General features: G+C 38.9%; 2 protein-coding genes and 2 long non-coding RNA genes across 5 annotated transcripts; 1 reads left to right on the forward strand and 3 right to left on the reverse strand.

Annotated features, from left to right (window-relative positions):
- Positions 1-2,343: 2,343 nt before the first annotated feature.
- Positions 2,344-7,683, reverse strand: LOC109158384. Its single transcript, XR_002050373.1, has 10 exons — positions 7,407-7,683; positions 5,869-6,093; positions 5,540-5,781; positions 5,270-5,458; positions 5,017-5,121; positions 3,691-4,518; positions 3,277-3,587; positions 2,974-3,053; positions 2,791-2,882; positions 2,344-2,705 (listed from the first exon to the last, which is right to left on the reverse strand). It is a non-coding gene; the product is annotated as an uncharacterized LOC109158384 (long non-coding RNA).
- Positions 7,684-27,005: 19,322 nt separating this feature from the next.
- Positions 27,006-31,206, reverse strand: LOC109158402. Its single transcript, XM_019306311.1, has 13 exons — positions 31,067-31,206; positions 30,529-30,604; positions 30,194-30,366; positions 30,008-30,116; positions 29,702-29,753; positions 29,204-29,229; positions 29,054-29,116; positions 28,884-28,967; positions 28,652-28,806; positions 28,449-28,488; positions 28,219-28,362; positions 27,958-28,074; positions 27,006-27,489 (listed from the first exon to the last, which is right to left on the reverse strand). The coding sequence occupies exons 1-13, from the start codon at positions 31,204-31,206 to the stop codon at positions 27,154-27,156; spliced, it is 1,515 nt and encodes a 504-aa protein (XP_019161856.1). The 3' UTR covers positions 27,006-27,153.
- LOC109158403 lies at positions 31,057-43,295 on the reverse strand. The gene is made up of 7 exons (XM_019306312.1): positions 42,904-43,295; positions 32,371-32,679; positions 31,910-31,991; positions 31,770-31,831; positions 31,548-31,644; positions 31,302-31,383; positions 31,057-31,244 (listed from the first exon to the last, which is right to left on the reverse strand). The coding sequence occupies exons 1-6, from the start codon at positions 43,293-43,295 to the stop codon at positions 31,309-31,311; spliced, it is 1,017 nt and encodes a 338-aa protein (XP_019161857.1). The 3' UTR covers positions 31,057-31,244; positions 31,302-31,308.
- A 15,581-nt stretch (positions 43,296-58,876) lies between these two features.
- On the forward strand, positions 58,877-62,398 carry LOC109158435. 2 transcript variants are annotated; one of them, XR_002050382.1, is made up of 5 exons: positions 58,877-59,545; positions 59,713-59,786; positions 61,326-61,521; positions 61,851-61,969; positions 62,205-62,398. It is a non-coding gene; the product is annotated as an uncharacterized LOC109158435 (long non-coding RNA). The 2 variants fall into 2 exon arrangements; XR_002050381.1 differs by having other exon boundaries at positions 58,877-59,786.
- The last annotated feature ends 9,691 nt before the right edge of the window (positions 62,399-72,089 follow it).

A 72,089-nucleotide genomic window follows, 5' to 3' on the forward strand; every position in this document is an offset into this window, starting at 1 on the left:
TAAATCTGGACTTAGTCCATGGTTTAATATAACCAACCCAATCTTGTTTTGAGGGATAAAATCTCCCTGCCTCAATTCTTGGATTTCTTCCCATTTTCCTATGAGGGCTTTGTGCACTAGACTCATTGGTGTATTTCCATTTAGGAACAAACTTTTGCCTTTTTGTATACTGTTTAGGCGAAATATTGTTTCTTTGAGGCTTCGGCCTAACAGCATTAATTTTGACATTAGTTTGGTGACCAATTCCTTGTCTCACTGTGCTTTCTTGACCTTTAACAAATTTTACTACTTGGACTTTATTACTTAAAGTAGTAGTAGAATTGGCCAAGTTCTTGGAGGCTTGAGAACACGATGGATCATAACAAAGTCCGGTTTTATCACTTTAGGGTTTTTGCATATTTACCATTTTGTCCATTATTTTGGATGAATGTGTAAATGTTGCTATAACCTCTCTAAGGTTGTGTTCTCTCACTTCCCTTGATTTACACTCTTCTTGAAGACAAATAATTTTATCTTTCAAGTCTTTCACTTCAAGTAGAGCATTTTGCAATTTCTCATTTATTTGATCTTTTTCGAGAATCAAAAGACAATTGCGCTCTTTGAGTTGAGAGTGAGTGTCCATTACGGTTTGACATTCTTCCATTAAGTGAAAGAAGGACTCTCTAGAAAATGAAGAATTGAAAGAATCATAAGAGTGAGATGTTACCTCATTTTCTTCATTTCCATTTGCCATAAGACACATGTCCTCGTAGGGTGAGTCGTTGGAGATGCTCATGCAAAACATTGCATTGTCATCCTTTGAGGTGTCACTTTCATCACTTGAAGATTCTTCTGACTCACTTATTTCAAGTGGGTCACTAATAAGTGCTTTTCTTCTTTCCTTTGTGAACCTTTTATCTTTGGGCTTGAATTCTTCCTGTTGAGAGTTAGAAACATTTGTATATTGATTTTTACTTACCTTGGGGTGTGGACAGCTTGCTGCAAAGTGTCCAGGCTTTCTACAATTGTAACATAAATTCGAATCTTCCTCAACAATTTCTTTCTTCGAATTCTTTGTTGCGTTCCACGATTTCCCTTGTGGATTTTTCTTGTAGTTGCTTCTTTTCATGAATTTCCTAAATTTGTTGACAAAGAGAGCAAATTTATCATTAGGCAATAATTCAACATTTTGTACTGACCTTGAGGTTGATGGTTGCTCGGCTACAAGTGCATTGATTTTTTCTTCATGATCTTCCTCTAATCTTGATTTCATCTCAAATTCATAAGCTTTTAAATCACTAAAGAGCTTATCGGTCGATAGGGTTTTTAAATCTCTATGATCTCTCATGGCCGTGACCTTCATGTCCCATGTAGATGGTAGACCACGTAGAATTTTGAGTGAAATTTCTTTTTGATTAATATCTTTTCCAAGATCATTAATCTCTCCTAAGATTTTGGCAAATCTTGTTTCCATGTCGGTAATATTCTCGCCGTTTAGCATTTTGAAATCCTCGAATTTCTTTAATGCTATGGTGAGCTTATTATCTTTTTCTTGCTCGTTTCCTTCACCAATTTGAATGAGCGTTTCCCAAACTTCCTTTGCGGATTGACACTTTCGAACTTTTGGAAATATCGTGTCATCGATAGATTTAAACAAAATATCCTTGGCAATATTGTCCAAGTTATTTCTTGTTCTATCTTCACGAGACCATTCCGCTTTCGGTTTTGGAATGTATTGTGGAGTGTCACTTGTTTGTACGGATGAGGTGTTGACTTGCAAAATCTCAATAGGACCACTTGTAACCACTTCCACTACACCAAATCAGGCGTTTAGCGGCGATTTTTTTTGCGTTTAGCGGCGGTTCCAAACCGCCACTAGTGTGTTTAGCGGCGGTTATTCAACCGTGTCTAAATAGAGTGTCGCGAAGCATTTAGCGGCGGTTTTCTACAACCGCTGGAATTCATGAAAAACTTATTTAGTGGCGGTTTTAAATACATTTAGCGGCGGTTTACAAACGCCGCTAATATTTATTTAATATTTACGGTTTTAAATGCATTTAGCGGTGGTTTTCAAACCGCCGCTAATTTTTCTTTAAAATTTACTTTAAATTTTAGCGGCGGTTTTTAAACCGCCGCAAATGTGTAATATTTTTTGGTAAATGTTAGCGGCGGTTTTAGTTTTAAAACCGCCGCTAATGTTTATTTAATTTTTTTTTTTTTTTTGTATTTTCTCATCTAATAGGGATTTCTACTAAAATTTATAATTGTCATTAAATTACTTTTTTTGTTGTAAACATCTACTTTCATATGTGCATTGCAAACACAAATAAATACACATTTAATTTAGATGAAAATCAAATGTAATTTGTATTGCCAAATGCTAATGTTTAACAATATTCAAAGAAGTTTACATATTAAAAGAAAATCAATTCAACATCCAAGCTCATTGGTGGCAATTTTATCATCAAAAGAGAGCTCATTCATCTCCACTGTAGTGATGGGTTCCTCATGTGGCTCTTCCTTGACACCTCTTTGCTCCTGCTCTTTCTTTATCCTTCTAATTTTCATATCCTTCACTATGCTGTCATTCTTGGCCGCAGCAAGCAACCTGAGCTCTTCTACTATATTTCCAGAGATAAATGCGAGAGTCCTCCCCAACAGATATTACATGTTTTCTAGTTGAGGTATAAATGCAGCTGACATCTGATTTCCAAATTTTGATAGACCTGTTCAATTCGAGGGAAAAAAGTTTGATGTTATTGAAAGCAGAACATTTATGTGCATTTGAGGACGTAACAGATCGTTTCTTACCTCTGTATTTACAGACAACCTCGTGCCCACCGAGAATACGGATCTTAGAATCCCCAGATGTAGTCATGACTCTGAGAATCATTCAACAAAAACTGCAAGGAAATGGTGGTCTGCTGTTATGACTATAGAATTTGCAGGTTATGAAATGAAGTTAGAAAGTGGAACAAGGCATTGGAGTAAAACCTGAATGCCAGTTATCATGTTGCTGTTTGATCTTTTTCTACCACCAATGTGTATCTCGGCATCTAAGGAAAGCTCGATTCCTGTATAAAGAACATAGAGGTTCAGAAACAAAACGTCAAAAAGGAACAGAAAACAAGACAACCTTGAATGAAAATAGCATATCCTGTTCATAAAATCTGCAAATACCAGATATAGAACCAACTATAAAACCCTGTATCATGAAGAAACACACATACATAATCAGTTTATAACCACCATGCACGGCTGCACTAGACTAATCGAAGTATGTAATTTGATGCATACCTTGCCATTTGGAAGAAAGTAGATTATTTGCATAATCGAGTGAGTTCTTCTACTCTAGCATACCTACACATCAAATAAAAAACAAATTTCAGTTATAGTGCCCCTTCCTTAGAATTTATGTAAAACTGGAAGTTAATGTTGGTTAGGAGGAGATAGGTTGGAGATTCATGTGCAGATTGACAGGGAGGGAAAGCATCACAGAGGGCAGGGTAATGCAGCAAATTGTCAAACCGCACTTTCTTTAAAGCAATAATCTTCCCTGTTATAGTGCCCCTTGCTTTATATACATTACTATACGTTCCTTGACCAATCTAAGAACACAAAAATATCAAGCATATTAATGATATACACACAAAAAAGTAGAGAAACAATAACTTAGGCATATACACATTAGAAAGCCCAATCACAGTGTACCTTATCAATTTTCTCAAAAGTGTCAGCCCGTCTAGGAAGCCAATCCTCAATTGCTTCCCCAACATGAGCTGAAAGCCAGGATGGCCATCCAGCAGCAACCTGTTCAGCATCCAACTTCCTTACCCCTAAAACCTGAAACCTCTAAAGTCTCTGCGGACTCAACACTTGTATTTTTACTCATAGTTCTTCTACTGAGAATTTTTACATCACAATCAAATAGAAGCTTGATAAGATTACCATTTCTTAAATTTGTTCTTCTTTTCCACTACTATACACTTTTGAGAAGACTAGTGTTAGGACATGTGCCCTAACAAAATTGTACTTCTCTATTACATCACCTTTCTGCATTACATGTTTCTGTTTCCAACTTGAAGATCTAATTAATTGAAAAGTCTATTGAATAAGTCTGAATAGTTTTAAAAATTGCATGGAGTACCAAATGATTTATCTCTTTTCAATAAAATAAAATAAAAGAGCTTGTGGATAAATGACAAATCTTTTTTCAATTAAAATAAAATAAAATAAGCTGTGGATAAATGACTTCAAAATGTTCAAATTTCATCACAATCTTAATGAGTTTATCACTTACTCAAAAAAGAAGCCAATAGTTCTGAGAAAAAAGAGCAACAACATTAAATTTGTCCAAATAGTCAAAATAACATAAGATCACTTGAGAGCTAAATTTGTCCCTATCACCTTCCCTGGTGTTCTGGCATTACCAAAAAGATCAATTAAAGCATCTTTGTTTTCATTCCATTCTTCCACTATTACAGGTTTTATCTTCATCCAGTTTTCAAGTATCTCGTCAACTGTGAGTCCCTCTGCAACCTTGTACATTTAACAACAAACATCAGCCCAAGCATTATCGAGAAAAAAACATAAAATATGACAGTGTCCAATTAGGATATCATTACTGAAAATCTACCAATACATTTTCATAGCCGATTTCTACCGCTCTAGAATAAGAAGTCCATGTAAATAGAAAATGTGCAATTGTTTGCCGTTTTATTAGTTATATAATTCTAGCCTTCACAGTCAACTGGACATCTCGGTCTTTTTCCATTTTTGTAAGTGATGACTATAGAGAGTGTATAAGCAGTTGCAGACAAGGTAAGTCACAATGAAGAGAGTTGCCTTAACAACAACCAATGACCAATCTGCAGTCCTACATTGCCCAGAAACTGCAGAACCTTAACAATGAACCCCAGGATAGATTAAGAATGTAAAGGATTTCCTAGCTTCAACATTAACTTGGTGCTACAAATTTAGATTCTTTAATCTTCCAAAGCAGAAAGTTCATATAGAAGATTGTATGAAACTACTTACAGTTGCATATCATGTAGAAGATTGTCCATTAACATGATGACTAGAGGATGAATTTTTCTTTCCACTCCCTTGTGAAGATTGTTGCTTGCTTCCATCATCGGGTACCTACATTTCATAGTATAAATTTCAATACTCGACTCTAAATAGTTAAATGAAATCAATGGTGTTTGCACAACAATATAGAAATGCATACAATCCGTTTTTCTTAATGTATAAATCAGTATTTGAAAAAAAAAAAAAAGTATGCACTTACTGGTTGAGATGTTTGGTTAAGGAAGGTAGCAAATTCTTCAGGAACTTTGCCAAAAGTTCTTTCCAAAATAGCAACAAGAGCCCCTCCCATGGCCTTTTGCATATCACTTTGAACTTGCAATTTATCACTTTGAACTTGCAATTGAGCTTTAGTTGCAGCTAACTCATCATTTTGGAAGTGAAATTTTAGCTTCAAATCATGGTAAATGTAATTATTAGCATTATACATTTATTTTTTGAATATAGCAAATAATTGAATCTATTTTGTTACCTTGATTATTTTGGCAAAGGTATCTTCTTTATATTGCTTTGGCATCAATCTCCAATCAGTAAAATTGATTGGAAATGTGCTACTTTCCTGTGCCAACCCTGCAAGTGTTCCAGTAAATAATCCAGCTGCGTCGGTGGATGGTGTATCAAAGTTGTCAAATGGGACTATGATTTTTTCACCCAATGGGAGTGTCCAAACTTCTTTAACCTTCAATTTTTTCTTCCTCACAAATCCTTCTTCATCTGTCAATAAATGAAACTAAATTAATATATTTATTTATTTAGACTTTTTGTACATGTCAATCAATAAATATAATAATGTAAACTTACTAATCACATCAACTTCCCACGCAGTCCTCGTTTTCTTTTTAGATGAAGATTCATTTTGGTCTTGTCGTGTCTCACTATCTTGAGCTTGCTCTTGAGGTGTTTCATTATTTTGGGTTTGTTCTTCAAGTGGTGCATCATTCAACAATTGCTCGTGTGTTGGTGAAGAAGATTGTTGATGAGACATTGACCGACTCATATCCGTGAACCTTTTTGATCTTGGCATATCTACACATTAAATGAAAAATTAAATATTATAATGCTAGTTCTATTGGAAATCTGAGCAGCCAAGCAGAACTAAAGAAGCTTAGGGAGTAGAAATTGTGCTTTCATTGTAGGGAAGGGAGCAATCTGTTATTTTCCTGATGTAATAAGAAAGGACAGGGAAGGGAGCAATATTCCACAAACTAGTACAACTCCTAGCTGCAGAAAACAATTTCAATGAACTGTTATTTACTTTCTAAGTTCTTAATGAAGGCCATAAAATGTTTAACAGCTTTTCTCCATTCATGATTACCAGGCCATATAAAGAGAATACATTTTTTAAATCTTTGAGATGTGAATTGGTAAAGCAATATGCCTCTGCATTTAAATACAGCAATCGATATACTATCTACACCCACAGCTTAATCATAAATCATCTCAATGATACTAACTCCAAAAGCAATGCAGTCAAAATAATAGTATGAGATCTAAATCATTTTGTCAAAGACTAGGTAGCAACTAACATTAGGAGAAAAGGTATAAAAATGATTTGAAATATAGTAATCTATTTCAAAGTAGACCATCCCAGTGATCATTTCAGATGATCATAATGATTGAACAACATGATTTGTTTCTTCAGCTTCAATCTTATGTAGTAGGATCGAAAAAAATCAGCATTTTGTTCTTCCAACTTTCGCCACACTGTTTACTAGAGGAATATATTGTGAAAACTACAATTTGAAAGCCTTCAAAGAAAACTATTGAAAAAAAATAAAATATTTGATGAAAGATCCAAAATAAGCACATTGACCAAAAAAAAAAAAAAAACCATAAATATATTCAGCACCTAGAATTGTAAATGCAGGATCTATCTTTGCACGATTCACAAGTGCTTTAACTACTATATTGAAAAACAGTTTCATAGCCAACCTAGAAAGACAGCCACATCTGCCAGTCCATACCCTAGCTAGCTATCAAGAATTTGGAATATAGCAAATGTAAACTCATATAATTATACATTTTCATTTAGAAACTTTAGGTTTCTAATTACTTTCTGGTGGAAAAAAAAATTCAAAAATTAATCTCATTTTGATTTTACTACAAAATTTCAAACACATATGGAGCTTTGCTTACAGAGAATTCAGATTTGGAGGTTGTAAAGAACATTGTATCATAAATAGTAACATATACGATTCTCTGTAATCACAAATAGGGAAGTATCACATTGTATCATAAAACACATAATATTCAAAAATTAATCCAGCAATCACAAATCCAGAAAGAGGGGAGTATCACCACTATTCTGCTTACGGAGATTTTAAAAGGAGTCTACAAACCTTACTGAGCGATTATCAATCCTTAATAATCTCCTTTTTCTGAGGTCAATGGCAGTGGAGACGGAGGTCGTAGGAACTGCTGAACTCAGGGAGTACTGGAGACTGTTGCGATGGAGCACACACTTTGAGGGGCTGGTGGAGACAAGAGACTGGAGCGGTGGTCCGGTGGTGGTTGGAAGAGACGCCGACACGGAGGTCACCAGGATGGAGCAGGGAGGACTAGAGGAGACGAAGGTCGTAGGTCGCGGGGATTTCAAATTTGATTTAGGGATTTTAGATTTTAGTTTTGTTTTAAGGGCGAGAGGAGACGGAAGACTAGAGGAGACGAAGGTCATTACAATTGATTTAGTTGAGTTTTAGCGGCGGTTTAAAGACCGTCGGTAAAATACACATTAAATTAAAAAGAAATTAATGTTTTGTAAGTTTCAGTATAAATTTAGTGGCAGTTTTTCTAATCGTCGCAAAATTTTTATTTAGCGGCGGTTATATATAACCGCCGCTAAATATATGTCGCTAAAAATTTAATTTGTTGTAGTGTTCCCACATTTCATCATGTAATGCGGATAAATGTACCTACATGCGAATTTTCCAATCATCAAATTTCTCTAAGGAAAATAATAAGTTTTGGGCAAGAGCCATATCTCTTTTCATCATCTTGATTTTTCGAGATCTGTCTAGCAGTCAAAGTTGAATCAAATAGACAACCGCTCTGATACCAATTGTTGGTCCCGATAGGGTGGTAGAAAGTCTAGAGGGGGGGGGGGGGGTTAATAGACTTTCTAAACTTTTTCACAAATTAAATAACTCTTTGGTAACTTCAACTCTAAGTAGCAAGTAAATAGAGTAAGTTTAAACTGCACAGCGGAAAAGGTAGTATGTAAAGAGTTATGCCCAATTAAATACGCATGTAAGATGAATAAAATGACAGAGGGGTCTTGAATATATAAAGGAGATGGTTCACTCAATATATAATAACAATATTCAAGATTGTAAATAAATATCGTATCACGTCGACCGTGTAACGGATGTTACATGCAACACGTCAAACTTGCTTAGAATAATTCAATATTTAAGCTCGAGAAGTTTGAGTCACATGCATACGTGAAAACACACTAAACCCGAACGATTAAGATTGATTGTGAATAGTAAACGGGTTAGTCGGATAAGATAGATAGATAGAGCAAATTATGTAAGTGCGGTATGTAAATGAGAGAGGCAATTTATAGTGGTTCGGAAGTGGCGTAATCTTCCTAGTCCACTTTTCTCCTTTCGCGTCTAGGAGAAATTCACTATTTTTCCACACATAGTTACAATAGTGAATAAGCGCTACACAAGCACTTCTTCCGGATGTCTTGCACACAGCTACACCCAACTCCGAGTGTCTCGCACACAACTACACTCAACTCCGAGTATTTCGCACACAGCTATACTCAACGCCAACTAAGTGTCTTGCACACAGCTACACTTAGCAACTACGAGTGTTTTGCACACAGCTACACTCACTAGAGTATTTTGCACACAGCTATACTCTTTTTACAATTACAAATACAAAGGTAATTGTATCTCTCTCCAACTAGATTTGAGACTATTCAGACTAAGTCTCTAAGAATATTTGAGCACTTGCACTTTTTGAATTTTCGTGTGTATTGCTCTTCTATCTTGTGTCTATCTTGTACACCTCTGCTCCATACACACTTTGTCTTCAAGTCTTCATGGCTTTTTGTAGGCAATCAAATATATCCGTTGGAGTGGGATAATTTGATATTTGAAATTTGAATCTTCATAGCCTGATATTGTTGACAATAGTAGGTCTTCAATTTTGATTTGATTGTCAACTTGCCTGACAAAATAATATCTTATCTCCAATTGATTTGTTTAAAATATTATTTTGTTGTCATATTGAATATCCAATGTATCTTTGAAATAAATTCATCTGATAGAATTTATTTCTAGGATAAGTTTTTATATTCATGTCTTCATAAATATTTTTCCATTCTGACAAATGTCTTTCAGGCAATTTTGGATTCTTGTGGCATGTGGGTAGACTTGGAATAAATTCCTTCGAACTAATCCAATTTCTGATCATCTTGCTTCTTTGCCACATTGTGCTCCTTTGACTTTGAACATCGTGCTCCTTTGACTTGAACATTGTGCTTTTCTGATTTGGTCACATTGTGCTCCTTTGGACACATCGTGCTCCTTTTGATACATTGTGCTCCTTTTGAACATTGTGCTTGTCAGCACACATCGTGCTCCTTAGCACACATTATGCTTGTCCGCATCGTTCTCTTTTGGTAGCATTGTGCTCCTTTGGTAGCATTGTGCTCCTTCGGTAACATTTTGCTTGTCCGAAAGTTTGGCTAGTAAAAAATAAGTCCTTGGGGGGAATCAATCTCGGGTGTGATCGTTTTGAGTAAGGATTTCTACCATTTCGCCGTTAAGCTCATCTGGTCATTCTTTGCAACGCTATTCCTTTATGCTTCTTTCTCGGATGAATATTCGTAGGACCAAAATTAATTTCTCAAATTAATTTTGTTCTTCCTATGGTAGATTCCTTTTGATTCGTTATTCTGATTTATGATGCTTGTACTCAAAGACCTAAAAACAAAGGGGATCTAAAGTACATTTGGCTTCATCAAAACATACAAAAATATTCCTATCAGGTTGCATGATATGGGTGCACCATACTAAGTAGACTTAAACTGACTCAAATAGAATAAAATTGGGGACTACTTGATTTTTCAAAAATACATCATTCGGCTCATCAAAATTTACAATTTATTCCTAACAAGCATTAACGCTACAATGAACAACGCATCGAGGATGCTGAAATCATGGCACATATGTCTACTCAAATGTCTCTCATCACAAAGCAGCTCGATGCCTTGTTCTGCCTGCTAGAGGAGGAGTCACGAGGATTGCGCATAGATTATCGTTCGAGCTGATGAAGTATGGATAGTCCAGATCCTCTATCGTGTGGTTTCTTTGCGTCTGCAGAAGGGAGTTCCTATGCGGAATCGTAGTCGAAGCTGTGCGAACCGGCGATCTAGCCATTGGAGAAGTGATTGTCTATCCTGACTTGCCTCGCCTGAGACAGCGGCGGAGTAGGAACTCCGCCGCGGCTGCTCTGATACCATTTCGTAAATGATGAAAGCAGCAGGAAGAAGAAGGTGAAAGCAAGTTTGAAACTGGAAAAATGAGAGTGAATTAATTTGGGAAGGGGGATGCCAAACTGATATAAGTTGGCGGTTACAACAACCAAGAAAAAAGATTTACAATACTACCCTTCTTTATTTTCCTTTTCTTCCTATAATATTAAAGAATATTTGACAAAGCATATATAGCGTCAAAATTCAACCAATACGAGCTCTAAAAGAGCCATAAAATTATCGTGTTGATAACGTGTTGAGAGAATATATAGAATATATAGAGATAAGGGAGAAAATAAGGACCATCTCATTCATCATCTCATTCTATACAAGATTACAAAGTATATATATAATATATATTTGACAGATATTACAAAACATTCCATAAATACTAAAGCTGTTACAAATCATGTTATCAATGCCAGAATAATGTCCATAATAAGATTTTACAACACAGAAGACATTTGCTAAGTTTTCAAACGCACAATTAATCAACTTAATTACTAGCTCCACGATGGACCTCCGAGAAAGGCTTATGCTTACCAAGTTATAGCCCAAGAAATATCATTAAATGTGTTAGAAAATCTAATGGGCTGGGATGTGAGACATAGGGAATATCATCAACCAATCATCCTTGGTCTAGTGATTTAGTTGAGGGCAAATTATATCGTGCACCGCGGTGCATAATCGATTATGCACCGAGCTTCAAAACGACGTCGTTTTGTTCAATGAAAGAAACGGCACCCTTTTTGCGCCGTTCCGCAAAAAGTATCTCTGTTGAAGTAACTCTGTTATTCAGTTTCATTCTGTATACACTGCAGTGTCAGTTCGACACAACTACAGTTTCATTTCGATATAACTACACTTTCATTCGATATTTATACACTCAAATATGTGAAAATGTTATTTAATTTTATTTTTTATACACTATAGTTTCATTAAAATACAATTACATGATCATTTCAATATAACTACATATTCATTGCACAATATACACTCAAATATGTGAAATGCTATTCAGTTTCATTTTATATACACTGCAGTTTTATTTCAACACAACTACAATGTCATTTTTATATAACTACAGTTTCGCTGTGTAATATACACTAAAATATGTGAAATTGTTATTCAGTTTCATTTTGTATACACTGCATTTTCGTTTCAACACAACTACAGTTTCATTTCATTTCAATTGCAGTTTCACTTGATAATATAAAAAATAATACGTGAGGCAGCGTCAGTTTAGATACATTGTAGTTTCAGTTGGTAATTAATACACAAAAAATACACATTTTGTTAACTGTAACTGAAAGAAACGGCGTCCTTTTTTACCGCGGTGCACGTGCACCACGGTCCACGATATAACGACCCTTTAGGTGGACTTCTAATTTTACTATAAGTGACTTCTTTGATATTGAATGGTATTGCTGTCACATATATTGTATTTAGTATAGTTACACAGGTATAATGAATTGTATAAAATGTTATTAATCTTGTATTGATAATGTTTTGTACAATCTATTATACTTGTGTGATTATATATAGTTATAACACTATATTAATATCGATAGATACTTTATTTTTAAAATTATTTACTAAGTAGATTGATTCAGTTATATCTTTAAATATAAAAATTATTGTTTTTAAGAATTACAAGTCAAGACTTTTAGGGGCCGTTTACTAACTGAAAATTTCTGGGAATTTATGGAAACTGGAAAATAGAAAACAGAAAACATGTTTACTAACACAGTTTCTATTTTGAAAACTGAAAATAATTTCTGGAAAACTGAAACACACTTAAAAACTATTTTCGAAATGGAAAACATAATCATCTATCATCTATATGTCACTATAACCACACTACATTGTAGTATCTGTTCATATACTTTCTCAACCTACTGAAACACAAAGAACCAATAACGCCTCCACTAAGGCTCGAACTCATAACCTTCCAAATGGAAGTCCAACCCAAATACCATTAGACCACATAGTCTTGGTCTTTTATCTTTACTTACTTTACTTATTTAAACATGATGCATTTACTTACACTTTAAAGTTAGACATTATTTACCTTATCAAAATTAAGAATTAAACTCTATATAATACTTTAGATTTTGATTGAACTCAATAGATTATTAGTTCGGATATTTTTAATTATATTACATCATAATACAAGTTCGGTCCAGATATCGGATATTAAAATCTCACATATATTAGAATTCAAAGTAAAAATTATATATTCATATACATGTCATCCAAATGAAGATATCCAAAAAAAAATATGTTAAATATTAGGTCAAAAATTATTAATATTACCTAAACTAAATTTTAGGTGAAAACTGAAAAATTAGAAAACAGAAAACAGAGAACAGTTTTCAGTTAGTAAACAAATTTTCTAAGCAGAAAACAGAGAATGAAAAACTGAGAAAAAACTGAAAAATTAGAAAACAGAGGACAGTTTTCTCAGACCCCTAATTTTTGTCACTATTACATCAACATTATTATATTCTTTTTTGGTTTATGGCTTTTATTTTTAATCTTACAAAATAAGGAGCTTAATTAACAATATAATTATACATTCTAGTAGATAAGATTAATTATTATATAATTAATATTATTTTATAGCAGTTATAGTATGGTAAAAAACATGATGTATAAGTTGGTATCAAATAAAATTTGTATTTAACAAATTGTTTTTGAAGAACATTTAATTGCCAACAAGCTAAGTGCCATATGAGAATATATATAGACAAGTGTTGCAATGAAAAAGAAAATCTAACAAATTTTAGATTTAACTTTAGTGTAAATTAAGAATTAACAAATATATACGGAGTACTATTTATGACAGAGTTAATTTCAGTTTTAGTCCTAAATTTATAGGTGGTAATCTTCTTTAAGTCTTTTTTTTTTTTTTTTATCATAACATCTATTTTAATTTTGATCCTAGTATTATTCTGGCATTATTATTTTTTGTCTTTTATCAAAAAAACAGTTAAATATCCATTTATAAACAATAAATTTAAGAATAATAATGTAAAACTTAGTTCATTGTTGAGACGGACAAATTGAGTTCATAAATTTAATACATTGAGTTTTTTTTTTTTTTTTTTTTTTTTGAAAGTTACTGGCTCTATTACATTGTAGTATCTGTTCATTAATACATTGAGTTAATCATTGTGAAGAACTAAAGTTTTTACATTATTGCCCTTAAACTTAATGTTTATTAAAATGATACGGAGTATTTAACTAGAGGATCAAATTTCGAAAACATCAATAATCAATGGATCACTTATGGTTAAAATTAAAATTCAATGACAAAAATTGGTAAAGATCAATACTTAGAATACTATATATTTATAGTCCAATTAAAAGTTGAATGATAAAAATTGGTAAATGATAATAGTCACGGGATCATTTATGAAATTAAGTCTTATTATTATTAGTGGAGAATGCAGATGCGTTATTAACTATTTTCTTTTTCTTTTTTCTTCTTCTCACGCAATGGGTGCGGATTACCCCTCATGAACAAGATCAATATGAAGCACATATTATTACCACCTTTTCCTATTTAAACGTACCCCTACCATGCATATATAGTCCCTTCATCAAAACCAATCTAAGGATTGAATTGAATAATATAATAATGAATAAAGACATTATGGCAAAGTGTGATGTCCAGTTTCTCCTCTTTGCCGCGATCCTCTGTGCCGCGGCGGCCACAGCCGCCGGCGGCCACCAGGGGGTAAAGGGGCCAAAACATCTGGTGGAGATCTGCGATAAAGCCACGACAGACGACGAGGTGATCCCCTACTGCGTGCAAGTGTTCCTGAAGGACAAAGCGGGGGAGCTAACCGACGTGAACGACTGGGCGAAGATGAGCCGCGTGGTGATCAAGCACGGAGCGTCGAACGCGGCGTCCATCGAGAAATTCGTGGTCGGGCTGGCGAACAACCAGTCTCTGTCGGCGTTCGAGCGCGCGACGCTCAACATGTGCGCGCAATCGCTGAAGAAAGCGGCGGAGGAGATCGGCGACGCGGCTGAGGCGTTCAAGAAAATGGACAAAATCACGGAGAAAGGGCTGAAAGACGTGCAGATTTCGGTGGACGATGGGCAGGCCAACCAAGGGAAATGTTTAGACACGCTGGATCCTGAAGGGCTGCAGAATATTTGGAAAGAAGTTAATGACGCTTACTTGGCCACTGGGATTGTGGGGGGGTTCTTGGACAACGTTAGAGTTAATTAATTCATTCATTCATTCCTCTCATCTACAACAAGGTAACACTGCCCCAATTCAATCATGCATGCGTGTACCATTGTTTTCGTCACAAAAAAAGGTATAATTAATTAGGCATTTTCTTCTTCTTCTTCTTCCTATTATTATTAAGGATTGTATTGTCTTCATTCCTAACTACTTTTATTGTTATTGTTATAGTTATGTATTTTAAGCGATCAGCGAATCATGTATTATGTCTTTATTATGATTACTGATTGGCGGTTTGAAGAGGTTTAGATCCAAGTACTTCTTCCTCTTTTGTATTTGGGATATTTTTGTCTTTTGTATTTGGGATATTTTTGTGATTTATGATTTATTTAAAAATAAAAGAGTCTTTTTTTTTTATTCAATAGTTATTCAAAAATGATCTATCATATACATTCGCGTAAATTTAAAAAGAGGTTTTGAAGTGATCTATGATGCGTACCATGTCTTGCCGACCATACAAATCGCATGAACCCCGCCTGCCTGTGCCTATCAAACCCCCACATCATTAAGGTTGCTAGGCGGAGGGGAGTTGGCGGCGCGGCAAGCCAAGTCTTTCCCAAACTGATGTAGTTAAAATATGTCATATTAAGGGAATATAGATGATCTTTCTTCAAAATATATATAGAATGTTCATTTTATCATATTGTAAGTCTATCAGTAAACAACTAAGATCCAAATCGTAAGCAAGCTAATTTCTATGTAATCACTCATTAAATTTTATCATAAATCAGGGCTACAGATTTACTGAAGTTACTACTATAACTTAATCACGCAATTATTAAAGTGATAATATACTAATAAAATACATTAAAATGAGTATTATTTAAAATATTTCATAAGATATTTTTAATAATATCTTGTATAGCATTGATTTTTTTTGTAAGTGATAATGGGTGAATTTGTGCAATTATAATAAACGTACAATATTATCACAAATTACACCATGCATGGTGTACACGGTTGCAAAATGACACCGTTTTACTATTATATATATATATATATATATATATATATATATATATATATATATATATATATATATATATATATATATAGGGAGCCATTCACATGCAAACCCCCTTAAAATACAAACATGCGGACTAATATGAGCCATAAGATTAGATTAGATTAATGGATGAGATTGAATTGTGAATAGCATGTGCTGGAAACGTATCAATTAATAAAAGGGTAGTAAAGACAATTGCATTGAAGGCCTAATTAAGGTACGACTGAAATTGTGATATTAATATACCTAAGTTAAAGGACTCTAATTACAGTATGATTCAACCAAATCAAAACTTCCAAACCCCACCCTTCCCTACGCAATTGGCATCCTCGGCAACCTCCCCAAACCAACTCCGGTCAACCACGGCGGCAAGAACTACTGGATGCAAACATGGAGTATACAACGCCAACACTACCAAGTAATCTTCCCACCTTCATTGTAATAGTGTACGGCTAATGGGTGATGAATTACACACGATAATACTGATTACACATACGAGTCGGGATTAATGTAGGGCGAACACGGCAATATTGAATTGGGTAATGTAATGTGTCTGGTCGTCAAAACCGCATAAATGGATCAATTTGAGACGCCGACAATGGTGTCGGAGGAAAAAAATGTGAATTACCAGTATGGCATTACGACCGCAAGCACACATATGAACGCGTGATGCACACCGTTCGTAATCCCTGTAGGTCTAGAATCAGTCATGATAGGTCACGCATGTAATGCAAAGTTCAATAAATCTGTAATGGTGATAATGCACACACCGAACACTGACATGCACGAACTGTGAGAACCAAGCAACGGTATTTATCAGTGAACACAACTGTAACACAAACTGTGCTCACGGATATAGTGAACCTTGCACACACTGCCGACCTCCAACCTGCATGCAGAAACCATCAGGGACACGACTATTTTGAAATTGAACTCACCACTAATTTGTATTTGTTGTGGTGAATAGGTGAAGACCATTGCGAAGACACTTGGAACCAATGTGTTATGGAATTAACCGAGGATGGAGCAAAATACTGGCAACCTACAACTGATAAAGAGAAAACACCATTCGAAGGACAACGATTCAAAACAGTAGACGACGGGATTGATTTCTACCTAGAATACGCTAAGGAGGTAGGCTTTGATGTAAGACACGGAACTAAACGTAGAAACCGAGCAGGTTGTGTTCACGAGAGGGGTACACGGCCGAAACGATGGAATCAAAAAATAATTCCAACAAACGAAAGAGACGAAGGAGAGTGTCAAACAGGGTAGGCTGTAAGGCGCGTATGGCAATGACAAAGTCCGACACCGGCGAATATAAAGTACATGCAATCGAGCTACGACATGCACACTGTCTATGCTCAAATGAGGGAAGAGCATTTTTAAAAATAAACAGACAACTCGACATCGGACACAAGACATTTTTGGCAACAGAGAGAAAGCCACCGCAAAGAAACACCCAACAAAACAGAGGACCTGCAATATATGCGACATCCCAGGCCACAACAGTCGCACATGTCCAGACAGACTTGCAACAGGCGAAGTTTAGAATAAGTTTATTTCAAAAACACGGATCAATGGTTGTTATTTTTCATTTATGAACAGTATTTTAAAATTTATTTGAAGAAGACGTTTTAGTAATTACAATTGGGCAAAACACCCTGATTTATTTATTTATTTCTGTAGTTGGTAGCACCATTGTCAAGGGAGGGGGATTGGCAATATAATACAGTTGGGCACACTCCATGACTAGAACGTGCACACCAACGGAACGTGTGGAATAATTATTACTACCCTTAAATTCACAATAAACGAACATTAAAGCCACGCACACGGGGTAATATGAATGCGCACACATCTAACAGCCAATAACACACCAACGCCACGTGAATATATGTGCGAAACTTCTGACCAATGGTTTACAATAAGATCATGTCAACAACAGTGCACAATGGTTTCCAGCTTTCATTTACTAAATGTATTTAAGAATTTCTTTGAAGTAACCTGTCAAGTACTCTTAGTTAGCCAAAGGAACCATGCATTATACGACGCGCACAGACCACGGGCACACCGTGCACACAAACGCACCTTTTGGAATTATTATTACTACCACTGGATACATAATGGACGAACGAAATACTACCCCACGCACACGAAGAATATATGAACGCGCACACATGTACCAACGAAAATCACAACATCACCACGTGAATATGTGTCCGGAATTTGTGAACATGCAACCTACCAAGCGTCTGTGCGCACAGGCAAGGACATATAGTACCAAAACAAACACGGAAAAACAAAACCAAACCAGCAACAAGAAACTCATTGAAAAAAAAAAAAAAAAAAAAAACAATCCCAAAAACCAAACCACATGTACAAAAACGTGCTAACATAACTTAACCACGGATTACGACCGGTCACAGCAACATAAAAAAAAAAAAACAAAAATCGTGGCACAATGAGGCGCACATAAACGCACGTATCAATATGCACAAAAGTAATGCTACCAAAAAATAAAATGTGCACAGTTAGCAATATACACGTGCACATTACACCAAAACACCAATCAGAACTGCCTAAATAAAACACATGACTAAACAGAAGGCAGATGACCAGATCTCCAAGCATCATGTGTCTCCACCAACGAATCCAAAAGAAACTTGCACCAATTCAACTCATGGATACACGAAACATCATCGAAACAATCGAAGTACATCTGATTCGCATATCCATTGGACATACAAGACACCAACGTAGAGACGACCAACATAGAGAAACGTCTCTTACCAGGAGCACCACCAGGAGCACATTGCACCACCATAACCTTCTTACCTGGAAAATGAAAGAATAATATTATTCAACAAAGTACAATTAGGTGTTCGAGCTTGCCAAAAAAAAAAAAAAAAAAAAAAAAAAAAAAAAAAAAAAAAAAAAAACTCCAATTAAACATTTGAATTTAGAAATAAAAAATTACGATTAATCTAATCTGACTTGTTATTGCAAATAAATTAAACTTCATGTTAAAGGTAACTAAAAAAATCACATCATTAAATTTACAGACCTGAATGCATGCTTAATAAGAATAATAAAACTCAATCTATTATTAACTATTTTAAAGAAGAATCTATTATTAACTATTTTTTAAAACAATCTATTATTAACTATTAGTTAATACAATTTACTATCTTTTAGTCTTTTAATGATAAATACAAATGCTCCTTATATCATTTTCTTCTTCCATAATCCCATCAAACACTACCACCTTGTACACCAAATTTGACATTGAAAGCTAAGGTTGTCATCTTATTTATCTTTGTAGTCAACCAATGTAACATTATCTTACAACATAGAAAAACCAAGTAGTACACTCAAGCAACCCACTGTTAATTAATCTCTTTGTACTATTATATGTTTTAGTCATCCAATGCAGCATCTTATAACACAAAAAAGTCAACTAGTAGACTATACTAAGCTATTGCTATATTATTCATTGAGCTCTTTGTATTTGGCCAAAAATTTCTGACTATGTTATCTGATCTTGACTTTATATTAATTGTCATAAATTTTCTGTAGAAAACCCAAAAAAAAAAAAAAAAAAAAAAAAAAAAAAAAAAAACCCTCCAGCTAACACACCGTTGCACACACAATGAACCACCAAAGCACCACGGCATAATGCAGATTTTTTGACTAAAAGAACACACAAATAGAACGAAAACAAAACAGACAAAAAATTCCCCCTACTCCAGATTTTGCAAAACAAAACTCAACTACAAAAATTCAAATGTAACTTGGAAACAACCTAGCATTATACATGCATCAAAAATAAAAACCCACAAAGCAAACTAACATAATGAAGATTAAAAGAGAAGCCAAAAACAACCAAAATTATCACCAAAAACAACCCCCCAACACCCCAAAGCAACACGGCAGAATGCATATTTTTTAACTAAAAAAAAAAAATCACACAAAAAGAAAGAAAACCAAACAGAGAAACAATACCCCCTCACCAGATTATGCAAAAAGAAACGCAAACAATACACAAATTCAACTGCAACTACGAAACAACCTAGCATTATACATACATCAAAATTAAAAACAACCAAAACAAAGTAACATAATCTATGCATAATACTAAAAATAACAATGAAATTGAACAAACCCAACAACTGCCCAAAAACGCCCAAAACCCGAAACCCTAGCACCCAAATACGGCATCAATCAGGCCACAAATCGCTTGAACACCCCACAAATCCCAAAAGATACATAAAAACAAGAAGAAAACACACACAAAAACAAAACAAAAAAACAAACAAAAATCGAAGCAGAAGGCAGAAAAAAACAAAAAAAAAAGAAAAAAAAAAAGAAAAGAAATACCTCGACCGGCACCAGCCAGCGGTGGTCCCCGCCTCTTCGATGTGCCGCGGTCCCCACAGCCGACCATCTCAATGAGCAAGTGAAAAGCGAGGGATGAATCTGCAAGAACGACGCGAAGCTCGAAAGTGTCGCCAACGCACGCGATGAGAGCGAGAAACGGAATGTCGAGGATGCCGAGAGAACTTCGATCCGCGTGGGAGAAGATGAATTGTGGTCTAACTGGACTACGACTCCACAATAAGCAAAATACCAATATTAACCCCTAACACATAAAATCACCCATCTTAACATAAAAACAACAATCTCACGCACTAAACCTTAAAACTGATCTGGACCATCCAATCTAAACATCCAACGGCCCCATATTGTCCTCACGTTTATATCTTAAGATGTGTTTTCACATGAATATAATCCTATATATATATATATTAAATGCTTCCCGTGCGGTTGTGCGGTTATTAATGTGCGTGAGATTTGTACTCAATGTGCGTGAGTGTTGTGTTTAATGTGCCTGAGATTTGTACTTAATGTGCGTGAATGTGTAAAATACAGCAGAAAATATGAATATCAGCTTCTTCTTCCCCATCCCCGGTACCTGCACTCTGTGAGTTGCTTCAGAATAACTTCGATTATTGGGTTGCTCATAATGTGGTATGGAATATGTTGGCCTGTGCTTATTCGACTTCTGAGATGGTTGCCGATGCTCTTTTTGTTCTATCCAAGATGAAAGATTTGAATCTTCAAGTTTCAATAACGACATATAATAGTGTGTTGCTCTGCTTTACCGATGTTTACAATGAAATAAAAGCTTCCCAAAGTGAATACACAAATTCTATCCTTATCAATGGTCTATGCAGACCGATCTTGGTGCGAGAATCTGGAACTTCTGTTGTTTGCTTCAATTCCTGATTGTTGAAAATTCTCTTATTACTCACGCACATTAAGCACAAATCTCACGCATATTAAGCACAATACTCTAACACATTAAGTACAAAACTCACGCATATTAACATGACGCACATTAAGTACAAATCTCAAGCATATTGAACATAACACTCATGCACATTAAGTATAAACCTCAGGCACATTAATCCACCGCACAACCGCACGGGAAGCAACAAATGCACCTGATCCCTTCCCTATATATATATATATATATATATATATATATATATATATATATATATATATATATATATATATATATATATATATTACAAAAACTCTAATCAACGTGCAATTATGAATATATAGTTATGCAAGTTATGGATATATAGTTATGAAGTTATGGATATATAGTTTTGAAATTATGGATGTGTAGTTATGCAATTATGGATATAGTTCTCTGTGAACAAGCACTTTTATGAATGTGTAGTTATTATTTCTGAATGTACTGTTGTCAAATTATGAATATATAGTTATGTAATTTAGGATATATAGTTATGTAATTCTAGATATATAGTTATGAAATTATGGATATATCCTATTGTTTGAATACGAAAGGAAACCGCCTAACGCCGTTAACGACAATCTGAACGGATTTTTTTTTTTTTTTTTTATAAAAATGAAACGGCGTCGTTTTGTAACATGGTGCACAGCATAACGATTGGGTATTATTATAATGAAACAACACTTATATTTGATAAATTTAAATTTTATTTGACTTATAATTTTATAATAATGGACCACACACAATTCATAATGGAATTTATCAGGAATTCGGCTAAGCTCACTTAAAATTTCAAAAATTGAAACTCTTGGTCCAACAGGAGAATTTTAGATGTTTGGAAAATTTCAAATTTTATCCTTTATTCCCTGATTCCCTTGGCCTTTTATTGACCACCTCTCTAAAGAATCATGCATCTCTATGTTAATTTATAAAAAAAAAAATGTTAATTTAAATATCACTATTTAACTATTTAATTTTTATTTTCAATTTATCAGTTCTAAGTGTGGGTCCCTATTAATGAAACTAGGATCAGGCTCGGCAAATTATGCCCTGGACCCGTGTCCACAATGAATTGTGGACACGGGCCCAAAACGGCGTCGTTTTTTAAAAAAAAACGCGTCATTTAGTTTAAAAAAAAAAAAATCGAGCGCATTTTGCTGTTAACGGCGTTATTTTTTTTGGATTATGAATGTACAGTTATGCCGTTATGAATGTACAGTTATGCAATTATGAAATTATGAACACAGAGCTCTAATATTATGAACTTACAATTATGAACATATAGTGATAAAATTATGACCATGGAGCTTTAAAATTGTGAATATAGAGCTTCGAAGATTATGAATGTACAGTTATGGAGTTATGAATGTACAGTTATAGAGTTATGAATCTACACTTATGAAGTTATGAATCTACAGTTATGAGATTATGAATCTACAGTTATGGAATTATGACTGTACAGTTATTGATCGAATTATGAACAAAGAGCTCTGACATTATGAACTTACAATTATGAACATATAGTGATAAAATTATGAACATAGAGCTCTAAAATTGTGAACATAGAGCTTCGAAAATTATGAATGTACAGTTATGAATGTACAGTTATGGAGTTATGAATGTACAGTTATAGAGTTATGAACGTACAGTTATGGAGTTATGAATGTACAGTTATTAACATATAATAATAAAATTATGAACATATACTCCTATAACGAAGCGGTCTGAAATTAAAAAAAAAAAAAAAAAAAAAAAAGGAGATAACAGTGCTAACGGCACTGTTACCCATGTCCAGCATGCATGTTGGACACGGGTCCAACGCATAACGATTGATCAGGCTCGAGCTCGGCCAAGAATGAGTTATTTCATAGTACAGTGGTGAGCGGACATATATATCTATATCTTTTTCACAGCCAATGGTTCGTTCGAGGGCAAACGATGACAAGTTTTGTACCACACTTAAGGAAACACTTAGCTTTTTTGTTGGACAAAGCCAATGTTTCGTCCGATGGTGAGTGAGGTCGGATCTTTTACCACCCTCAGGAAAATAATCTTTTTTTTTTTTTTTTTGGACATGCAGGCTTAAGCTTGGCCAAGAATGAACTCTTCTATTTGGTGGTGAGTGAGGTGAAACCTCGTACTATCCCAAGGGACTTAGCTTTCTTTACCATTGAGGCCAACCAATAATGAGCTCTTTCGATCCGAGGAAAGAGTTTTAACTTTTCTTGATCTAGGTTTGTGCTAAGTCAATGATAAGTGTTTAATTACACTTATTTATAATATCATCATATATGCTATAATTTTACTTATCTCTTTTTTTTTTTTTTGATAAATTAAAACATTATGCTTAATTCATTAATATTTTATTTTTAGGATTTCTAAGCAAATGTGGCAAAACATGTACTTTTTGGCATATTGAGAATATTTTATAAATATCTCTCATTTGAGGTCTAATTGAAGTGGTTCAAGTGTCCATGGAAAGTTATAAAAATCTCCATCAACTTTTATGTTCATAGTTTTTAGAGGTTTAAGACAAATAAAGGTAAAAAATGTAGACCTATTTTGACACACCTAGAGATATGACCTTGTAACATGCTGATACTATTTTGGTAATATCTTTTTCATACAAAGTCCAATTGAAGTAATTCAAGTTTTCATAGAAAGCTAAGACGATCCTATACAACTTTCATGTTCAAAGTTTTCAAAAATTCAACATAAAATATAGATAAATACCCAGGTAGATTTTGATACAACTGTATTGCAGGGCGTGCCTATTGTCGTGACTCTATTTAAGTAGCATTTTAAACCCTTTTGGGGAAGTTAAGAGGCTTCAAAGAGTTTAACCAAGACACTTTGGGGAATTCAATCAAACTCTGGGAGGTACCTATATATATCCTTTGTATATATAGATGCCACATGATTGAAAAGAGTGGATTGCAACCCTAGAGATAGGATGCGATCAATCATTCAAGTTAAATCGTTCAATAGAACTCACAAATCTTAATGTAATCTTTAGGGGCCGGGCTTCAATTTAGAAAAGATTTTGATAATTCAACCGGGGATTAAATGTTAATACTCTTGAGAAAGTAGTGTTGTAAAAATCGGGCCTAGGCGACGATTAATCGGAGCCTAGGTGCTAGGTGCTCGGCCACCTAGGCGCCGATTAATCGCTCTAGGCGCCCTAGGCTGTCCCCAGGCGCCTAGCGATTTTTTCAACCTTGTGAGAAAGATATTAGCATAAATTAGGAGGTCTCATAGATTAAGACATAAACAATTGTTTTGGTCATTTATTTATTGTGATAAATGAGGTCCTAGGGGAATTCATAGGTTCATGTACAATTTATTTACTAGTTGGTTTCCTCAAATTTGTTTTAGATTCTCCTTGTTTGTCTTTGGTTATTGATTAGCCTTTTATTTTATTTTAATTGATCCCTATTAATATATTTATGACTAGATAATAAAATAATAATTAATACTAGTTCTCATAGTCCCTATGGGATACAACACTCGTTACCCTATCTTTTATTATACATAAAAAACGATAGATGCACTTACCTAATTAGATTTGTATAGTTTCAAATCATGGATCAATCAAGAGTGAGTTTTTCCATTAACTGGCGAGCGAGGTCGAACCTCGTAACACCTCTAGAAAAAAACTTAAAAACACCCCTAGGGAATATATGTTGGAAAAATAGCATTAAAATTAAAATGGCATGTTAAGTGATTATTTTATGGTACAATTATCAGTGGGGTCCACTTCCGATTTGGGTCGGGTCAAAGTGGATTCATGTTCTTCGTAGTGAGACGAAGAGATTGATATATTGTACGCTCAAAACGGATAATGGGTGAATGAGATATTGATTCTCAAAGTAGACCCATTGAGTTAGAAAATGAAGGGAAAAAGGTGAGCTTTTGTCCCACATTGGTTTGGGAAGAGGATTTGCCCCACTATTTATACAAGAGTCTTTTAAAGGCTTACTGAATGTATTGCATAGAGGCTCTCTTTCGCGCGCATGGGGTGGGGTGCAAATCAAATCCCAAACTAAGATCGAAGAGGCCTTGATCCAAGCCCCTGAGCTCATGTGGGAGGACGAAAGACCTAGCTGTTGGAGATGCAATTCCATCCGTTACGGAATTAATTTTTGTATTAATTCCAATTCTAATTTTGAATTAAACCTCAACATAATGGCCTTGCTGTTTCAGATGTTACAAGGCTAGTGTTAATGGCCTAGTTAAATGCTATTGATATCCTACATCCCTATATAAGAAGGAGTGTAGCAGCAGTGTTTTTTCACGAACTACGAACAACACACACAGAAATTTTAGTTTTCTTCTCCAAAACTCTACTCCTACTCTTTCTTGAAGTTGTGTTATGTCTGTGCTCCAGTTCGCTGGGTTCATTCGTTTGGGTGCTTAAACGTCGAACCGCAGTATATTTTATCCTGGAAAGCCTAGGCCACAACGCTCCTTGCACTTTTGGGAGGTGACAAATAAAGTTTTAAGGTAAAAGGCACTTCGCGTGACTCGTAATTACGATCATTATTCCTCTTTTTCTTTTGCTTTTTGGATTATGCTCTTAAGCATCAAATCCTTTCTCCTTGCACTATATTTCGTATATAGCTGTTGATTGGAATTATAATCTAAGGGTTATTAGTTCCAATTTTGGTTGATATATATTGATATATCTTTTTCCATAGATATATATGTATATATAACTTTTGGGTCCGTTTTATATATATTTGTGTGTATATATATATTTCGGATATACATATCCAATAATATTTTATATATTTTCGTGTGTATATACAAATATTATTCTGGAATATTAAATTGACATTTGGTTCATTATTTCCAACAATTTTAAAAACTTATTCTGTATAATAATGAACAAGTCGGTGGATTCCAAGAGTATTGGAATTGTGAATGTTGCTTGTGGTGCACATTCAAATGGTTGGAATGGCAACGATGTTGGACATTCTAAGATGCCAGTTGATGGCAGCAACGTTGGAAATGATGTTTCCATGGGAGTTGCTAAATCACACGATGGTGCTCCGGAGAACTTTGGTTCACGAACTAGGAGACCAGTGTCTAGTGGCACAAAATTGGTACCTATTGTGTTGCTTAGTAGATCGGCTAAAAGCCACAAATGATCCAATGATGGTGTAATCACTACATGGTCTGAGGACTATTGTAGTGTGACCAACGCCTTCAACGATAATCAAAGGACACTAGTACAAAACTGCACATAGGCAACCATTGTAAAAGACACTAGGCGACCATTGTACAATGGTCGCCTATGAGAGGCTCGCAAAAAGCCATGGACTTTATGCAACCATTTCTAAATGGTCACGCATTGTCAGTAATACGCGACCATTCTTGACTAAGAATGGTCGCGTATTGTTTTTTTTAAAATTCAAATATAATACGCGACCATTCTTGGGTAGGAATAGTCGCGTATTGTCCTTTTAAAAATAAAAAAAAAAAATTAAAAAATTTAAAACTATATTTATTTTGCACCATGCAATTTTCACACACCCATTATGAAATTACTACCGTACTTGTAAAAAAAATAAATGAAATTACATATTTATAATTTTAAATTAAAATTAATTGAAAACTACAAAAGAAAAGAATGAAATTACAACAATATGAGATAACTTTGGGACTATAAAGGATAATTTGCACACACTAGAAAAGGCAATGTACCTTAGGAACCCTGTGCATAATTGTTTTTTTACTCTACTATGAAGAATTGTATACACACTGGGATGGTGAAATAATTCTTGGCTACAGTGGGGATGGGAAACACCGTGAGCTTTCTAAAGCTATGTAGGTATCATGTACAATATATTATAATACAGTGCACAAAGTATTTTGCATAAAAGAGTACTTTCCTTCCTTAAGGTTTAGGGCTTTAGGCAAACAAAATTATGTGCAGTACCACAAACTTGTGGACATATAAAGAGGTAGAGACATCATGTAAAGTCAATAGTAACAACCATCTAATCTAAAGCATATGCAATCAAAAACAAGTTTAATAACACTATCAAAAGTTCAGATATGTAAAGTGAACAATAACTACCCTCTAATCTCAGGATTGCCTTGAAATTTCCATATATGTCATTAATGGAAGTCAAACTTACCCTAGATTGATAACATTGGCTTGAATACCTTATATTTACAGGGACAATTTGCATTTGAGGGACACTTTGATGCTGCTGTACTTGGTATGCTGAATTCGGAGGGGCTAATAGTACACCCTTAAAATCCGCTCTCAAACTTCCCATCAATAACACCGTACACTTCAGAACCTGAACCTGCTGATGGTCTAACAGTTTCTGCAACCACAAACAACTTGGAGTCATTAGTTTTTGTCTGTCTCACAATATAAGAGGATCTAAGATAACAAGAACCCCAAAAAACAACGGATTCTATTTCTAACAAGTACCAGTTTTCATTAGTTACGTAGAAAAGATGCGAGGAAAAAATGACCACCTTTAGCTACAAAAAAATAGGCTCCGAATCTAAAGGTATGTGCTTTAGGATTGTCATAACCAATAAAGTAACAACATGTGGGATATGAGGTGCAATGTTCTCATTTCCAGCCTCGACCAAAGTACCAAGAAGCTGTAAACTGATGGAGGTCTCTTCTTCACCATCATTGATTCTACCCACTATAACTTGAAGAAGTGGTAACCACTCAAGTGGCATGTAGTCATTCTGCCAAGATCCAAAATGTTGAACAAGAATATGGTATTTTAATCTACATTTATATAGAGAAACATTGGTAATGCAGACTTTCTTACTTCAACAAGTTGGGCAATTGCTCCAGCAGCAGACACCCTCACAGGATAACATGAGATGTCTCTATCTGGTGTGATGAAAGCTTCCATCAGAGCAGAGTAAATATCAGCACTCATTTCCTAAAAGGGTAGTTAGAAAAGTAATGAAAATTCAGGTGCACAAAAAATGTATGACAATTAAATGATAAGAACATTCAGTGCTGCGTATTCACATCTGTCAAATCTGTGCGAAAACAAAATGAGGAACATCAAATAGAAACTAACTTCAGGAAGACAGGATGCAAGCTCTCCTAGAACCCAGTTTGCAGAGGCAATCAAATGTGGTTCTGGAAGAGGTGCTCTATACAGTGGTAGCAGCCGAGTCTGAAGAAGAGTAGCTGTATATCCAGGCTTTTGCTCCTTTAGAAACTGCAGGCATAATGCCATGTAAAGATTTCCCTATAAAACTCAGTAAACTAATTCTAAATAGCATGTACTACATAGAAACTCATTACATCTAGAAGGCTGCTGTATGCCATCAGAACACCATAATATCTGCCAAAAATTCAAAAAAAGACAGATTAAAGTTGATGATATATAAGCCAACTCATGCTGATGCATATAAAAAACACACCTCTACTTTTAAATTTTAATGGCATTGACACCATAATTATTATGACACTTTCGATTTTGAAGGTGAAAATTTCTTTCAACTTACTCATTTACTATCTTTATGTTAGCATCAGAGGGAATAGGAAACTTTGACAAGAAGGGAAGCACTAGCAGCTCTCCTATTGACCTGCGAGTTGTTTTTTTGCTCTTCTCTCCTTTCTTACGTTTTGATGAATGTGAAGAATTAACTACTGGAGGTCCCTGGAGGAAAACAAAAAAGGCTATTTCTAAGTATTTTGATAAACCAAGCAGCAACATAGTATTTGCAGACAACTAACCTTTGACATTGAAATAACACCAAGCAAATTTAAGGCACTTTTTCTAGCCGTGAACAAGTCTTCTCTCCATCCAGAAATTTCTTCCTATGGAGTTATGAAAACACACAATAAGACAATACCTTGAATCCAAGAATATAATAAATGATGTAAACAAAATAGCATGTACATACAAGCTCAGAAGGAAGATTTTTCCTTATATACTCATCTGGATCTTCTTCCCACTCTGCCATGTCCTACATCCAAAATTTCAAGTTAGTTATGTAAATAAGCAATGATCATACCTCCATCTCCATTTTGTAGGAAGCCAATCTAGCCATTACCACAGCAGCAGTTTCTTGATCAAAACCTTGTACCAATTACTACAAAAACAAAAAGGCTAGTACTTCAGCATAAGCCTGTAGACATTTTCTCTACACAAAATTCAGAATGTGCATGTATAGTGGAAAGAAATATATTATTTCTCAATATCTCATGAAGGCAATAAAAAAAGTATGCATTAGTTAAATTCAGGGAGAGTTCAACACATCTACTAGTAGTTTAAATGACAGATATCCAAAAGAAAATAACACTTTGGGAAGAGGGGGTAATGGTCTGATCAAAACCTTGTATCAATTCCTACAAAAACAAAAAGATAGTACCTCAGCATAACCCTCTACACATTTTCTCTCCACAAAATTCATAATGTGCATATGAAGTAGAAGGAAATAGTGCATTTCTCAATATCTCATAAAGGCAATCACAAAAGTATGCATTATCTAAATTCATAAGGGTTCTACATATCTACTGCTTGGTTAAATGGCAGATATCCAAGAGAAAACAGCACTTTGGGAAGAGGGGGATAAAGGTTTCTGCTAGACTGCTACTAGTTAACTGCAAGATATCAAAATAAAAATAAAAAAAATAAAAATAAAAAAATAAAAATAAAAAAATAAAAAATAAAAAACAGCATTGAGGAGATAGAAGAGTTCTACTATCTCCAAAGAAAGAAGAGCATTTGGGGAGAGGGAGATGTCTCAGAATTTTCATTAATTCTTCAGCACCGAAATGAACATTTACCAGTAACTGTTGCCTCATAAAGCATCTAATAACAGACTAGCATTAATTCTTCAAGATGCGTTAGTCACCTGCATTCTACAAAACCTTTCAGCATATATTGGTAAAGCAGAAAACTGATACATAAACAGAAAGTAGAATATGTCAATCACAGAAAATTTAAACAACTGAAGTCCAAAACTATTTCAACAAAAAATAAATCTCATTAGGCATGCAGGCACTAAAAAGATGGATGAGTTTACTAATCAAATTAGTACCTTGTAAGAAATTGTATGCACAATTGCGAATTTGTACCACCAGAAGGGTCTGATTTTTCACTTGATGAGATATCAAAGAATATAGTGAAGCAAGTAGTTTTGTCGAGACCACAAATCTTCCAAGCTATTGTATTCCCCTCCCCAATTACTGTGTTGGCAATAGCAGGTCCTTTCTGTCAATATTCAGACATTAATATCAACCTGCTTAACGGCAATCATTTTCCTAATAGGTAATACACTAAAGTTCACTAAAGTTTTGCCTTAGACGAAAAAACAATACTATCTAATTTCCAGTAGCTAGTGAAGGTAAGTTCATAAGCACTAGATAAGCTTACCTTTTCTAAAGTTGTGCATGGCCAAATGATCCCTTGGACTTTAATATCCTTTGAGCAGTTGATCTCAATTCTACCACTGGATGAAATTGATGTGTTAGAACTTCAAATGGGTTATATATAACAGGAGTAGATGAATATTGCTACCAATAAAAATTTGTCATTAGTCCACCAATGATAGCAAAAATGTCAAACAAAATATACCCAAATGTGCTAATTGTCTAATTCACATACTTGAACTGATATCCATGATCTTCCAAATAGATATGGTAAATTTGATTGTCATAACCAAGATGTCAACCTACTCCACATTTCTGTTTATATGAACTCTATACTTTAGTTTAATTCATGGCTTGCCTCTTATATTAAACCCAACATTTCAATCCCTAAATTTCTCAAGAATTTTTTACTAGTTAAGGAAACAAAGAAAAAAACACTTTTAAATCTTTTAACAATATAAACTAGTGCCAATCAAATTTCTGAAATCACTCTTGGTGTTGGAAAAATAGAAAAGTTAATTAGATCATGTCAAGATACTCACTTAAATGAGAGACCAAGAGACTTTTCACCATTGTCAAATACACGCTTAAATGAATCCTTGAAAACAGGATGACCAAAACTTTCTGCTAGAACTACCAGTCCTCCAGTTTTTTCAATCAGCATAAACCAAACATTAATCATTAGCCAAGACACATGATAAGGTTTCGTACCTTAATCAATGTTTAATAATGTTTATGTCTAGCTTGTAGCAACTTATGATGATTGGTTGGTAGATGCAAACAATTAAGTACAATGAGGAAATGTATGTTTTGTCACCTTTCTGCGGAGTTCTTCCATATGTTCCATCATAACTTGAGTCTGCATTAGTGATGGATCAGATACAACAAATTAAAGACCGATTGTAATAATATATAAGTAATCAAATTAATCTATGTATCATCATTTCCCGAATGGACATTGAAGAAGATGAGGGAATATGTTGGTGGAATTCATGAAGATGAAAATTGGATTAATCTTTTTACCTTCTTTTGCCTAGTCTGTGAAAGAGCATTTTCAAGCTGTTTTTCCAGATTCTGAACTTTGATGCTGAGTGGCCCAAGATCTTCTCCAAGTAGATGCCTGCAACCATTGCAAATCGATTCAGTAATCGATCTCGATGCCTTTTCATCAGCAAGAACCACCAGAAATCAAACATTATTAATGGAAGCTAATTAAACTAGATCGATCGAGTTCATGTTCCTTACCTTTGAGTTCTTTGAAGAGATTCATACTTGGCCTTCAGTTTTATAACTTCATGGGACCAGTTCTGTGCAACAAAAATGACAATTACCTTCTCATCATGTACTGTCATTTCATGTTGAATTCTTAAACAAATTAATTAAACCTGTGTTTCTCTCTCAATGGAGTTTTCTTGAGGATTAAAGCTGCAATTTTCATAGCGCTCAAGCGTTTTGGTGATGCCATAGCTGCAATAACAAGTAGTGTATATGTATAGATCAATCCATAACCAACATCTTACCCTTCCATTATTGCTATAGTGTCGTGGCTATGGAATTTCGCTCTCAAATAATGGGTAATTAACTTTGTTACTGATGTTTCAATTTATAAAGTACTCCAAAGGACATTAACAAACAGACAAATAATTGCTCCAGGAATGAACAAAAAGAATCTGACAGGTAATCCATGAACAACGAAATGACAAATCCCTACTTCATTGAACCATTTATTATTATTATTATTTATAATCATCAATAATCAATAATAATATTGAAAAACAAATATATAAAATATAATATATATTATTAACAATTAAAAATAAAAAATAAAATTAAAAAACAAACTAACCTGCAGATCGGCGGCTGGGGAGGCGGCAGTGGCGCCGGCGGGGATGGCGGCTGGTCGTGGTGGGGGCGTGCGACGTCGCGGTGAACAAAGCAGACGGCGGTGGGTGGCCGTGGCTGTGGCGTGTGGCGGTGCGTCGCGAAGCAGACGGCGGTCGGTCGGTCGCGAAGCAGACGGTGGTCGGCGGTGCGTCGAAGATCGGTGAACGAAAGAGCGGTGGGTGACCGGCGGCGTTGAAGATCGGAGCAGATCGATCGACGTACGATATGTTGTATGAGAGGATGATGATCGAGCGCGCAGATTTGATCTGATCTGATGGAGTGATGGGGGTATAGATCTAGGGTTAATATTAGGCTACCATTTCAATTAGAAATGGTTGCCTATTATAAAACAAATTCTATTTTATGGCAACCATTTCTATTAGAAATGGTTGTCTATTATAAATCAATTTTTTTTAAATAAATACAAAATACAGTGGGCAACCATTACAACTAATAATGGTGGTGGATTATTATTCACTTATTTACAAAATTGCCATCGCGAATTTTTGGGCTAAGATTAGACAACCATTCTTTCAACAATGGTGGCCTATGGTCAATCTTCTATGTTCAATTTTGTACTAGTGGGAAAGGCAAACGAAAGTTTAGGTCTGGAGATGATTAAAGGAAGAAGTGAGCCGTCACTATGAAGCGAACCGTCATCCTGGTGAAAACGTTGCGGACAACTTCGCTTGGGTTAAAGAATGTGGATGGTTGGACGAGTGAGGTCAAAGCTCATGTGTTGAATATTTTAAATAATATTCTGAGTACGATTATATAAGCTTGGTTCAACTAGTTTGAAAATTTGGTTGATTTGTTTTTGTTAATTGTGTTAAAATTAACTTGATAAAAAATTTTAAATTATACTAGTATGAAATTTATTTGAGACAAATAATGATTTGTTGGATAGTGCATCTGTCGCACTAACGGAGAGTGCAAGATAAAATTAGCACTGTATTGCTAATTAACTTAGCACTAATTAAGTAATATTTAAACACAACAATACTAGTATTTAATAACACGAATGATAGTGCTTGATAGTACTAACGAAAGGTTGCTGTGGGTTTATAATTTAAAGCAATGGAAGATTGCTTTGAAATCAGTGCTTTAAGTTGGAGCAATGATTCGTGCCTCATTCCTATGCACTGATTAGTGCTTCAAGTTTCGGAAGCATTGGTTCGTGGTTTTGACCTTTCGGTCAATCCTGAATGGATTCGTAAGTGCTGATCTATTTGCACCTACGAGATGTGCTAACGTGTAGCACATGCTTATTCCTTATAAGAATAAAAGAGAAAACTAAATTAATCGCGGATTAATGCGGTTACGAACGATCGATGTTGATGCGGCCCAACATAATGAAGATCCATTAAGAGTACAAATTGGGTCAATCACAAGATCCAAGACCCAAATCAGCTTTATTATTTGTGGTCATCATTATTTTAAATTGTTTGGAATTAATGAGAAAACACTAGTTTGTATTTAGAAAGGATTCCTTAAATCCCTTTCGAAATACGACTATATTGACTTGCTTTCTAGATTAGGTTTAGGACTCTTTTTCGCATTGTATTTAGGATTACAATGCTGCCCTATACCTATAAATAGGGCACATCCATATCAGTTTTAGGGAGGCTTTAATTCAATAAAATTCTTAAGTTTTTCTTTACACTTGTGTTAGAAACCTTATGGCTAATTGTGAACTCAATTAGTGGCTAGTCGTGGACTCGACTAGCAAATTGATTCGTGGACTCGAATCAATCTTCCTTTCTACAACCTTAGATTTAGGTTCGTGGACTCGTTCTTGAATCGAAGGAAACTAGATCCGACTCTAGTTGATTGAAGATTGCAACATCGAGGTACTTGAAGCTACATGGGATTCTTCAAAGTCTTTGAGGATTCGGGACTAAGGGTTTCTCGTGATGTTTAAGGTATTTTGATCCATCTCTATCTTTACTTTTGAGAGCATTCTTGGGACAATACTCCATTTTATTTGAATCTTGGATTAGGTTCATATCAGATGCAGTGAATATAAAACAACTATTGGTGATTTTTGCGCAAGCGTTGTATCGTACTCGAGCGTACGACACGATATTAACCTCAATCGAATGTTGTTGCCGAACATAAAATATCAAGACGTTGATAAGTTCGGGTCTACCTCAAAGTGTGTGTGGTGAGACAATACTTTGGACAAGTAAGTACCTTTTAAATAAGGTTACCCGCATGAAATTCTTATGAATTGTGGGTACGTAGGAAGTTTTCCTACTAATGCCTGAAATGTGGGGGTGTCTTGCCAAAGTTGTGTATTGGTGTAACACCCCGTGTTACGACCCCTAAGATCAATTAAATCATTTAATCAATTATCCAAAAGAAAGAATTAAATCACAATAATTAATTAGGAGGCCCACCATAGTCCACGGGCCCTTATCCCTAAACCCAATCCCTAGTCCCAAAAGAAATAGAATTAGTAAGCCCATAATACTAGTTCCTAACTAGGACTCCTAAATATATAAATAGGGGACTTAAGAGGCACCTAGAAACCCCCCCACCACAATAAACGCCCACCACCCCAAAGAGCTCCAAGAATCCCCTAGAAGAAATCAAGAAAGCAAGAAAGCTTAGAGAAAGACCCTTCATAGCCAAGGAATTAAATAAAGGCTAAGAGGTAACCCATGTCTCAACAAAACCTATTTTCATAGTTATGATTCCCCCTTAGGGTTTCCCCATATTATTGTATATTGCGGATTTGTGATGATATTATTGATGATTGATGTGATGATCCCATGGGGGATCTTGGTAATCTTGATATTGGGAGATTCTCGATAGTTATGGTGTTCTTGATGATTATATGGAGCTCTTGATGATTATATGATGTTCTTGATAGTTGTGTGTTGTTCTTGATGCTTACGTGTTATTCTTACCGAATCTTGCAATTAGAAGACGAACCGTATTCTTGTTGATATAAAAGTGACTAAAACCCTAGGTTGTATCATATGATATTATTCTTGGTTTATCGGGTGGGGAAATCGCATGTTTGGGTGTTGATTATGTTTAGAAAAGCATGATAGGTTATGTGCCGTTCGTTTCTCGTATTTGATCCGTTAATTGTCTACGTGTTGTCGTTAATTGCGTTGTAAAGTGTCTAAGCATGGTTTCGGGTTCCATAATGGTTCCCGGGGCGAAACTGTGTGATAAGAGTCAGTGGGGGGTAGGGGACCCGCCACCTACCCACGGCCGGAAAACACATCTCCGGCAGCGGGCGGCCGGCGGGCGGGCAGCTGCCCGCCGGCGACCCGCTGCCCGGAACAGTAATACCCGGCGGGCAGCCGGTGGGTGGCCCCCCACCCACCGGCTACCCGCTGGAAAATCATCCCCCTCGGGATCTCGGCTTCCCCGTTTGATGTTTCCCCGTCCCCCGTGGTGTCCCAACGGACTCCGTTAATCGTGCCTTTGTCTAGTTTGATATTTCGGGTACCGTTCGTAGGTTTATGAGTCTATTATATTGCATGCTAGTTGAATTGGTATCCCGTTGACCTAGGTAGAAGCAGTATGAACCCCTTAGGACTATTCTTAGTATGTGATGGATCACGCATAGGTTTTGTTATACGTTTTCTCCCCCTTCCCAATGTGTTAATGTGGGTTGCATGTACTTGCTATGTGTTATGTGTGCATGTAACCCCGAGTTGGTTAAGATCAATCGGGCTATACAGGCAGTCGGGTGGGCTGAGAACCATACCGGCTGTTAACCAGGCTGGTAGAGACCGGTCAGGTATATAAATATTATATAGGACTAAGTTCCACTATACGGGCAGTCGGATGGGCTGAGAACCATACCGGCTGTTAACCAGGCTGGTAGAGACCGGTCAGGTATATAAATATTATATAGGACAAAGGTCCACTATACGGGCAGTTGAATGGGCTGAGAACCATCCCAACTGTTAACCAGGCTGGTAAAGACCGGTCAGGTATATAAATATTATGTAGGACAAAGGTCCATCAGTCGGTTGCGATCGGCTCCTCCGTAATGTGAGACGGGGCAGGGTGCTGCGGGGCCGTGTCAGAGCTATATGCGCTGACCCTCATGTATGGGCATGCGATTGGTCCTGTGGCGCCAACAAAGTGTGCGATGTGATGAGATATGGATAAGTTGTGGTTATGAGTATCTTGAGGGATGGGACTATGGGATTCATGCTGGGGATTGATTATGTTGGGTTATGATTATTAATTGTGCTCAGCTTTATCTGTCTTGCTTGTTGTAGATTGTATACGCTTGTTATAACTGTTGCTTGTGTCTAGCCTTATCTGGCGAGTCATTCCCGGTTTTAAAAGCTAGAGTTCGTAGGTTACATCTTCATGTTCAAAATGGTTTTCGTATATCTATATATATACCTCTATATGTAATGTATTTCAACACGTTGGAGTGGGTTACCAGCATCTCTCGCTGAACAGATATATTTGGCTTTCAGGCACAGAAGATTAAGTCACTGGAGTGCGCTAGAGCTTGGAACATAGAAGTAGTTAGTTTCCATTTCGGCCTGCGTGCCATGTTTATGCATTCATGTCTTTGAGACATTAGTTAGTTAGCCTGTGCACCTGAGTTCTCCAGCTCAGGTGTGGCATAGCACCCCGTACACTCGTACTCTGTTTGGGATTTAATGAGATTTCACCTGTGTTTTATAAGTTTTAAATATCTTGAAAATCTGGGGTGTTACAGTTGGTATCAGAGCCTAAGTTTGACCCTAGGAAAAGACTCTTAAAGACCGGACTTTAGAACATTAGGCTTGAACTCTAGGTGCCTAGGAGCATAGGATTCAGGAATCTTAGGACGCGCAGTGAGATTGTGAAACCTACACATAACTTCCCTACACTTTACCCTTCCCCATTCTAAAACCCTCCCCCACTTATCACTTCACCAGAAGGGCGTCGAACTCTAACTTAACATTCTTATAAACGCTGACCAGAAAGACGATAGCATGGCACCGAACAGAAGGCAATCCAGAACTCCAGAGCCCGCCACAGACAACCCCTTGACCCAGACCCTACAGCAACTAACACAAGTCGCACAGGCACTAAGTGACGCGGCCCTTCGCAACAACAGGCCCCCACCGCCTCCGTCAAACGCAAACTCGGACGTCGCCCGACAAGTTTCGAATCACCGACCACCCACGTTTTCGGGAGAAGAGGATCCAGCGGTTCTGGAAGAATGGATCCGGACTCTTGATAAGATTTTTGGAGTAGTAGAATGCCCGGAAGGACGCCGCGTAGAGATAGCCTCGTTCTACTTCGGGCACGAGGCCGATCTCTGGTGGATCCACGAGGGGCCCACTTATCTACAAGAACCGGGGTTCAATTGGGAGAACCTCAAGACACGACTACGAGAGAGGTTCTACCCGACACACGTGAGAGCGTCCATGTACGAGGAGTTTCTCCATCTGAAACAAGGGACAGCGACCGTTATGGAATACCACAAACGATTCCTTGAACTAGCACGCTTCGCACCCGAACTCCTCCCCATCGAGGTAACCAAAATAGAGAGATTCGTATCGGGCCTCAACTTTGAAGCCCGAAAAGCACTAGTGGTAAGCAGACCCCGGACTCTCAACGAGGCTTACTCCAGTGCCGCCAATCTCTACCGAATCCAACTACTCCAACGCGGGGTTCAGGAGCAAATGCGGAAGAGGAACCCCGGAGGAGGGGCGCCACCAGTAAAAAGAACAAGGAACGACACCAACACGAGACCCGGCAACCCGACCAATCAAAGACCACCTCGGGAAAACAACGACGCCAGCGCCAGGGGCTTCCCTTGCCCGAAATGCAACAAGAACCATCGAGGCAAGGATTGCATGGGCAAACCCTTGCGATGCTTCAACTGCGGAGAAGAAGGACACAAGGCCATCCTTTGCACCCAACCCCAAAGGCCACGCACTACCACCATGGGACAACATGGGGGCACCACTCATCAAGGAAACTACGGCGCTCCCGGGAAAATATTCGTCATGAGCCGCACTCAAGTCGACCTCGGGAACGAAGGCGATCTCGAGGAAGGGAACCAAGGCCCAGAAGACGAGGACCACGCAAATCCCGTGGGAGAAAGCCAAGAAGACGAATTCTGCCTAGGATAGGTTGGCAATTTCTTGTAATCACCTTCGTGATAGAGTTACTTGCTTAGCTTAATTACTTGGAAATATTATAAATAAAAGATTAGTTCATAATTCGGTTCTACCTGCAAACTAGCCAAACCTCACCACTAGAAGCCGGAATAAGGAAAAAGACAAAAGCCCCATCATCAAAGAACCTAGTGTTGCCAATAAAAATTGAACCCTAAACCTCCTATTTATAAGTCCAAGCCCCTAACCACTAAGCCATGAGTGTTTCTTGAAAACCTTAAGGGAATACTCCCTTGTTAAACCCCTCCAAATCCCTAAAACCCATAAAACCCCCAAATCAAAAACCCTTCTTCTTCTTCCTCCCCTTCTTCTTCCCCCACTCTTCCCCTTCTCCTTCTCGCACACCTCACCGCCCCACCCCAAAGAAACCAACAACCACCCATCATCACCGCCGATCGACCGCCGCCGCCGGCCGAACACCACCCGCCAACGCCACACCGCCGCGCCGCCGTCCCAGCCGGCCGCAACCCGCCACCCGGAGGCTCCCCAGCGGCGACCCGCGGCTCCTCCACCCGAACGACGCCACCCCACCATCTCACCCCCACCGCACCAACGCCGAACCTTCACCTCGCCGCCATCCCCCTCGAAAACAAGAAACCACGCCGCCTAGAAGCTCGCCGGAAAAACGCGCCGGAGCACCGTTCACCTCGCCGGAAAAACACGTCGGAGCCCCGCCGCCGCCTCGCCGGAAAATCGCCGGAAAACGTCGCCATCAACCGAAGCACCACGATGCCAAAGAAACCCCTCGGAACCCGCACTCCGGAGTGGAGCAACGCCGATTACACCGTGATCGGAGGTAAAGCACTTGAACCCGACCAATTCTCTCCGGAATTGGTTGATATGCTCAAACATCAAGGGCTTTTAGATACGTATCTCACCATCAAAGGGGATACGTACCCCGAATTGGTGAAGGAGTTCTATCAACACCTTGTAGCCACCAAATGGGGTGACAAGGTAGAAATCACCACCAAGGTCCGTGGCAAGGAAATTGTGCTTTCCGAAGGCCGTTTGGCCAAGCTCTTGAAATTGACCACCACGGGTGTGTCTAACTATGACCGAAAGGGGTGGATTGATACCCAAACTACGGGATACAAGGACTACCTCGAGTACCTACTCGGGAAGGAGGACGGGTTCACCTCGGCCACTCGACCACACCGAAAGTGGCTATCGGCGAAGCAAAAGATATTGGTTATGATTGTAACCGATAGCCTCTTGTCCACCAATAACAAAAGCAAGGATGTGGGAAGCTTGGAGTGCACCTTTGCTTACCTCCTGAAACATAAAATCAAGTTCAACCTGCCAGCACTCATGTTAAAACACATGGAATTCTGCAAATCGAACAACCGGCTTAGCCTACCCTACGGGATGATCCTAAGTTGGATCATGGAGAAAAAGGGGGTAGACCTAAGCCACACCGTGGTCAAGACCGCAAATGGCATGGTTTTTAACGCCCAGAACCTCCGCCGCAACGACATCTACTACACCGAAGGGGGACATTACCTCACCCTCGAAGAAATTTGCCAAAAACCCGAGGAAGAGCGAAGGGAATTGGTCGACCGACTGGACATCTCCAACAAAAATCTCAAACGAGCCATGCAAGACTGCGGAGGTTCGGAGGGACATGAGGACCAGGAGGAGGAAGACGAACCCAACCCAATAGTGCAACCACGATCAGGAGGAAATCCAAGGGAGCAAGACGAGGACTCAATCCATGAACGCATACTCGCACAGCTCAACCGACAAAACCAAATCATGGAGGAAGGATTCTCATCCCTGATCTGTACGACACACGCACTAGATCAAAGGGTGGCAGCAATCGAGGCCACCTTGGGCACTCGCGGGGCACCCAGCTCGGGAGCAGGAGACCGAGGTAGGCCTTAAACCCTTTCTATCGCAACACCGCCAGAAATCCAGTCTACCCCAGCTAAGGCAAAACGTGGGGCCACATTCCTAAACAGGAGGCCAAAATGCGATGCCTGGGGGTGAAAGAGTGGATTAACACACCGGGCTTCGGGGACGAAGCCCCTCATAAGGGGGGGAGAGTGTAACACCCCGTGTTACGACCCCTAAGATCAATTAAATCATTTAATCAATTACCCAAAAGAAAGAATTAAATCACAATAATTAATTAGGAGGCCCACCATAGTCCACGAGCCCTTATCCCTAAACCCAATCCCTAGTCCCAAAAGAAATAGAATTAGCAAGCCCATAATACTAGTTCCTAACTAGGACTCCTAAATATATAAATAGGGGACTTAAGAGGCACCTAGAAACCCCCCCACCACAATAAACGCCCACCACCCCAAAGAGCTCCAAGAATCCCCTAGAAGAAATCAAGAAAGCAAGAAAGCTTAGAGAAAGACCCTTCATAGCCAAGGAATTAAATAAAGGCTAAGAGGTAACCCATGTCTCAACAAAACCTATTTTCATAGTTATGATTCCCCCTTAGGGTTTCCCCATATTATTGTATATTGCGGATTTGTGATGATATTATTGATGATTGATGTGATGATCCCATGGGGGATCTTGGTAATCTTGATATTGGGAGATTCTCGATAGTTATGGTGTTCTTGATGATTATATGGAGCTCTTGATGATTATATGATGTTCTTGATAGTTGTGTGTTGTTCTTGATGCTTACGTGTTATTCTTACCGAATCTTGCAATTAGAAGACGAACCGTATTCTTGTTGATATAAAAGTGACTAGAACCCTAGGTTGTATCATATGATATTATTCTTGGTTTATCGGGTGGGGAAATCGCATGTTTGGGTGTTGATTATGTTTAGAAAAGCATGATAGGTTATGTGCCTTTCGTTTCTCGTATTTGATCCGTTAATTGTCTACGTGTTGTCGTTAATTGCGTTGTAAAGTGTCTAAGCATGGTTTCGGGTTCCACAATGGTTCCCGGGGCGAAACTGTGTGATAAGAGTCAGTGGGGGGTAGGTGGGGGGTAGGGGACCCGCCACCTACCCACGGCCGGAAAACACATCTCCGGCAGCGGGCGGCCGGCGGGCGGGCAGCTGCCCGCCGGCGACCCGCTGCCCGGAACAGTAATACCCGGCGGGCAGCCGGTGGGTGGCCCCCCACCCACCGGCTACCCGCTGGAAAATCATCCCCCTCGGGATCTCGGCTTCCCCGTTTGATGTTTCCCCGTCCCCCGTGGTGTCCCAACGGACTCCGTTAATCGTGTCTTTGTCTAGTTTGATATTTCGGGTACCGTTCGTAGGTTTATGAGTCTATTATATTGCATGCTAGTTGAATTGGTATCCCGTTGACCTAGGTAGAAGCAGTATGAACCCCTTAGGACTATTCTTAGTATGTGATGGATCACGCATAGGTTTTGTTATACTTTTTCTCCCCCTTCCCAATGTGTTAATGTGGGTTGCATGTACTTGCTATGTGTTATGTGTGCATGTAACCCCGAGTTGGTTAAGATCAATCGGGCTATACGGGCAGTCGGGTGGGCTGAGAACCATACCGGCTGTTAACCAGGCTGGTAGAGACCGATCAGGTATATAAATATTATATAGGACTAAGTTCCACTATACGGGCAGTCGGATGGGCTGAGAACCATACCGGCTGTTAACCAGGCTGGTAGAGACCGGTCAGGTATATAAATATTATATAGGACAAAGGTCCACTATACGGGCAGTTGAATGGGCTGAGAACCATCCCAACTGTTAACCAGGCTGGTAAAGACCGGTCAGGTATATAAATATTATGTAGGACAAAGGTCCATCAGTCGGTTGCGATCGGCTCCTCCGTAATGTGAGACGGGGCAGGGTGCTGCGGGGCCGTGTCAGAGCTATATGCGCTGACCCTCATGTATGGGCATGTGATTGGTCCTGTGGCGCCAACAAAGTGTGCGATGTGATGAGATATGGATAAGTTGTGGTTATGAGTATCTTGAGGGATGGGACTATGGGATTCATGCTGGGGATTGATTATGTTGGGTTATGATTATTAATTGTGCTCAGCTTTATCTGTCTTGCTTGTTGTAGATTGTATACGCTTGTTATAACTGTTGCTTGTGTCTAGCCTTATCTGGCGAGTCATTCCCGGTTTTAAAAGCTAGAGTTCGTAGGTTACATCTTCATGTTCAAAATGGTTTTCGTATATCTATATATATACCTCTATATGTAATGTATTTCAACACGTTGGAGTGGGCTACCAGCATCTCTCGCTGAACAGATATATTTGGCTTTCAGGCACAGAAGATTAAGTCACTAGAGTGCGCTAGAGCTTGGAACATAACGATAAGGCACGTGAAGTTCCAGGCGAGTCATCTCTTCGGTCACATCAGTCAGATTTGTCATCTTTGCAAATTCATCCAACTCCTCAAGTGAGAGAGTGGGTTCGGGTGACTGAGTTACGGGCCGAGAGTGAACCATAGTGATATCTTCAGAGGATTGTTCACTAGGTTGAGGAACTTCATAAGATGTTTGCTCATTAGCCCTTTTCATCATCAGAATTTTCTCTTTAGCAAGCCGAGTGGCTTGTTCCATGCAGTAAGCCTTTGTAGCCCTGGACTCGTTGATCAAATTTTCATGAGTTTCCTTGTCCATTGGTGCTGTGTTGGGCATGGAGTAGGTGACAATGACCCTTTCCCTATCTTCTTCAAGCCTTATGATGGTGGCATTCGGAAGCTTTTCGGCTTTTCGCATATGATGTTTTAGGCGTTTGGCCCTTTTTTCAGCTTCGTTGCTCTTTTCTTTTCCCTTATCCATTCCTGCAATCTTTATCCTTCTCTAAAATTTTGTGAATGAGTAAAGCTCATGAAATAGAAGAATAATATATATAGGCAAAAGATAACGTGCGAATCTTAACAAAATATTTTAGATACTGACAAAATATTTGCATGATGGAGTTATAAATTAAAAAGATCATAAGCAAGATAACATCACAATTTGTCACCGTGGCCTAACAAAGTTATTCAAGTTTTCTTTTTCTTGCTGCTTGCGGTGGACTTGAGAGGAGATGCTATCTTGGTGGGGGTGCCTGAGGGTGAGTAGTCAAAACTGTCGCTTAGTTCCAGCACACTGTTTTCTTTGACATATCCAATGGGATTGCCAACAGAGTGGAAAGATTCTCGTGACTCATTATCGGACGTGTTACGGAGAAGGTTTCGTATGTGTTGAGCGTGTTCAAGGAACTGATTGAGCTGTTGCTCAGTTACTAGTGGCTCACTGAGAACTTCACTTTTTCCTTCTCGTGCCTCCGTAATGGTTCTTTCTCTTCCCGTGCTCATTCCTGCACATGTAAAGACAGACACTAGAATTTTTGTTAGATGAGAAAATTATTCTCATAGAGTATTTCATTTATAAAGATCCTTGCGTGTGAGAATGAATCAAATCTTTTGATTTTCGAGAGCAAGAATCTTTGCAGATTTGATTCTCTAAGATTTACGTCATTTCAATCATTCCGAGTTCATGCCTTAGAGAGGAGAATCTTGTTTCACTTAAGGGTTTCGTGAGTATGTCTGCAAGTTGATCATCAGTATTGACATACTCAAGAGATATGTTCTTTTTCTCGACATGATCACGAATGAAGTGATACTTGATGTCAATATGCTTGGTCCGAGAGTGCAGCACGGGATTGTTCGTGATAGCGATAACACTCGTGTTATCGCATTTTATGCTCACTTCTTGTGCATTTATGCCATAATCTCTCAATTGGTGTCTCATCCATAAGATTTGAGCACAGCAACTTTCGGCTGCTATGTATTCGGCTTCAGCCGTGCTTGTGGCAATAGAGTTTTGCTTTTTACTAAACCAAGACACAATTCGTCCTCCTAGGAACTGACAGGTTCCTGAGGTACTTTTTCGATCAATCCGACATCCAGCGAAATCAGAGTCTGAGTATCCAACTAGATCAAATGATCCATCTTTTGGATACCAGAGACCGACACTTTGCGTTCCCTTAAGATATCTTAATATCTTTTTGGTTGCACTTAGGTGACTTTCTTTCGGCCTAGCTTGAAAACGTGCACATACACCAACAGCAAACGAAATGTCAGGTCTGCTTGCTGTCAGGTATAGGAGAGAACCAATAATACCTCGAAAGTTTGTTTGATCAACATCCTTTCCTTCATTATCAATGTCCATTCTGAGGGATGTGCTCATTGGAATTTTAACCGAACTTTTTCCATCAATGCCAAACTTTCGGATTAAATCCTTGGTGTATTTAGCTTGATTTATGAATATTCCATCTGGGCATTGTTTGACTTGCAAACCCAGAAAATAGTTCAGTTCACCCATCATACTCATCTCAAATTTGCCTTTCATAAGATTAGAGAACTTTTCACATAAGATTGGATTCGTGCTTCCGAAGATAATGTCATCAACGTAGATTTGTACCAAAAGAATATGGTCATTATCTTTTATACGAAAGAGTGTTTTATCAACCACTCCTTTCGTGAAGCCGCAATTGATAAGAAAGTGTGAGAGAGTATCATACCAGGCTCGTGGAGCTTGCTTTAAGCCATAAAGAGCATTTTTAAGATGATACACCTTTTCAAGCTCATTATTTATTGCAAAGCCAGGTGGTTGTTCAACATATACTTCTTCTTCAAGAAGTCCATTTAGGAAAGCGCTCTTGACATCCATTTGATAAACTTTGAAGTTCTTATAGGCTGCAAAAGTTAGAAATATGCGAATAGCTTCCAATCTAGCTACAGGGGCGAAGGTTTCATCAAAATCAATACCTTCTTCTTGGCAATACCCCTTAGCAACAAGTCGAGCTTTGTTCCTAACAATGAGCCCATCTTCACTCATTTTGTTTCTAAACACCCATTTAGTTCCAATGACATTCTGATGAGATGGTCTCGGGACAAGTTCCCATACCTTATTTCGTTCAAATTGGTGGAGTTCTTCTTGCATGGCTATTACCCAGTCTGGGTCTTTTAGAGCTTCTTCTATGGTTTTTGGTTCCATTTGTGACAGGAAACACGCCATCATACTTTCGTGCAAGGAGGCTCTTGTTCTTACACCTTCCTGAATATTTCCAATAACCTGATTTGATGGATGATCTTTTAACCATCGAAGGTCTGGTTCAAAAGTATCTTGTTGATTTTGAGCGCCCATTTCAGGAATGTAAGGTAGATCAATGTAAATCATTAGTTCAGATGTTGTGATAGATGAAGGATCATTTTGTTGAATTCAAACCTTTTCTTGAGGCACCGGTTCGGGTTCATGAACCTTTAGATGATATTTCATGTAGGACGAGAGTATGTCTTCATCGTCTGAGGTATTTTCATCAACAGGTTGCTGAGAATTTTGATTTGCCTCGATTGATGTTTTACATCCTGATGGATTCATCTCAGATTGTTCATCAAACTTGACATGAATGGATTCCTCAATTACCATTGTTCGTTTGTTTAGAACCCTGAATGCTTTGCTTACAGAGGAGTAACCCATGAATAACCCTTCATCAGCTCTTTCGTCAAACGCTCTTAGATGATTCTTTCCATTGTTATGTATGAAGCACCTGCAACCAAAGACATGAAAATAACTGATACTAGGTGTTTTACCTTTCCATAACTCATATGGTGTCTTGTTGTGAGATTTGTTGATCAAGGATCTATTTTGTGTATAGCATGTCGTGTTTATGGCTTCAGCCCAAAATCTCTTAGGTAGTCCTGAGTGAGAGATCATCGTTCGTGCAGCTTCTTTCAAGGTTCTGTTTCTTCTTTCGGCTACTCCGTTTTGTTGAGGAGTTCGTGCTGCCGAAAGTTGGTGGAAAATTCCATTTTGCGCACAGAATTCCTTTATGACTTTGTTGACAAATTCCGTTCCCTGATCTGATCTTATTCGAATTATTTTGAGCTCCTTTTCTGTCTGAAGTTGTTTCAAAATATTTGGAAGAGTGGTTTCTGTTTCATTCTTCTTTTTCAAGAAGAGCACCCATGTATATCTTGTGAAGTCATCTACTATAACAAGAGTATATTTTCTTCCACTCAAACTTGCTGGATCAACTGGTCCAAAGAGGTCCATATGTAGAAGGCTTAGAGGTCGAGACTTTGTATCTATATCTTTTGACTTAAAGGATGACTTGAATTGTTTTCCTTTTTGACATGCCTCACATATTTTATCTTTCATGTAAGATGCTTCGGGTAGACCTCTTACGAGATTTCTCTTGGCAAGCTTGTTTATCGTCTTCAAGTTTAGATGACTTAGTTTGTTGTGCCATTCTTGATTGAGATCTGCATTACTTTTGGCTACAAGACAAACGTTAGCATTAGAAGAATTTAAAGATAATACATACATATTCTTCTTTCGTTGTCCTGTTAAAGTTGTCTTGTTATCTTTCGTGTTCACAATTTTGCATTTGTCTTTGAGAAATTCTACTTTGTATCCTCTGTCACAAAACTGACTTGTGCTTAGAAGATTGAACTTCAGTCCTTCAACATAAGAGACATCTTGAATTGTTATTCCCTTGTTGATGATGTCCCCTTTTCCACGAGTTTTGCCACTATTTTCACCTCCAAAGATAACTTTGGGTCCGTCAAATTCTTTAAAGTTGCTCAACATTGTTTTGTCACCAGTCATATGTCTTGAGCATCCACTATCAATATACCATATGACCTGTTTTTCCTGCATCAAAGATTATGTGTTTTTAGGTACCCATTTAGTTTCGGGTCCTTGGGGGTTAGCAGTCAACTTTGGAACCCATATTAACCTAGAGTATCCACGACTCATCCTCGGTCCTCTATATCCATTGGATGTGCGATAATCATAATGGATGCTGGCAAAGACTTTAGCATTATATTTCTTACGTTGATCTTCCTGAGGAAGATTTTCATAATGCTTGAGATGATTAGTCTGTTTACGCAGATGAACCATTTCAAATACTGCTCTTGGAAGAGGTTCTGGATAATCAAACCAATCTTCTTCTGATGGCCCAGTCCATCCATTCCCATACCCAGATCTTTTGAAGGATCTTTCGGGTTGTCTGATTTGTCCGCTTCTTAAGATTCCTTGTGCAGGATTCTTTCGTGTGAATTTCGGACGATATTGCCTCTGGTTACCATTCGTCTTTTTGTTGGATTGAGTGTTCCAGTTAGGCTGACCCTTTTTATGGCGTGGACTCTGTTTATTGCCATTTGGTCCATTCCTTTTGACATAGATTTGTCTAGGGTTGCCATTACTAGATTTCTTCTTTCCAGATTCCACAATTCGTTGTACAGCCGTACCTTTCGGTTGGCTTGTTGATTGTGGTGTTTTGACAATGTTAACTACCATCATAGGCTCAGACACCTGGGTGGGTCCTTGAACAAATGCGGCCTCGAAGCTTTCGTGTGAATATGCATTCGTGGATTTGTTCAATTCGACTTGTGAAGAGGAGCTGGGGTTAAAACCAATTCCAGTTCTTTCCCCGGGCAGTCTGGATTCATTCAACATTCTATCCATTAGGTTGGATGAATTATTGAATTTATCCAAAACTTCAAGCAGTTCTTGCTCTCTCTTCTCTTTTGTTGTGCACAGCTCCTTTAGAGCGAGAACATCTTTCTCAAGCTGCTCCTTAGCAATGACTAGCATATTGTTCTCAATACGAACTTGCTTTAGTTCATTATAGCTAAGCCTAAGCCGAGAGTTCTCCTCCTTGAGTTTGGAGTAAGTGCTATTTATCACATTGAACCTCATCATCATTTCGGTGACAGATTCATTTGAGGTAAAACTTCTCACAGAACTTGACTCAGCTGAATAACAAGAGGATGAATGACAATTTACCCCGTCTTCATCTGCCATGAGACATAGTTCGTCTGACTCTTGACTGAATAGGCACAACAGTCCTTTCTCCTCATCAGTGCTTTCGTCTTCTGAGCTAGAGCTTGAGGAGCTACTTTCGGTTGCGACTGTGTCAGAAGTTTAGTTTACTAACATTGCCTTCCTTCTTCCTTCCTTTCTGGAGTTTGATGATTCAGGTTTGTCGCTTCTTTTATATTTTTCTCCAGTCTCTTTTGAGGGGCTTGTGGTAGCATTGTTATCTTGATGTTTGCTTACTATGGGATGTGGACAATTTGCCTTGAAGTGTCCTGGCTTTCGGCAATTATAGCACAATAGCTGAGAGTCCATGGTTTCAGATTTTGAGGTTTGAGGAAAGTTCTCGTGCTTCTTTCGGTGGCCCGAACGTTGTGGATCTTGAAAGTTGTTCTTTCTCATGAATCTTTTCATTTTCTTGACAAATAGTGCATATTGTTCATCAGATAAAAATTCACAAGAGTTAGATTTCGACCTTTTGGATGTCGATGCTGATTGATTTGCCATGAGAGCAATGTTTCTTGTTTCTGAATCTTCGGCATCTTTTGGTTCATGTTCGAACTCATAAGCCTTGAGATCACTAAAAATTTTGGCAGTGCTTATCGTTTTCATGTCTCGACTGTCCCTCATTGCAATAACTTTCATTTCCCATGATTTAGGTAGACCACGAAGGATCTCCAGATTCATTTCCTTCTCAGTAAGTTCTTTTCCAAGATCTGATAAATCGCCCATCAGTCTGGTGAATCTGAGTTCCATATCCAAGATTGATTCATTTGGCAGCATTTTGAAATCTTCGAATTTTTTCATAGCCATTGTCAGCTTGTTGTCCTTTTCTTGCTCGTCTCCTTCTCCCAATCTCATTAGGACATTCCACACTTCCATAGCATTCTTGCATTTTCGGACTCTTGGAAACAGGGAATCATCCAGAGAGTTGTAGAGAATGTTTCTTGCTACATTGTCCAGATTCGCTCTTGCTCTATCTTCTGAGGAGTACTGGTCTTTTGGTTTTGTTATCATCTGTGGAGCTCCTGCACCCTGTGCGGCTGCTTGAGTATTCGCCATCATGATTGTGATTGGTCCGGTTGTTATGACGTCCCACATCTCATCATGAATGGAGCATAGGAGAGCCTGCATTCTTAACTTCCAGTCATCAAATTTAGCAAGACTAAATGCAAGTTGTTTGGAGCGATGAGCATGTTCTTTTTCCATTTAAAAAAAAACGTGCAAAGAAAATATGCAAGATTTTCAAGAGATTTTCGAATAGGGATCTACCAGGCAGTAAATGCAAAGCCTTTACCGAACAAGGTATTGGCTCTGATACCACTTGTTGGTCCCGATAGAATGAGATGAGAGTCTAGAGGGGGGGGGGGGGTGAATAGACTCTTTTCGTTAGAAGCCCTAAACGTCACCTTTCGGTGTCTTGGCGCAGCGGATAAGATAGATTCGTTTTAAATACTTTGCACGAGTTTGCGTAATTAGACAAACTTTCGGTAATGATAATGAAGAAATGATATGAGAGCAAAATAAAAAGCGTAAGTAAGGAGATAAGGAGGACACGAGATTTTATAGTGGTTCGGCCAATGTTGCCTACTCCACTCTTCTTCCACAACTGTTGGAAGGATTGCACTATCACTCTTAGACAATTACACAAAGACTTCCTTGATCACTAAGCTGGACAGCCTTCGTAGGTTTTTCAACTCCTCGAGTTTACTCCGCCTCTATCAACTTCTTCTCCTGAGTTGAGGTTGGTAGAAAATGATTTCTTGAATTCTCCAACGAAGAGATCTTGACTCTGAGATATGATAGCTTCAAACTGATGCCAAGACTTCCTTGAGGTGTAAGACAAGTAATTCTCCAAGTAACTTAACACCTCAAAAACTGGTTCACAAAAGCTTTTTGTAAATCGTAGACGTTTCAAGAGCTTTTGTAAGTGAGTAAGTCGAGTGATAATGAACCAGCACCTTCTTAGTTGATGAAGGTGAGTTTATATAGGTGATGAAAATCCATCCGTTGGAGGGAGATGAAATTTTCGAACCTTTTAACCATTGGACAAGGACCGGGGAGCTTCATGCATTAAATGCTCCATTAATGAGGTTGTACCATGTAGCCGTTGAAGGTATGGAAAGCATTAGGGTTTTGTCCTTTAGCTCCAAGAGATAGTACATCTTCATTTAATGCTTCTTGAAAAGTGAGTCCCATAAAATGAAGTCCTTATTGTCCTAGGATGTTGTCAAATCAGACAGGTGAAACATTCTTCTCGTTGTTGAAGAGAAGTAATGTTTAATAAAGATCGTCTTTTACAAACACTGTCCTTTCGTGTTTGTTGACAACTCCTGCTTGACTTTCGTTGTTGTTCTTCATGTCTCGTGTCTTCTTTCGCGTTGGAGATCCTAACATCTAGTCATAACTCATTTTCGTGTGTTTGTCTAGCTTAACACGAATTACAAAAGAGTTATGGCAACTCTCGTCTAGGACGAAAGTAGCGAAACAAAAACAGCTAAAGGTTAGGGGTCTACTTTTCTACATTACATTGGTATCATCAAAATCCTAATACAATGTTCCTAACAATACTTATATGTCTAATAATGCTACTTATGAAAGAAATTGAAATATTAATTTATTGTAGAAAGTTTAATACCATATTGAATTAAAAATAAATCGTATCGTTACTTTTTTAAGTAAATAAATCGTTACTTATGATATATTGTAATGCCATGTGACACTATTTAAGGTAAAATTGATTGTTATTAGTGATAAATATTGTAGTACTCATAACTAAAATTGTGATGGTTACAAAATGTACCTTTATGGAGCATCTGACTTGCTAGCTAGTTTGTCTACTACTCAACCCGTCTCAGGAATCACACAAGTTTTTTGCAAACAAAATATGGTATATAGCAACCGAACAAAAAGAACCATATAAATCGCCCAAGAAATTGAAAGAAAAAAACAGAAAATTTCAAATCGTCTATATATACCATCCATATAAAGCACTCCAAAAAGAATCAATCAATCTGTCTGTCTGTCTGCCTGCCCGCCTGCCTGCCTGCCTACCAACCTACCTACCTACCTACCTTCCTATCTATCTATCTATCTACTTAATTTATTATCTATAAAAAAATATGTATAAATACATGTACCCACACAATTAATGCACTCAAAATGCATTAACACTTTGGAGGGAAAATATATATATATATATATATATAGAGAGAGAGAGAGAGAGAGAGAGAGAGAGAGAGAGGGAGAGAGAGAGAGAGAGAGAGAGAGAGATTAGCATCCATAGCGAACAACATAGGTTCGCCACCGTAGTTTCGATCATGACTCCTATTAGGGAAAAAACTCTTAGAAACTGTAAATTGTAACATAATAAATATCTAACAGGGAAACTTAAAATAGTTGTTTTAAATATCTCATAGGGAAACAAAAACAGTTTTTAAATATCTCATAGGGAAACTTAAAAAACTATTATAAATGGTGTTTGATAATAATGATATTAGGAAAAAACTCTTTGATAGTGATAAGTGAAAACAACATCTTTTCTGGATGCGTAAAAACAACATCTTAATCAGTGTAAAGTTGAAATAGTTTTCATGTAAAAAATCATAGTCTTTAATCTTAAACTAGAAACAGTTTTATATAGTTTATGATCTTATGTAACTTAGAGTTGTAATTGTTTTACTTTATACTTTGTTCAAATGAAGTGTATTCTAAGAATTTCAATTGTAAAGTTTTATTCTTATATTACTTTGTGTTTTTTTTTTTTAAACGTATGGTCTATTGAATTATTGAATTATGTAGCCAAAAGTAATTGGATTCAAATTATTTTATATTTTTACATTAGAAAGAGACATCTTATTTTCTAATATATGTAATTAAATACTGAATATAAATAAATAAATAAATAAATAAATAATGAATATAAACATCAACATATTGTTTTTATTTTATTATTAATCATTATAAGTATGTTAATATTTATAATTTATTATATTTGTTAATATTTAAGTAGTGAGTTTTTTTAGTTAAATTGATTGATTTGATTTTTTGCATTGTGATTTTTTTTTTTGGTAGGGATTTTTTGCATTGTGATGGTTTAATTTCAATATGTTAGAGATATAAATGCTCAAACCTTCTAATGTAAATAAAATAACTCAATTAGTTTACAATAATTAATACAGTTTACAAATAAAAGTGTGTATGTTTATCCCAATGTAAAGACAACACCAGAAAGACAACAGTTTTTAACAAAAGTGTTGTCTTTTATATAAAAGACAACAGTTTGGTCCAAAACCGTTGTCTTTGACGCAACACTTTTGTCAACGACAATGGTTTTTACTTAACCGTTGTTATAAGTGTATTGTCTTTGTGCAATTTGAGAAAAGACAACACTAAAACGACAACGGTTTTTAATAACCGTTGTCTATGTGCGTTTTTTTTTAAGACAACGGTTTTATTTAACCGTTGTCTTTGATATGTTGTCTTTAAGTGTACTTGAATAAACAACACTACAAAGACAACTGTTATAAAAACCGTTGCCTTTGCGCATTATTATTTTTTTAAAAGACAACGGTTATCTATAACCGTTGTCATTTGTGTGTTGTCTTTAATAGCACTTGAATACACAACAGTACAACCACAACGATTTTATAAAACTGTTGTCGTTGCACGTTCTTTATTTCTTTAAGACAACGGTTTTATTTGACCGTTGTCTTTGATATGTTGTCTTTAATCGTACTTGAATACACAACACTACAAAGACAACGGTTATACCGTTGTCTTTGCGCATTATTATTTTTTAAAAGACAACGGTTTTATTTAACCATTGTCATTTGTGTGTTGTCTTTAATAGCACTTGAATACACAACACTACAAAGACAAGGTTGCACATTCTTTATTTCTTTAAGACAAAGGTTTTATTTAACCGTTGTGTTTAGTATATTGTCTTTAAGCGTACTTGAATACACAACACAACAAAGACAACGGTTATAAAAAACTGTTGTCTTTGCGCATTTTTATTTTATAAGACAAAGGTTTTATAAAATATGTTAAAATTCTACTAACAAGGGTCGAACTTAAGACCTCCATCATAACAAACAAATCTCAACCCACCAAACAACACCATCTCTTATATGTTAAAGCACGACACCTAATATTTATCCTATATTTTATATAATCGTGGAGACAACAATTTTATAAAGTATCGTTTAAGATGCTACCAATAAGGGTCAAACCTAAAACCTCCAACATAATGTACAAAGCTCAACCCACCAAGCCACACCAATTCTTATATATTAAAGCATGACATGTAATTTTATCCTATATTTTTTGGCTGGGAGCTTTGACCACCGGCCATTGGCCGGTAGCTTGTCCATCCGGCCACCTCTGACCATTGCGTGGCCGGGCGAGGTGGTGCGCCCTCGGGCACTTCAACGGCGCCCCTGTTCCCGAGGGGGAGCAATGCAGTGCGTTGTGGTGTTCAGAATGGTGCGGTATGGTGTTCAGAACTCTATGTTCATAATTTTCGATGTTCATATTCCCAATTGTTGAACTCTGTATTCACAGAAATTATGAATCTATAGTATAGAAATTATGAATAAGAACCCTGTGCACCTTGCATGATGCACACGGTTGCACAACAATTTATGGCAAATTATGCTATGGACCTGTGTCCACCATGTGCATGGTGGACATGTTGTACATTCATAATTTTTATACTGTACATTCATAATTTCTATACTATAGATTCATAATTACTGATAAACATTATTTTTAGTATTATTTTTAATAATCTTTTTATAGTTAATTTGCAATAATTAATTCATTTTATATTTATTTTTATTTATTATTGTTATTAGTAACTTTGTAATATTATTCAATTTTAGGTTGTTTTAATTATTAAATTTGTTTTATTATTTGAATTATGTCAGTCCAATAATTCATTGATCTTAATTTAATAATAATAATATTAATTAGTTTTAGTAGTACATGATCAGTAGGAGTTTAATTAGTGTAGATTAGTTATATATGGTCTCTAATGAGTTTATTATTATTATTATTATTATTATTATTATTATTATTATTATTATTATTATTATTATTATTATTATTATTATTATTATTATTATTATTATATCTTTCTTCCCAATTATTATTTTATATCATAAGAAAGAGGATCGCAGACTTCTTCTCCGACAATGGTGATGGATGATCCGATTGAAGAGCAGGACATTGAATGGAAGAAAATTTCCCATGGCTTCCCCTTAATCTTAGGCAAATTGTGTAGCTTCTTGGCTGGATGATTGAAGAAGAAGGAGAGGCTGTTGGGATTGAAGCAATATAAATAGAGGAGAATTTATGCAAGAGATCATCAATTCACCCCAGAGATTTCCGGTGGTTCGCGTAATTTCGATCGGCAATTCTGGGCGTGGCAACTTCTTTGTCGCAGCAATCTCCGTTCAACACATCATTAGCAATTTCTGATTCTTTCTTTAAGTTTCCTCCTTAATTTGGATTTGTTGGTTTCTTCCTAGTGGTTAGCAGCAAGCAATATTGTTATTCTTCTTTTAATTCCCTTTCTTTCAATTTCAATTTGTTGGCCGTACCTTTAATTTGGCACATTGTTTTCCGAGTTTTTCCCTTTCTATTCAATTCGTACTGTTTTTGTTCCTCTTCAATTCTTACTGCTAAATTTCGCAAAGACTCTATTAAATTGCTACTTTTGTTTAATTCTTTAATTCCTAAATTGTGAGCACACTATTCAGTTCTTAAACACCGTGCTAATTCTTTAATTACTTTGTTTTCTATAATTATTATTATTAATTTGTTTTGTGATTAATGAAGCTTTCTGATTTAATTTTTGCAAGTTTGATAACAATGCACTGTATAATGATTTGTTCTTTGGGGATTGGATTACTGCAATTGATTATGATGTCAAGTATTGCTCTGAGCTGCTCTTAGTTTTGAACTGTCGAATTGTTTTGCTTATTCATATTTACTTTTAATGGTTGATTTAAAAATGTTTTGTTAATTTATTTACTTAGCTTCTTTTAATTTCAACTTAATTATCTTACACTTGAGTTTATTCTTATCTTTGGTATCCGTTTTTAACTCTTTAAATTATCTAAGTTAATTAATTTTAAGATTATAAATTGCATATTATCAATTCCTCTTGGGTTCGACCCTTGCCTTTGCACACTACCACTACACTGACTCGTGCACTTGCAAGGACATATATTAAAATTGTCCATCAATTACTAAACTGTAAATTCATAAAATTTATAACGTAGATTCATAATTTCTATACTGCACGTTCATAATTTCTGTAATGTAGATTCATAATTTCTAAATTGTATAGTTATCAAATTATGAACACATAGTTATTAAATTATGAATCTACCGTACAGAAATTATGAATGTGCAGTATAGAAATTATGAATCAACATTATAAATTTTATGAATCTACAGTATAAAAATTATGAATCTACAGTATAGAAATTATGAATCTACAGTACAGAAATTATGAATGTGCAGTATAGAAATTATGAATCTACAGTACAGAAATTATGAATGTGCAATATAGAAATTATGAATCTATAGTATAAAAATTATGAATCTACAGTATAGAAATTATGAATCTACAGTATAGAAACTATGAATGTACAGCGTGTCCACAATGCACATAGTGGACATGGGTCCAGGACATAACACTCCCAGCATAACATTCCCCCTGGCACCCTCTGTCGACCTTATAATTCGGTTAACTGATACTTTATAACCAAACTATCAATAATAAAAATCTTTAAAAAATTTTAACCATTAACCGAACTGAAATATTTTGATTAAAAAATATTAACTAAAATTCTTTAGTTCCATTATTTAACAAATTTTTACCGAATTATGCACACTCTTAAAGAAATATTTAAATATAATAAGATTTTATTTATACAAAAATGTGTGGAATAATTAAATAATTAATCTTTTCAATTATTTGTGAAGTATATTTCTTGTAATGATTAATTCTAAACCACTTGGTTTTGACAAATATATATATATATATATATATATATATATATATATATATATATATATATATATATATAGTCCGGTTCGTGTGAGAACCACTACTTATGTGTGAACATGTGAATTTGTGTATCATTATGCACCGTTAATTTTGCTTGATTTCATGATTTATAATGATTTTGATGTGGTAAATATACATCACTGCACCATTATACCACTACAAAACTTGAAATATTAGCCAAGACTTGTATATAGTCTTAAATTAAAATTAAATAATATTAATACTAATGATTTTTTTTAAAATAATAATAGTGATATATTAATGAATGAACTGAACAATAGAGTCAGGTGGGACCGAGTCTCAGTACATAGGTACATAGGTTGTTCATGATCAAAAGGTAACGAAGCTAAAGTATGAGCATGTAAGTTCAGTGTTCTGGAAATATAGCTTAATGAGCAATGAGTAAATAATGATATAGTTGTCCTACATTGATCTACAATGACCCCAACATAGGAGAAAATAGCCGTTGAGTTTGAGTATTATGCATTCCGTAACTCTGAGCAGTCCGTTAAAAGATCTACCATCAGGACATCCCGTTCCTTGAGCCAAGATAGGGTCTCTTTGCAAGCGAGTGCCTCCGCCATAACGGGCGAGAAAGCACCCGATAGCTTTCCATTTGTCGCTGCTATAAAGGTGCCTTGATGAGAGAGTAGCATCGCCCCATATGTAGCCTCTCCGGTGGTGCATTTGTAGCCGGTGTCGATGTAGCATTTTGGCCTCTCGTTTCCATTTGCCGTAACAGCCTCGGCATTTACCGGACGAAGAGCAGGATGGTGCACCTGCCGATAGGCCTGCATGGCTGCTGCCACACATCGCCAGACCTACTGAGGTCACGGGAGGGCTCATTCCCATACAGCAGCGTTGCGGGCATTCCATATGCAGTACAGCACAGCCACGGCCAGCCCACACTGTTCTTCTGTTAAGACATTGAAATCCCCCATCAGCCATGTTGATAATGAATGTGCCACAACATTTGTAACAAAAAATTATGAAATATTCCAAATCATTTAAGAATAATCCCATAAAACTAATGTATGCATAGCATTCTCATGAACAATTCCACACATTGGGCATGCAGGATTCACTTCCACTCTCTTTATTATCAAATTATTTGTAGTGGGAAGAATATCACAAATAGTTCTCCACAATAGTCTTACGCTTGGGTGGAACTCTCAATTTCCACAATGTAACCCATCTATCAAAAGTCTCTGGGTTATGCTCAAAGTCTCCTAAGAATTTTCCTATAAGCATTCTTGACCGTATAAACCTCCACTTCTCCTCAGGAATAAATAAATCAAATAATATATGGGGATCACAGGTATTGGTTTGTTGGTAAATTAAACCAGCCACTTGGGCACATCTCAATTCCTCAGGCATAATTGTTTGGATCAGTGGATTGGGATTATCCGGTAACCAGGGATGCCCCCAGACAAAAGTCGTTCTGCCATTGCCAATCCTCCTTCGTACCCCTGAGCAAACCATTCCATGCGCAGCCATTATACTCCTCCAACAAAAACTTGGGCAGTTTCCTATAGTTGCATCAATAAATGTAGTATTAGGATAATAACGAGCTTTGTATATCCTTGCAGCTAAAGTAGTGTGATTTGTAAGGAAACGCCAGGCCTGTTTCCCTAGCATAGCCAAATTAAATGCCCGTAAATCTTTGAACCCCAAGCCACCAAAATTTTTAGGGATGCATAACTTGTCCCAAGCCTTCCAGTGTATTCCCCTTTCTGTTCCACTTCCCCACCAATACCTATTCATGGTTCTCTCAATAGACAAGCAAACAGTCTCAGGTAGCAAAAAAACACTCATGGAAAATGTAGGCATAGATTGAGCCACACTTTTCAAGAGCACTTCCCTACCAGCTTGGGAGAGTAATTTTTTATTCCATGAACCAATTCTCTGCCTGGTTTTGTCCTCCACATACGCAAAAACAACCCTTTTATTGATGCTTACAAAAGACGGTAGGCCAAGATATTTCCCAAAATTGGTTGCCTGTTCTACCTCGAGACAGGGCGCCACCTCCTCCCTTATCGCCATCTGGGTATTTCTGCTAAAACAAATGCTAGATTTATTAAAATTCACCAATTGGCCAGATAACTTCTCATACCTTATCAGGCACTGTTTGATTACACTGGCCTCCTGGATATTCACCTTGATGAACATGTGACTGTCATATGCGAAAAATAGGTGTGATACCAGAGGTGCTCCTCTAACCACTCTACAGCCATGTATAGCGACCACCTTCTATGCTTTATGTAATAGTATAGAAAGTCTCTCTACACAAATAATAAATAAATAGGGAGATAGAGGGTCTCCTTGCAGTCCGCGAGTGGGTGTTACCTGCCCCCCGCCACGCCATTCACCATTATTGTTAATACTAATAATGTAAGTGACCAAAATTCTTAAATCCTAATCAACATTAGAATCCCTATTCCCTAATCCCTAACCCCCTCTTCTGAAATGGCAGATTAAGAGGCTAGAGAAATATAATCTGAGATGGCAAAGGCGGGCATAGTTGCGCTTCTTTTCACGGTTCTGTTCGCCGCCACTCCTCCGGCAGGGCTCGGTGTTTCTTTCAGGCCGAAGGCGGTGCACCAGTAGTTCAAGCAGCTCCCCTATGCGAAAGAAAAGATCACAAAGCTCCATTTCTACTATCACGACATAGTCTCCGGCAAAAACCCAACGGCCTACCAAATTGCTCAGTCCAATTTCACCGCCAAATCGCCGACAGGCTTCGGAGCTCTCTCTGTAATGGATGACCTTTTGACGGAAACCCGCCGTTGTTGGCCATGGTCAGGGAACCTACGGTTTCGCCGCACTCGATGAGGTTGGGTTGCTCATGACGCTCAACTTCTTCTTCACGCAGGGAGAGTATAACGGTAGCACTCTCATCGACTCCTCGATCGGAACCCCTATTTTAATAAGTACCGTAAGATGCCCATCGTCGGCGGCACGGGTGTTTGGCTGGCGCGAGGCATAGCCACAACGCAAACTAATTATTTCCCTCTCCTGAACTTACTTGCTGATATGTACCTCACTGACCAAACCCTAGATGTTACCAGTAAGGAGTGATCGTCGTTCTTGTCGATTACTCTGATTCATCGTCCGGCTACAGGAATTCCGAGTCTCAGTAAGACTTCTCTCTTCATCAGGAATGAAAATGATAATATGTTCCATTGATTTTCATACTTCAATTTGTTCGTACATGCACATTTTTCTAGTTCGCATATTTCTTCTCATGCACCCTTCACTGGAATTAGAAAGTCTTTTGCCTCTACTTCTTAACATTGTTGATAGGTCTTCCTCTGGAAATGCTAACAAACAAGAATTGATGCATCCTGAGTCACCATCATGTGCTAGTGGAATCTCTGGTAATTTGTGGTTTGTTTTCGTGGAATGGCGGGGCATATTTGTTTTATCCATATAATTTCTTGAAATATAGCAAATGTGTGGTTTTTCTGTACTGAGTTTTGCTTTGCTTGGATAAAGATTTTGTCTTTTAATTTATTTATTTATTTATTATTACTATTTTTTAATTGTAGTGGCTATGGCGACCCTATCACCAGCAGTGTAATGATTGTATAACATTGTAGTTTGGATTATACTGAAAAGTGTTTAGTATGGTTCTTCATAGAGGGAGATTATATTTGTCCTATAAGCATATTGAGGAATGAATTTATAACCTTGTTGTACTTTGGTACAATTGGTGTTTAGAGTCTTAAATTGTTATAAATTAACTCTGATCTGAAAGATCTTTAAATTTTAATTTTGATATAAAAATATTGGTTTTATAGTATCTAGTTGCATATAACAGCTAATCAGCAATAAGCAAACTATAAATAAAACTAGGAAAAATTGTAAAAAATGCCCCTCTGTAATATGCCAATTATCAATGTCACCCCTGAATTATGAGTGGTGTAAATGCTGCTCCTCAATTGTCAAAATGGTGCACATATAGCCCCTCCTGTAACGGACATGTGGTTCCCTACCGCTGTCCACCGCTGGTACTTCGAATCGAGGGAGGCAAAAAATAACTAAATTACATATTTACTCCGACTTAACGGTGTCGTACACTAATGGAGAACCACATGTCCGTTACGGAAGAGGCTATATATGCACCGTTTTGATAATTGAGGGGCAACATTTACACCACTCATAATTCAGGGTGACATTGATAATTGGCATATTATAGAGGGACATTTTTTACAATTTTCTCATAAAACTATAGTTATCGTTTTATAGTATTTAGTTGCATTTAACAGCTAATCAGCAATGGGGAAACTATAAGGGGATGTTTGGTTCATGGAAAATGTTATGGGGAAATTATAAGGGGATGTTTGGTTCAAGGAAAACATTTTCCTTGAAGTGAAGGAAAATGTTGTTTTCTAGTGTTTGGTTCATGGAATTCATTTTTCATTGGAAAATGAATTCCTCAAATTTGAGGAAAACAAAATCCTTGGTTGGACCAAGGATTTTGTTTTCTATGGAAGATGGGAAGAAAAAGTGAATAGATTACCTATTTTACCCTTACTTTCTTTTTTAATTATATTACTTTTATTAATTTGTAGGGGCATATAGGTCTTTATACTTATTATTCCTTACAATTCTAAATCTAACCAAATAATAAAATTAGTATTCCCAGTAATTCTTTTTCCACCAACCAAACAATGAAATTCATCTTCCTAGTAATTGTTTTTCCATGGAATTCCAATTCCATTTCCCTTAAAATATTTTCTGCGAATCAAACGAGCCCTAAGTAAAACTATAGTTATCGTGTTAATGCATATATATTTAAAGTATGGGACACAAATGAAGGATGAAGAATGGATAATCTGATGCAATGATCCTTTTAATGTGCGAGAGCTTTCTAACATTATTTTTAGTAATGTAGTTGGGATTATCTCTTCCAGGAACTAATTCTCATTGAAGAAAATTCGGGATGTTAGCATATTTCAGAAACTTCTGCTATTTGATGTTTCATTTAATGAAATTACAGCCACAGAATCCTACAGTATCCTCTTAGGATCTTGGAAGTAGTGTTTCAGAGCCATCATTGATCACAGACGATGCACTGGACAAGTACTGAATTATTTTGGAGAATGTTAAGTAAGCTTTCTACCATTTTCTTTTCTTACATGTGTTTCCTGTTACAGGAACGTTAAAATTGCTTTTACCTTTTCTCTTCTATTTAATTTGATCATCTCCAATATATCATTTTATCTATATATTAATATAATTCTTAGAATTAGGTAACTCCTTGCCTGCAATTAGTATCAATTCTGATCATCCTGCAATTGGTGTGTCTTAACTATTTCATGCTTTGAGTCTGAAATCTCTTCTTGCTGAGAATCTGATCCCAAAGCTTGAGATACAGTCCACCGCATTAGCCATTCCTACACAGAATTTGGCTCATCTGGACCATATTGAATTTGCAGAGGCATTGTAGTAGGCAAAGAAGAGAGTAACTGAAAAGACAGAATATTAAGCATCAGAGTGCTATAGCAACATTCAAATGAAAATGCAAATCAATCATGTATAACTATTCAACGCCAAGGTAAATTCTATTGTTGTGAAGTATGACTTTAAATAAGTATACACTATCAAAAATTAGAGAACCATTTTTCCTAGTCATTTATTTACAAATGAACTAATTCTTTTTTCTAGTCATGATTTATATGCAAACCATTTTCTTGTTTTTACAACAGAAAACTTATGATACGTATCTGCTTTTGCACCAAAAATTTTAAACTTGTAAGCATTTAAAATATCTGGACCAAATCCAATGGCAGATATGCATATGTGATCTGTGGGTTGATTGGATTGTTGCGAGAGGAGTAGAGAAACGACGTAACTCCTTCAGTTTGTATGACTCTGGCTTCTGCAGGTTCACTGATATTGATTTTATTGAATATGTTCATATGTATATTTCTTTTGAGAGTGTGTGTATGAAGTTATATAGAGTAGGAATGCATTTGATTAGAACTTTGAGAACAACATTAGATTTAGTGATTGGAATTTTGTTCATTGTATTTTCAAGTAGATGTTGAATTCTTGTGTAATTTGAAATACTTCACATACTTGTTGAAGATGATTATACTAATGAATTGATGCTTTAGTATTATGGTTTTTGGATAAATTGATTTTGTTATATTATGCTTAAAATAAAAAACAGATCAAAAATAACGATTTTAAACCGTTGTTTATAAATGTGCGAACAATGGTTTTTAACCGATGTCTTTGATATATAAGACAACAGTTTCAGTTAAAAACTGTTGTCAATCGGGGTGACTTTCAACAATGCATGTTTTAACAACACACAATAAACAACGATTTTTAACTGTTGTCTTATATAGAAAAGACAACGGTTAAAAACTGTTGTCTATGCTTGTGACTTTCAACAACACTGGTTTCAACAGCACTCAATAGATAACGATTTTTAAGCGTTGTCGTTTCTAGAAAAGACAACAGTTAAAAACCGTTGTCTATGTGCATAATTTTCAAAAACACTCAATAGACAACGGTTAAAAACCGTTGTCTATCTACATGACTTTTAACAACACCGGTTTCAACAACATTCAATAGACAACGATTTTTAACCCTTGTCTTTTCTATAAAAGACAACGGTTAAAAACCGTTGCCTATATGTGTGACTTTTAACAATACCGGTTTCAACAACACTCAATAGACAACGGTTCAAAAACCGTTGTGTTTTTTAGAAAAGACAACGGTTAAAACCCATTGTCTATGAACGTTACTTTTAGCAACACCGGTTTCAACAACACTCAATAGACAACGGTTTAAAAACCGTTGTCTTTTCTAGAAAAGACAATGGTTAAAAACCGTTGTCTATGTGCCTGAGTTTTAACAACACCGGTTTCAACAACACTTAATAGACAACGGTTCAAAAACCGTTGTTGTTTCTAGAAAAGACAACGGTTAAAAATAGTTGACTATGCACGAGACTTACAACAACATTGGCTTTAATAATAGAAATTTTATCCCTACGACAACGGTGAAAAACCGTTCTCTATGTGTATTTTTCTTGTAGTGGATCATTGAAAACATCAGTATATTGTTTTTATTTTATTATTAAGTATATTGTTATTTACAATTCATTATATATGTTAATATTTAAATAACATTACTTAACATAAGTCATATCCGTGCATCGCACAGGTACAATACTAGTTGTACCCAATAACGAATTGAGTCCCAAATCCTCTATACAACCCGGGAATGCCCTCATGCCTCAGCGTAGCACAGAGAATGCATTTGTGATCAGTATTGTAAAAATTTCAGTTGTAGATAGTTTTTAGTTGACTGGCCAATTAACCTGCTGACTAGGCCCCCTAGGCCCCGAGTTGGGCGCCTAACTCAGCCTAGCTGGGGCCCAACTAAGTTAAGTCGGCATTCAACTCGGCGGAGTGGTATTTTTTTGCCTACTCGATTGCTCTTTTTCTATATTTCTCCAGCCATGTAATCAAATAACCATCTAATAACTCATAGCCCTGAGTGAAAAAAATGGAGACGATATACTCGAATTACTCAACCGCCTAGAAAGTGCCCCCGGACACCCGACTAGCGTCTGTTGCAACATTGGTTGTGATAGAGGAAAGACAGCAGCACTCAACATATAGATGCAGCTTGCTGCTTGGTTTTCAACAATATTGTAGGTTGTTATATGGTCAAACTAACCATTTAGATTTCTGACTTACCAGTCACAGCGGCGAGTTTTACCGTCTAACCCTGTATATTGAAAGGAAATTCATCCAACTTACTGTCCATTATTTATGCTTCATCAGCTATTGCTATGTTGCCTTGAGTCCGTGCCAACAATTCCTCCAACTGCACAGTTTTTTGCTCTTGGTGGAACTAACCCGTGACCTGCATGTTAAAATCAAACGCTTACACTACGCCAAAAGGTATATCTAGTTTCGCTAAAAAAAAAAGAAGTTAAATCTAATAACGAATGTGTAACTTTATTTTCTTATAGAGCACCATCACATTTTCGAGAGGTAGGGTATCGGACTTTGCCCACCCAACAATTTCTCTAGTCATGAATTGATGGACTTGATCCTTTACCGGCCTCGCCCAAGCTGAAGGATAAGAGTGTTAGACCCCATTGAATTACTTGTTGTGCTCATAGCTAGCTAGGATGATCATTTCATAATATTCTCCTAGCTAGCTTGTGATCTTATTTGTGCTGCGCTAGACGGTTGTTGTTATCTGCAGATATATATATATATATATATATATATATATATATATATATATATATATATATATATAAGGAAGGGATCAGGTGCATTTGTGACTTCCCGTGCGGTTTATTAATGTGCGTGAGTTTTATACTTAATGTGCGTGAGTCTTGTGCTTAATGTGCATGAGATTTGTACTTAATGTGCATGAGTGTGTAATTTTAATGTGCGTGATTTTTGTACTTAATGTATCTGAGTATTGTGCTTAATGTGCGTGAGGTTTGTGCTTAATGTGCGTGAGTTTTAACACAATCGCACAAGAAGCTATAAACAAAATACATTCAGACCACAAACTCATACCTCACGCTAACGGAAGCGATGAAGAACAGAGAGAGGGGAAGAGAGGATTAAGGGTAAAGAGGAAAACTGTTTTATTACGAAGACGTATATGATGAAGAACAGAGAGAGGGGAAGAGAGGATTAAGGGAATAGGAAGAGAAGACGAAGACGTATATGATGAAGAACAGAGAGAGGAAGAGAGGATTAAGGGAAAAGAGGAGAAGAGAAGACGAAGGCAAAAACGTATATGTACAAGAGCAACAGGAGCACATTAAACATTACACACTCACGCACATTAAGCACACAACTCACGCACCTTAGGCACAAGACTCACACACCTTAAGTACAAAACTCACGCACATTAACATTACACACTCACGCACTTTAAGTACAAATCTCAGGCACATTAAGCACAAGACTCACACACATTGAGTACAAAAATCATGCACATTAATCAACCGCACTGGAACCTTTCACTATATATATATATATATATATATATATATATATATATATATATATATATATATATATATATATGATGGATATATTGGACCCGGAACGAACCGACCCGGAAGAGACGGACCCGAGAATCACCTCGGCCCAGTCAAGTGGGCCGTGGCCGAGTCGGCCCAAGGTATCTCGGCCTTGGGCCGAGTCCGGCCACGGGTGGGCTCGGTACACCCGAGCCCACCACCATGGACCCGGGCACTACCGGGCGGGTCCATGGTGGATTCATGGACTCGGCTAGGCCGAGCTCAGCAGCTCGGCCATGCCGAGTTGCCCGCCTTGGACCCGGTCCCGGGGGGACGCGGTCAAGGCGGGCCGATCCAACTAACCCCGATTCTAGGGGTCCGGTTGGGGAGTTTGAGCTGATATAAAAGGACTCCCTCTTGTCCTAACAAAGGACCAGAACATTACCCAACACAATAGATTCCTAAATTGCTATCTCCTAGCCTTATTGTCCTAACCAAGCCTTGTAATAGCTTATTAGCAATAATTAATACGATATACGGTCCCTGCGACCTACGGTCCCCGTGACCTTATTATATCTCTGTGTCACATTATTTATTTCGTACGTATATTTATCCGGGTTTAATAATTCGGGCTACCCCCGGGGAATTAAATCCATCATTGGTGCTCTTGTTGAGAGCTGCTGTATAAGCTTAAGCGCTCTCCCCATTATTGTTCATTGACAGCGATGACGAGATCGAGATCCAACTCTCTCCACACCAACGGTTCCCGCGGCACCCAGCTCGTCGCAAACGGGAACGTCCCCAACAGGGCCCCCAGCGTCCAATCGGCCGCCTCCAACAGGTCGGGAGGAGACCTGAGGGCCCAGCTCACCAACCACCGCAGCAGTGGTGCACCACCCCCCATGGCTCCCGCTGCTACGGCTCCCGCTACCGCTCCAACTCGCGCCCTCATCCAGGAGGGGGTGGCGGTCTTCGAACAAGCCTCCACGGCACTGGCCCGTGTTGCGGCGGGCCTCCGGGCAGAGGAACAAGCCGACCTAGGCGCCACCTAAGGGGGCGTGCCGCCGAGCGCCATACCGCCTCCACCTCTCTCCCGGGGGCGCAGCGGGCCGAGCGCCGTGCCACCTCCGGCACGGGCCACACAAGGAGAAGTCAACTCCCCCCGCCCGACGGACAGACGAGGAGGAGGGAGCTCCCGCCGAGACCGTCAGCACGGTGATGATGGAAGGGCCCCAACCCAAACCAGGCCCGCCCTGGAACGGTTGGGCGAGCGCGTGTCGGCACGGGACAGGTTGGGTCTGAGGCCGGCCGCCAATGACCCACCAGCGGCCGAATCGTGCTCCCGCAGGCCGCCACGACGAGCGGCGGGCACTCGGAGGTCGCCAAGTCACGGACCCCGAGCCCGACCGCCACAGGAGGCGGGCTCGCGTAGATCCCCAGACCGTGAGACCCGAGCTCCCCCGCGACGCGGACAGCCCACCCGAGTGGAGCGAACAGGTGAGACAAATGGCCGAGTCCCGAGCTCCAACCGGGACGAGGCCGAGCAGTTACGGAGAAGGATGAACGAGCTCCAGAAGAAGTTCGATGAAAGGGACGGGTCCTCAGAGTCCAATGACATACTGTCCACCCCATTCGTGAGTTCTATCATGGAGGAACCCCTGCCCAAGGATTTCCGTTTCCCCACCGTCAAAGCGTACTCGGGAACCACAGACCTGCGGTCGCACCTCACCAGGTACAGGGCCGCCATGATGATTACCGAGGCTACCGACGCCATCCTATGCAGGGGATTCTTTGCCACTCTGGACGGACAGGCACATGACTGGTTTGGGTCCCTCCCAGGGAGATCCATCTCCACCTTCAAGGACCTAACCAAGCAGTTCCTGTCCCACTTCGCCACCAGCATACCAAGGAAGAAGCAGATTGCCGACCTGTGCGACCTGAAACAGAAGAGCTCGGAGTCATTAGCCGAGTATCTCAATAAGTAGAAGAAGGAAGTCATGGGAGTCGCCAACTTCGATGGTAAGTCGGCTATACCAATTTTCAGGAACAATGTGAGGTCGGGTGCTTTCTACCAGGATCTCATCCGGTACCCCCCGAAGAACTATGCCGACCTGATGGACAGGGCGGCCAGATATGCTGACGCCGAAGCTGCCGAGAAGAGAAAAAGGGAGCAGGAAGAAGGGAGAGGTCGAAAGGACAAGGTCCCCCAGGAGGAACGCGGCAGGGCATCTCGGCAGCATCGTCGCGACCACGCCGAGGGGCCCAGGCTGAACCCCACACGTTTCCTTACCCCGCTGACGCACCCCGTGAGTGTCATCCTAGCCCACGCAGAGGACCAGGGGATCGTCGAGTTCCCGAAGGAGGAGTGCATGAAGATCTCGGCGAAGGGCGACCCCAAGAAGTACTGCCGGTTCCATCGCCAAAAGGGTCATGACACGGACGAGTGCATCCTCCTGAAGAAACAAATTGAGGAGCTCATCCAGATGGGTTACCTGGACCACTTCATTAAACGGCCCAGCCAACCCCAAGGCCAGGGCCGGGACAACGTATGGAAGAAAGGGAGTGGTGGCTCCGCGCCACCCAACCCGGCACCCTGCAAAAGAGAGCACGGCCAAAGCTCTGAAGAGGACGACAAGACGACAGAAGACTCCCAGCCCCCAAATAAGCGGTCCATTTATGTCATTTTTGGAGGACCCGAGGGTGGCGACACCCAAGCCGAACGGAAGAAATGGGCGAGGAGTCTATACGTCGGGGAGGTGACACAAGCCCCACGGGAGAAGAAGCTACGTAGGGAACCCATCACCTTCACCGATGACGACCTGCCGGATGGTCCCCTACCACACCGAGATGCCCTGGTGATCAAATTGGACGTCAACAACGTGGTGGTGCACCGAGTGCTCATAGACACGGGCAGCTCGGTAAATGTCATGTACTACGACACGTTCATCCAACTCGGCCTCCCAAGGGACCAGCTGGAGCAGGTTAGGACCCCCTTGTCCGGGTTCACGGGGGACTCGATCAAGACAGAGGGGTCGATCAGCCTGGACGTGGAGATAGGCACCTCTCCTCACCTCAAGAAGTGGAGGGTCGAGTTCGTGGTTGTAAAAATCAGCTGCGCCCATAACATGATACTTGGCCGACCCGCCCTGGAGGACCTCAGGTGCGTGATTTTCATGGAGCACCTGTGTCTCAAATTCCCAACGCCGAACGGGGTCGGGACTGCCCGGGGGGACCAGAGGGTGAGTCGTAGCGGTTACCTACGGGCGTGCCGCCAGATGGGCAAGAAGGACCTCCGGGTCCACACCATAGCCGAGAAGGCATTACGAGACGAGACGGGTCGGCCCAGTGCCGAGCCCATAGTCGAGTCGGAGGAAGTCGTCCTGGATCTCAACCGAACCGACCGGGTCGTAAAGGTTGGGGTCGGCCTCCCGGATGAGCTCCGAGCTCGCATCATCGACACGATCCGGAGTTACAAGGAGATCTTCGCATGGGGCCCCGAAGACATGCCGCGCCTCAGCCGCGAGGTGATTACACATAAGCTTGCTGTGGACCCCTCGGTCAAGCCAGTCCAACAGCGGAAGAGGTACCTCTCCACAGACAGGAGGGAGTTCGTGAAAAAAGAGGTCGACACCCTCTTGGAGATAGGTCACATTAGAGAGGTCATATACCCCACCTGGTTGGCTAATGTGGTCCTCGCCCCGAAGCCGCCCACCTGGAGGATGTGCGTGGACTACACCGACCTCAACAAGGCCTGCCCCATGGACCCCTTTCCGCTTCCCAACATCGACCAGCTGGTGAACGAGACAGCAGGGTGTGCCCTCATGAGTTTCCTTGACGCATTCAGGGGTACCACCAGATCTTTATGGAGGAAGCTGATGAGGAGAAGACAGCTTTCACCACTCCAGAAGGGGTCTACTGTTACAAGGTCATGGCCTTCGGGTTGAAGAACTCGGGTGCCACCTACACCCGGATGGTAGCCAAGGTGTTCAAGCAAGTCCTCGGTCGCAACCTACAAGCTTATGTGGACGACATGATAGTGAAGAGCACCGAAGCCAACCTGCACACGGATGACCAAGTTGAGGTATTTTCAATTATGCAACGTTTTCATCTGCATCTTAACCCCAAGAAGTGCACCTTCGGGGTCCACGGGGGGAAGTTCTTGGGGTACATGGTTTCCAAGAAGGGCATAGAGCCCAACCCGGACAAGGTAAAAGCTATCCTGGACATGGAGCCCCCACGGTGTCTCCGGGAAGTCCAGCGCCTCAATGGGCGACTAGCGGCCCTCGGTCGTTTCCTCTCGAGGTCGGCCGAAAGATCTCTGCCATTCTTTGGAGTACTCAAGAAGACCAAGGGGTTCGAGTGGTCTCCGGAGTGCCAAAAGGCTTTCGAGGATCTAAAGACATATCTGATGTCGCTCCTCCCACTAGCCAAACCCGTCAAGGGGGAGGTCTTGTACTTGTACCTCGGCATCTCCCAGGCCGCGGTCAGCTCTGTGCTGGTCCGGGACGATGACGGGGTCCAACGGCCCGTGTACTACACGAGCCGAGCTCTACGAGGAGCGGAGATCAGGTACACGCCCGTCGAGAAAGCCATATTTGCGGTAGACATCACAACAAAGAAGCTCGGCCATTATTTTCAGGCCCACCCCGTTCACGTCCTTACCAACCAGCCCCTAGATGCGGTGTTGAGGGCCTCGGGGTCGGCCAGCAGGTTGGTCAAGTGGGCCATGCTGCTTAGCCAGTATGACATACAATTTCGGACCCGCCCAGCCATCAAGGGGCAGGCACTAGCCGACTTCATAGTCGAGTGCACTGCCCGGGAAGCCACCGAGCAGGCCCGAGATGAAGACGAGGAGTGGTGGACTCTGTCCACAGACGGAGCTTCGGGACCAAAAGGCTGCGGAGGTGGGGTCGTCCTCATCACACCCGAAGGGTTCAGAGCCTACTACGCCCTCCGTTTTGCCTTCAAGTTGTCCAACAACGAAGCCGAGTACGAGGCACTCCTCGGAGGGATCCGACTAGCACTAAACATGAGGGTCGAGAAGCTCAAGATCCGATGTGACTCTAGGCTAGTAGTGGGCCAAGTCACAGGAGAGTTCGAGGCAAGTGACGAGAGGATGAGGAGGTACCGGGATGTGGTGCTCCAGCTCCTGGGCCAGCTAATAAACTATGAAGTCCTACAGGTACCCCGAGATCAAAACACGGATGCCGACATGTTGTCCAAGCTCAGCCAGGGGGCCCCGGAGCACATCTCAAAAATTGCCCGAGTCGAAGACTTCGAGAGGTCGAGTCTGGAGTTCTACCCGGTCCTACCAATACAGAGCCGACCCCCCTGTTGGTTGGACCACCTCAAGGAGTACAAACAGACAGGTACGCTACCTCCTGATGAGGTTGATGCCAAGCTAGTGAAGTGGCGTGCCCCCACATATGTCATCATCTACCAGCCCCGACGGAGGAGCCCCAGGGTCGAGTCCAGCAAGGACTCGACTATCGGGGCTAACATACCCTAAGGGGGCAGGAGGTCCGACCTCGCGTACCAACCCCGACGGAGGAGCCCCAGGGTCTAGTTCAGCAAGGACCCAACTATCGCGGCTAACATACCCTAAGGGGGCACGAGGTCCGACCTCGCATACCAACCCCGACGGAAGAGCCCCACGGCCTAATGTTCAAAGAACTCGGTTCGAACGGCTAAAAAAAAAAAAAAAAAAAAAAATCCGACTCGGCCAAGGCCATGGACCAGCGACTCGGCCACGGCCGAGTCGTGGCAGCTCGGCCATGGCCGAGTCCTGGCAGCTCGGCCACGGTCGAGCCTTGGCCACTCGGCCACTAGGCTGTGGCCGAGTCCCATATCGGCCCCGAGCCCCGGGTCTAGGCCCCGGCCTACCAAGGTGTTATCTTTTTCTTGTGGAAGCGTAAAGACAAACAGGAGGTGTTCTAACAAATTTCAAAACACAAAGGAGTCCATAAAGATAGAGAATGCAATACCAAATCAAGCAGATACGAAGTTCATATGGACAAAAAGTTCAAAAAAAATGAGCAAGCTCCACATGAAGCCAAAACAAGCATAAGTTTTTGGCTCTAAGTGCCACAAAAAGAAATCAGTCTCGGCTCTAAGGGCCACAAAAAGTAAGCAACTCCGAACTAGCCATTCAAGTCAGGGGCGTCACGAGCAACCTCGGGAGCAGCCGCCCCCTCAACATAAGCACCCAAGCTGGCATGGACGGTCTCCGTGGAGGGAGAAACAGAACCCGCAAGAGGGGCCTGGCTCACGAGCAAAGCATCCAACCTCCCCAATGCATCCACGCAACTAGCAGCTACACCTCCATCAACGTGGGTAGAAGCACCCGCCCCAGCAGGAGAAGTCCCACCACCACCAACAACACGGGCTGGAGTACCCGCCCCAGCAGAAGAACCGGCTGTAGAGCCCTCGGGCAAGGGAAGGTAACCGGGCAAGCCCCTCGCCACGGGGTCAAAAGTAGGGTCCTGTCGCATCAAGACCGCATAGATGTCCTGCTGCATCGTGTACAACCCCACATCGTAAGCAGCCATCCCCTCGTCCTCAAGGCGAGTCCGCCCCTCCTTCGAAGCAAGCCACTCGTCTATGAGCTCCTGCCGCCGGCCCCGGGCATATAACATAGCATCTAGAGTAAACTGGTGGGACC

The sequence above is a fragment of the Ipomoea nil genome, unplaced genomic scaffold (assembly GCF_001879475.1).
Source record: "Ipomoea nil cultivar Tokyo-kokei standard unplaced genomic scaffold, Asagao_1.1 scaffold2818, whole genome shotgun sequence".
Classification (NCBI taxonomy): domain Eukaryota; kingdom Viridiplantae; phylum Streptophyta; class Magnoliopsida; order Solanales; family Convolvulaceae; genus Ipomoea; species Ipomoea nil.

What these genes read in the sequence shown, in the direction of transcription:
- LOC109158402 (XM_019306311.1), bottom strand. Translation starts at nt 31,206, where the DNA reads ATGATTAATGTTTGGTTTATGCTGATTGAAAAAACTGGAGGACTGGTA. An exon ending in ATCAAGAAACTGCTGCTGTG is followed by an intron (nt 29,117 to 29,203) that starts GTAATGGCTAGA and finishes TTTTGGATGTAG; the next exon opens with GACATGGCAGAGTGGGAAGA. An exon ending in AAAATCTTCCTTCTGAGCTT is followed by an intron (nt 28,968 to 29,053) that starts GTATGTACATGC and finishes ATAACTCCATAG; the next exon opens with GAAGAAATTTCTGGATGGAG.
- LOC109158403 (XM_019306312.1), bottom strand. Translation starts at nt 43,295, where the DNA reads ATGGATAAGGGAAAAGAAAAGAGCAACGAAGCTGAAAAAAGGGCCAAA. An exon ending in CCCACTCTCTCACTTGAGGA is followed by an intron (nt 32,680 to 42,903) that starts GTTGGATGAATT and finishes TCACTCCATCAG; the next exon opens with ATCAGATCAAATCTGCGCGC. An exon ending in CCCCAGCCGCCGATCTGCAG is followed by an intron (nt 31,992 to 32,370) that starts GTTAGTTTGTTT and finishes TTGTTATTGCAG; the next exon opens with CTATGGCATCACCAAAACGC.